The sequence below is a fragment of the Gossypium hirsutum genome, chromosome A03, assembly GCF_007990345.1.
Source record: "Gossypium hirsutum isolate 1008001.06 chromosome A03, Gossypium_hirsutum_v2.1, whole genome shotgun sequence".
Lineage (NCBI taxonomy): Eukaryota > Viridiplantae > Streptophyta > Magnoliopsida > Malvales > Malvaceae > Gossypium > Gossypium hirsutum.
In genome coordinates, this window is record NC_053426.1 from 8,139,833 (window position 1) to 8,211,921 (window position 72,089).

The 72,089-nt window shown below is 32.7% G+C and overlaps 5 protein-coding genes, 2 long non-coding RNA genes and 1 other non-coding gene across 25 annotated transcripts; 4 read left to right on the forward strand and 4 right to left on the reverse strand.

The window, feature by feature from the left end:
* Window positions 1–5,892: 5,892 nt before the first annotated feature.
* Window positions 5,893–6,932, reverse strand: LOC107887539 (osmotin-like protein). Its single transcript, XM_016811796.2, has one exon. The coding sequence runs from the start codon at window positions 6,888–6,890 to the stop codon at window positions 6,138–6,140; it is 753 nt and encodes a 250-aa protein (XP_016667285.2). The 5' UTR covers window positions 6,891–6,932; the 3' UTR covers window positions 5,893–6,137.
* Window positions 6,933–11,249: 4,317 nt separating this feature from the next.
* LOC107885939 (CLAVATA3/ESR (CLE)-related protein 46) lies at window positions 11,250–12,144 on the forward strand. Its single transcript, XM_016809708.2, has 3 exons — window positions 11,250–11,540; window positions 11,671–11,750; window positions 11,844–12,144. Exons 1-3 carry the CDS (start codon window positions 11,411–11,413, stop codon window positions 11,919–11,921), a joined length of 288 nt encoding a protein of 95 aa, XP_016665197.1. The 5' UTR covers window positions 11,250–11,410; the 3' UTR covers window positions 11,922–12,144.
* Window positions 12,145–12,616: 472 nt separating this feature from the next.
* Window positions 12,617–16,477, reverse strand: LOC107885940 (uncharacterized). 7 transcript variants are annotated; one of them, XR_001680584.2, is made up of 7 exons: window positions 16,013–16,477; window positions 15,622–15,729; window positions 15,349–15,544; window positions 15,035–15,107; window positions 14,255–14,924; window positions 14,084–14,161; window positions 12,617–12,876 (listed from the first exon to the last, which is right to left on the reverse strand). It is a non-coding gene; the product is annotated as an uncharacterized lncRNA (long non-coding RNA). The 7 variants fall into 7 exon arrangements; XR_005921960.1 differs by lacking the exon at window positions 16,013–16,477 and having other exon boundaries at window positions 14,255–14,434; window positions 14,820–14,924; window positions 15,622–16,005; XR_005921963.1 differs by lacking the exon at window positions 16,013–16,477 and having other exon boundaries at window positions 14,255–14,530; window positions 14,820–14,924; window positions 15,622–16,005.
* LOC121225459 (small nucleolar RNA Z279/snoR105/snoR108) lies at window positions 16,354–16,456 on the reverse strand. Its single transcript, XR_005923337.1, has one exon. It is a non-coding gene; the product is annotated as a small nucleolar RNA Z279/snoR105/snoR108 (small nucleolar RNA).
* Window positions 16,478–19,441: 2,964 nt separating the features above from the next.
* On the forward strand, window positions 19,442–20,490 carry LOC107887993 (chitinase 2). Its single transcript, XM_016812189.2, has one exon. It carries the CDS (start codon window positions 19,449–19,451, stop codon window positions 20,367–20,369), a length of 921 nt encoding a protein of 306 aa, XP_016667678.1. The 5' UTR covers window positions 19,442–19,448; the 3' UTR covers window positions 20,370–20,490.
* A 457-nt stretch (window positions 20,491–20,947) lies between these two features.
* LOC121224348 (uncharacterized) lies at window positions 20,948–23,517 on the forward strand. 3 transcript variants are annotated; one of them, XM_041107512.1, is made up of 6 exons: window positions 20,952–21,331; window positions 21,618–21,655; window positions 21,749–21,854; window positions 21,960–22,021; window positions 22,102–22,194; window positions 23,233–23,517. In XM_041107512.1, exons 1-6 carry the CDS (start codon window positions 21,167–21,169, stop codon window positions 23,234–23,236), a joined length of 468 nt encoding a protein of 155 aa, XP_040963446.1. In that variant the 5' UTR covers window positions 20,952–21,166; the 3' UTR covers window positions 23,237–23,517. The 3 variants fall into 3 exon arrangements, with proteins under 3 accessions (XP_040963452.1, XP_040963446.1, XP_040963441.1); XM_041107507.1 differs by lacking the exon at window positions 23,233–23,517 and having other exon boundaries at window positions 20,956–21,331; window positions 22,102–22,451; XM_041107518.1 differs by lacking the exons at window positions 21,618–21,655; window positions 21,749–21,854; window positions 23,233–23,517 and having other exon boundaries at window positions 20,948–21,331; window positions 22,102–22,451.
* Window positions 23,518–30,545: 7,028 nt separating this feature from the next.
* LOC107885941 (inner membrane protein PPF-1, chloroplastic) lies at window positions 30,546–37,340 on the reverse strand. 10 transcript variants are annotated; one of them, XR_005921972.1, is made up of 13 exons: window positions 36,842–37,331; window positions 36,628–36,738; window positions 36,453–36,527; window positions 36,288–36,348; window positions 35,750–35,823; window positions 35,534–35,638; window positions 34,894–35,001; window positions 34,697–34,800; window positions 33,899–34,048; window positions 33,686–33,812; window positions 32,732–32,871; window positions 32,155–32,298; window positions 30,546–30,709 (listed from the first exon to the last, which is right to left on the reverse strand). XR_005921972.1 is itself a non-coding variant. In XM_041107551.1 (13 exons), exons 1-11 carry the CDS (start codon window positions 37,181–37,183, stop codon window positions 32,764–32,766), a joined length of 1,365 nt encoding a protein of 454 aa, XP_040963485.1. In that variant the 5' UTR covers window positions 37,184–37,331; the 3' UTR covers window positions 30,546–30,709; window positions 32,288–32,298; window positions 32,732–32,763. The 10 variants fall into 10 exon arrangements, 5 of the variants coding, with proteins under 5 accessions (XP_040963485.1, XP_040963482.1, XP_016665199.2 ...); XR_005921974.1 differs by having other exon boundaries at window positions 32,288–32,336; XR_005921973.1 differs by having other exon boundaries at window positions 30,546–31,163; window positions 32,288–32,336.
* Window positions 37,341–43,477: 6,137 nt separating this feature from the next.
* Window positions 43,478–44,862, forward strand: LOC107887994 (uncharacterized). The gene is made up of 3 exons (XR_001681234.2): window positions 43,478–43,865; window positions 44,080–44,127; window positions 44,492–44,862. It is a non-coding gene; the product is annotated as an uncharacterized lncRNA (long non-coding RNA).
* Window positions 44,863–72,089: the final 27,227 nt, after the last annotated feature.

Genomic DNA, 72,089 nt, shown 5'->3' on the forward strand with positions numbered 1-72,089 from the left:
TTTAAAATTTTTACATATATATTTAGATTTTCTAGAATATTTTTATTTATAAAAAATATTTTAACATAATTATTATTTTTAATAATTTATAATTCTTTTTAAGATTTAAAAAGAATTAGAATTATTGTTAAAATTTTTTAAAAAAAAAATTAAAATGATATTTTAGCTATAGTTCATGGACTATATTAATAATTAACCATTTAAATTAATGTTCGACATACGTAATTATTCAATAAATAAAATTAATAGAAGGGGCTAATTTGACATTTTAAAATGTATGAAGGTTAATTTAACTTTGTTTTCATTGCTTTTTCAAAAGTGGTTTTGCTAGGTAACAATGTTAAATAAACAGTTTTTTGAAGTTAAACGTTAGGAAAAAAAATTGGAATCAAGTGCGATTTTAATTCCTATATAATCTAATGTATTCTATGTAATATTTATACTGAGTATACATATATTTGTTTATTGAAAATTATTTTAAATATATATTATTATTTATTTAAATTTATAATGGCTATAAATATATTAAAATTAAATTTTACAAAAAATTATTTAAAAATATTTAAATTTAAATTTCATATATCAAAATATTACTAAAGAGTTACAATAAAATATTTTTATATTTTTACTAAAATTTAAACATTATTTATTTTTTTCCTTTATAATATCATATATTCATGCTAATCTTTTTATAACAAAAACATGAGAAATTTGAAAGTGAGTAATCTAAATTTGTAGTTTTTTTTTTCTTCAATCAAGTTTTTATTTATTTATTACTTCAATCAAGTATGGTCAATATTTTTTCATTTTTGTAGGTTTTGTAAAATAGGGAAGAAAGTCTTGTAAAAAGACAATGATTTTTGGATTTCGACTCGAAAGTTTGATAAAATTTTTGAAGTTTTTTTGTAAAATTTTTAAATTTTTTACATATATATTTAGATTTTTATAATATTTTTATTTATAAAAATATTTTAACATAATTAGTATTTTTAATAATTTATATTATTTTTAAGATTTTAAAAAATTAGAATTATTGTTAAGAATTTTTAAAAAAATTAAAATGATATTTTAGTTATAGGTCATGGACCAAATTAGTAATTAACCATTTAAATTGATGTTCCACATAATCATTTAACAAATAAAATTAATAGAAGGAACTAATCTAACATTTTAAAATGTATGAAATTAATTTATCTATTTTTTTTAGTGAAGAGTCAAAAGACAAATTATTAGGTTGCTAATACTTTTTTACTCGCGAATTCAGGTCATTTAACTTTGTTTTCATTGCTTTTTCAAAAGTGGTTTTGCTACGTACCAATGTTAAATAAACTTGTAATAGTCGACTTTCAATGATGTTGGGAATAGTGGTTCGAGATCACTAAATTCGAAAAATAAGCTCGTAAATTTATTTATTTAATAATTATGAGCCAAATGTGATTTTTGAGAGATTTTTAAATTAGTAAATTGTGTTTTATAAAGATTTATTAAGTCAAGAAATTGAAGAAAATAGTTATCGAGATCTCAATTTTATAAATCGAGCCGTAAATATTTTTATAAATATTTATGGAGTATCAATAAGGTATTATTAAAATTTCGTCTGAAAATTTTAACGTTTGGGTGGTTAATTAAATAAAAAGGACTAAATTGAAAAAGGTGTAAAAGTTGCTAAAATGATTAAATAGCTCAATTGTCAAATGAGGAAGGACCTAAAGTGAAAATAATCCCAAAGTAGATGTTTTGGGCGGCAATAGCTAAGAAAAATAAGGAAAAGGGTGAAATGAGGGCAAAATTAGAAAATTGCCAAAATAAGCTAAATAAAAATGGGACCAAATTGGAATATCTAGAATTCTTTTCATTTTTCTTTATTTTCATCAGCTGAAAAACAGCCATGGAAGATGGTTCAGGCTGGTTTTCATTCTCTAGCTACATGTAAGTTTAATTCTTGCTTTCTCCTTGAAATTTCTATGTTTTTGGACTTTTACAATTGGGTCCAACTTACTATTTCATTAGTTTTTGATTTCATGGCTAGTTTTTAAAGTTATTATGGATGATTTCTGGAATAATATGATGAATAAACATAGAATTTAAGCTTTAATTTTGATATATGATAATTTTATCAAGTAAAATTGATGGAAATTGATTTTAGGACCTAATTGTGAAAATGTTTGGAATTAAAGTCTAGTGCTGAAATTATGATTCCCAAAAGTTATAAAGTAGTTTAAAGTGATAGAATAAAGTGTTAATTGAGAAAAATCAGCTCAATTGAGAGGCTAATTGAGTAGGGACGAAATTGTTATTTATTAAAAGCTTAGGGAAAAATGGTAATAAACAGCTTGCACTAAAACAATATTGGACAGCAGCAGTAGATTAAATTTGAAAAATCACCATAAATTTTAGAAATCGAATTAGAAGATTAGCAAAATATGAAATTAAAGCTTATTGAGTCTAGTTTTTCATAGAAGGAACAATGTAAGCAATGGATTTGTAAATAATGAGATATAATGAATTTTGTGAGACAAGGTCAGAATGAATACGGGTTCCCCTGTTCTGAATTTGAAAAATCATCAAAAATTGGAGAAAAATAATTAGGGAATTACACTTATATGATTAGAATTTTGAATGAGTCTATTTTCAAGAGAAATAAACAAGAACATTATTTGAATTTTGTACAAGGAGATAATTAATTCTTAGTAAAGAAGGGTTGGAACTATCAGACAACATAATAAGGGTGACTTTAATGAATAAACTATACTAATTGGCTAAACCAAAATTTTTTAAAATTTTATGGTAAAAATATGTGTGAGTCTAGTTTCAGGTAAAATTAACAGATCTTAATTTTGAGTTCTGTATCTCAAGATATAAATAATTTAGTGACTATGACTCAAATGGACAGCTTTGAATATACATATAAGTAAATAGTGAAATTATTGATAATGTTACTTATAAGCATATTATATAAATTCAAGGATATGGAATGGAGAGGAGGAGGAGGAAAATATGTATGAATATTCATCTAGCATGGCTAATTTGCATGTTTTAAACTCAGGGACTAAATTGAATAAAAGTAAAACTTTATGGAAAATTTTGTAAAAATTTCAGAAATGATCAAATTGCATGAAATTAATTATTTTATTATTTAAATTAAAAAATTGAATAAAATTATTAATTTAGTTCAAGATCGGGGAAAAACATGTTTTAGGGATTAAATTGAAAAGTGTTGAAATTATGGAAAATTCTGATATTTTATAGAATTCATGGGCTGTTATCGATATGTATGAGAATAATAGATGGATATAAGGATTAAATTGCAAGAATTTTATTTTCCTGACCCTAAGGATGCAATCATCATTAAATAAAAGTTCAGGGGCAAAATGGTAATTTTTCCTAGAGCATTAATTAAATGCATTAGAATATGAAATGAATGAAAATGATGATCAAATTTATTTATAAAGATCCGGACGACTCAAATAAGAGACTTGATCGTGGAAAAGAAAAGATATCGGATTAATGAAATTATAAACACAAACAAGCAATGAGATAAGTTTGTGTAACTTGAATTGTATTTTTAAATACTTGAAATATGTGGTTATGTGATGAAAATATGATTTGAATGTTGAATTCATGATAATTGATGAAATATTGATAATACTCGATATAAATTGAAAATAAATCCTGGTTGAATGGAATGAAATTCGATGGCTCATTGGAAAAGGAATTGATGGTAAAAAGGATCAAGCCCCGACGGGTGATCCTATTTTGATATAGCCCTCCCGAAGAATATGTGAAAAATAGATTTAGCCAGGACGGGTAATCCGAATTAGGGTCTGAAATTAGCCTGGACTGGTAATTCAGATCCAAGCTCATTAGAGTAATTGTCGTTGCAGGGGATTTAGCCTGGACTGGTAATCCCGCTATAAGAATGAGGTTCGCAGGAGTGTGCTTTCTGAAATAAAATGTGTAAGACCATGGTTGAAAGATACCTTGGCAACATGATATGAAATGTGTAAGACCATGGTTGAAAGACACCATGGCAACATGATATGAAATGTGTAAGACCATGGTTGAAAGATACCATGACAACATGATATAAAATGTGTAAGACCATGGTTGAAAGATTCCATGGTAACATGATATAAAATGTGTAAGACCATGGTTGAAAGATACCATGGCAATGTGACATGAAAAGAATAAGACCATGGTTGAAAGATACCAATATGGCAATGTAACATGAAATGAACAAGACCATGGTTGAAAGATACCATGGCAACCTGACAGAAAATGAGTAAGACCATAGTTGAAAGACACTATGGCATCATGTCGAAGATAAATAAGACCGTGGATGGGAGATGCTATGACATCAGTTGAACAATTGATATTCAGGTAATATGTATCAGATGATGAATGGTTATATGAAATGGTTCTGTGAAATGTTTACAAGAATTGGTCATATGGAAATATATGTACAAAATAGTTGAATGAAATAATTAAGAAGATAGATAAATGAAATAAGTAAAGGTACATGAAATTTAATTTATGTTAATTTTAATATGAACTATTACCAAAATAAATATACATAAGATATATGGAAATTATGGTGCATGAAATATTGATATAACGAAATGAATGATATATGCTTATGAAGAAACAGTAAGAGAATAATATGTCTCGTGACATGTACATATATGATTATCTTTGATATGTTGATACAAGGAAATTATGTAAGTAAAAACAATTATTAAACTCAAGTGTGACATGTCGAGAAAATAAGTATATCAATGTTGAATTTATATGAAATATGTACTAGTATACTAACAGTGTTGTTGTTTGATGCTTATACAAGGCCAAACTGATGATTGAATAGTAATATATTTATTTATATGATGCATTGAATCGGTAAGTATTTAATTGAATTTTTTTTAGGTGATCTGCAAATTCTAATAATGCTCCGAAATCCTGTTTCGACGACGGATACGGGTTAGGGGTGTTACACAGCTTTTTGAAGTTAAACCTTAGGGAAAAAAACTTAGAATCAAATGCGATTTAAATTCTTATATAATCTAATGTATTCTATGTAATATTTATAGTCAGTATTAGAGCTGATCATGGGCTGGGTGGCCCGGCCCGGCCCGAAGGCCCGTCCGAAAAATGAGAGGGTTTGGGTAAAAATATAGGCCCGAAAAATGGGCTTGGGCAAAAAAACGAGGCCCGTTTAGAAAACGGGCCAGGCCTCGGGTAAGAGTTTTTTGGCCCGAGCCCTGCCCGACCCGGCCCGGCCCGAATTATATATTAATATATATTTTTATTTTATTTTTAATTATTTTAAATTTTTAATATAACCATTTTTTATTATATTATTAATTTGTGTATTGTTTTAAGAATTGTTTTAGTATTATTTTTATTTGTTTTAATATTTGTTTTTATGTTTTTAAATATTTGATTTATTATATTTTTAAATTTTTTTATTTAATGAAATAAAAAAAATTAATATGGGCCAGGTCGGGCCGGGCTCGGGCTTAGTAATTTTATTTCGGGCCGGGCTTGGGCAAAATTTTAGGCCCATATTTTGGGCCGGGCCGGGACCAAGCCTAGTAGACGGGCCTAAAAATTTATATGGGCCCAACCCGAACCCGACCCGGCCCGGCCCATGATCACCTCTAGTCAGTATACATATATTTTTTTATTGAAATTTATTTTAAATATATGTCATTATAAATTTAAATTTATAATGGTTATAAATATATCAAATATATTCAAATTAAATTTTATAAAAAAATACTTAAAAATATTTAAATTTTATATATCAAAATATTACTAAAGAGTTACAATAAAATATTTTTATATTTTTACTAAAATTTAAACATTATTTATTTTTTTCCTTTATAATATCATATATTCATGCTAATCTTTTGAGCCTGTATTACTTAAAAAGACACAAATACAATGAACCGAAACTAGAAAAGAAGAAACCCAACAAAGCTACATGTATTTCATTTCAAACCTAAGCATACCTTAACTATTACAGTTCAACACCAGTGATTCTTCAAACCAACGTACAAACATACAACACCAGACATTTATATGTGTGTATAACTAGAAATTAACGTAAGTTGGTTCCTTCATCTTTGTTTGCTTTGTAGTTAATGGCAGAATATAACCTTAAGTTCACGTGGCGAAGAACAGTCGTGCATGAGCGAAGGGCTGTCATGGGCATACGTAAACGTCGCGGGGCAAGCCTGCTTGAAAAACTGGGAATAACCCGAAGGCTTACACGTTTGAGGACTATTGTAATTGTTCCTGCAACAAAGCTCGTCCGTACCAAAGGCTTCGCACCCACTCTTACAACCCACCACCGGACCCTGTCCTGGCGCCGGCCTCAGCTTCAACACCTCCGGACACGTCTCCAGCAGATTGACCCTGCACCCGACCACGGGACAAACGCCTTTGCCCTCGTGCGGTGTCAACGTCATGGGAACGTTGAAACCGTCCACGAGGCTGACCTCGTAGGAAGACAGGTCCTTTTCGCCTCCGTGGTGGAAGCTGAACTGCGCCAGCGTCACTGGGGAGGCGCCGCCAAGCCCGTTGCACTCTAAACGGTGGCCGCAGTCTCCCGTGGCACAAGAGAAACGGCCGTTGTCGTAGGTACAGCCTGTTCGAGCCCAGATGCGGCCGGACCAGTGGGCAGTGGGTGCGGGGAAGGAGCGGTGGGTCAGTGTTGGAAGGGCAAAGCCGCCGCGTTCGAGGACCGGATAGCCGGCGTTGGGTTGGATAGCTGGGTAAATGGTGAAAGGACAGTTGTTAACGATTGTTAAAGTAAGAGCAGGTGGCTGAGCATTAGCAAAGCTGCATAAAAGGAAAAGAGTAGCACAAAAGAACAAAGGAGAAGAAGCCATTGTTTGAGCTCATGAACAAGACATGGAATTTTGAGGTTCTTATATACAAGTAAAAATTCAAAAGGCCTAAAATATTTTATATTAAAAAAATTAATTGAATTATTAATTTATAGAAAAGATAAAAAAAAATACAAATTTTTTATTAAATTAGAAGAAGTATAAACTTCAGAAGTTTTCTTTTAATAAGTTATTTTTTATTATATTTAATTTTGTTTAAGGAAATATGAAATGCTTTAAAGAAATTTAAATAATATTTCCCCACCACAGCTTTAAAGCCCACTTATATGACCCAAGTTTAACGCGAAGAAGAAGTGAGTGTATAAATTTGTTGTTAGTGGCATTGGGCGTTTTAACTTATTTAATAAAGATCGCATTGCATGCAGGTGGCGGCTGAGGATTGAGACCTGCAAAAAAATGGGCAGACTCCAGAGAATAAAGCTGATTTCAGACTTTTATGATGCTTAAGGGCTAAGTTAGGCTAAACATTGCTTTTTCATCCTCTTTTTCCCTTTTTTTTCCGACTACTTAAGAATCTTTAACTTCAATCTAATCAGATCTTATCAGCCGGATTTTAACTTTGGCTTTATCCATATACTATATTAAGGTAAGATGAGTTGTTATCATTAATTAATTAATTGGATATTAGCTAAAATACTATTGTGGTTTAAACTTACAAATAGAAAATTAAATATTAAGGCGGATGTTTTTGTTTTTATTTTTTTAAAATAATTTCTATAACAATAGAAAATAATACCCACCTAATGAAATTTAAACTTAAAACACAATCTTTTTTTAACACCTTTATTTTGTTTTTTTAGCTTCAATTCCTTTTTTTATATTATATTTGTTTCCATTCACAAGCAAGTGGCAATAATCTAATTTTCTTTTAAGATGTTTCTTTTAGGAATATAATTGCAAATATTACATTTGAATACTTTACTTTTTCTTTTTTTTTTAGAAAAATACAACATAAAATGGTTACATCAATTAGCACATATTAAGCTAAATTAGAGTCATTACAATCACTAGACAACAACTGTTATATTGAAATCGGTGGAGCTTCAAATAATTGGAGCAAGGAGAGTTTTTAAATATTGTATATATATTTAACCATGTAATCCGTCATACTATTTTTTTTCTCAAAATATGATGTACTCTTACTTCTCAATTCCTATGTAGCAACTAAATTCTACCAAACTACTTTATAATTATATCTAAAAAAACATACAACATAATTGCATTTGTCAAAAGAAAACATATTAACATGATTCCATGTGTGTTAATAATATAATGGAAGATAAAAACATAATTCTCCAACATCAAACAAATAAATGTGAAAAAGGAAAAAAATAAAATAAAATAAAGGAGAAGATTACTTGTAGCTCATAATTGATTAATTTTATATGTTATGTGCTTGCTATTTTGAGAGGTAAGTCGATTTTTCATAAGACAATTAAACTAATAATTCGAAGAGAAATCGATTTTAAAAGTTTATACTAAAGACTTAATTCCATTAAAACGTCTATAACTTCAATGTAAAATTTCAATGAAAATTATATATTTTTTAATTTAAGCTCTGATACCATATGAAAAAAATTTTAGATTTAAAAATTATGCAAATAAAATCCTTAAAATTACATAATCAATTATTTTAAGATCTTTAGAATAATATGATTTCACAATTGCAAGAAATACTTGATGTAAAATTGGAGTTTACCATTAAACTTGACGAAGAACACGAGCACACGATAAATTGATTTCACATTTTGACTTTTTCCTTTAATTACACAAACCTTAAGTAATGACAACTATAATTTTTATGTGTATTTGTGTGTGTATGTGTGGAACTCTATAGGTAGATGGAAGATCAATTTATAATGATCAATTTTCAATCTGTTATGTCCATCAAATAACCAAATGAACGAATAAGATTCAACTTATATTAAAAGTAAAAATCCTATCCCTTTTAAATTGGGCCACATAATTTTAAACTTAATTGGGTCTATAGTAACGAGCTAAAAAATTTTACAATTATAACTTGCAATAGTAAAGCAAGAAGTCCTTGAACTTTTTTCAGAAAAAGAAAGAAAGAGTAATTAAGCTATTTTTTTTATATTCAATTGGATATTTGAACTATCAAAATATATAAAAAATAAAAAAATATTTGTTAAAGTTAACAAGTACCCTTTTTTGAGGTTAACACAAAGCGGTGAAAATAATAAAAGTTCATTAAAATCAATAAAAATTATGAAAAAATCTAAAGAAAAACTATTAGAAATTATAAAATTATTAAAAATAAATTTTTTTAGAACATATTAGAAAATTATAAAAATATATAGAAAATTATAAAAATATAAACACTTATAAAGGTATTAAAAATTCTAAAAAATATAGAATGAAATCTAATTTTTTTATAAAATTATATAGTTTTTTTAAATAACAAAATAGAACTTATAAAAAAGATATAAAATTATTAAAAATATAAAAACTAATAAAAAATGTATAAAAATTAAAATTTAACCAACGACGGCAGTTGCTCTATCATCAAGCTGGTCAGCTTATTCTACTTAAATCACGACCGCATTTTAGCTCCACCTTCAGTTGCTCTATCATCAAGCTGGTCAAGCTGTTGGGATGCCATGGCACCAATAAGAAGTTAAAAAAAGACATAAAATCGTGAATGTTAGAGAAGAAGTTGGAAACAAGCACTATGAATCTAGGTTAAAGCTTATCAAGTTTGCCTCATCGTTGAATAATCCTATAAAAAATCATCACGGTGGAAGAGAATTATAGGCCGTTTAGACGTCGTCACTGTTTTTGACAATTGAAATGATTAAATCATAATTTTTGTGTTATAAATTTTATTTTTAAGTATTTTTTAATGTTGTTAGTTTTAAAAAAAAATTATATTTTTATATATATTTTTATTTTAAGGGGATTTTTCTGATTTTTTATAAAATTTTATTTTTTATAACTTTTCTACTATTTTTATAATTTCTATTTTTTTATGATTTTTATTGTTGTTATTTTTATAAATTTAATAGTTTTCTATAAAATTTGGGGAACCTTTGTTATCTCTCTCAATTTTGATATCGAGAAATTTGCTTAGCTTTTTAAATCCATATATTTTTTATTTGTATAATAATAAATTTAGTCTTTAAAGTTTACACATTTCCTTAATTTAGTCTTAATTTAATAAATTTAACCCATTACGTTTACACAAAATATATAAATATTATTATTAGAATTGAAAATAAATACTATGCTTATCCATCAATTTAAAACCAAGGAAATAGCTAAAAGTTCCAGAATTCTTGCATTTAATTTGAAGGGTCATTTGTTTGGTTCATATTTAATCAATTATTTATATACTTCCTGTAGGAATACTCCATGTTCGTAATTTATTCATATGTATTCTTCCTAATTTCCCTTATTTTGTTAATAAATAGATATAAGTGGAAGCCTTTGAGGAGGCAAAGCTGAATTGAATTAGACAGAAGCATATAATTCTGCAACAACAAATGATTGAGATTCGATTCTATAATACAAAAATTATTATAGAATAATTTTTGTTCTGATTTTAAACAGATTTATTCCCCTATCTCATGACAAATGGAAAACATGCAATACGATTCACCACCTACGTTAGGAATAAAGAATAGACCCGAAAGCCAGACTATGTTAAGGGAAGGCTACAATAAATGGCAATGGCATCTTACATTTGTTGAACCCAACTGGAATCTCACTCATGATTATTTTTGCCCAAAGGATAAAATTAATTTTTTTGAAATACGTAATTAATACTAAAGCTTCTTAAAATGCTTTAGATTGAACATATTTTATTTTAAAATTTATTTAATAATAAATATAGGTAAAGTGATAATAAATTTGTATTATAATATCATATTAAACCCATGTTTAATCTTTATTTCTGTAATTTTAATCATTTTAAACAAAAATATCATCGTAATAATATTAATTATAGTTTAAAATAAAGATATTTTTATAATTTTATAATCGAATTAATAATAAAGTGGTATAAAGAACGTTAAAATTACCTTTTGATTCTCCAAGAATTTATAATATAATTCTAATTCCCTTCAATTTTTTTCTCCATTTGCCCCTAATCCTATTCCATATATCAAGTTTTTAAGTCTTAAAATATTTTCAGTGCCATTGCGCGACTAACATAACATACACTACATCAACTCGAGATATGAAAATTCACTGGCGCGTCCCCACACCCGCGCCAACAGCAAGATTTAAAGCACTCAACAAAAATTAATACCATCTAACTATTTATATCATGGATGCAATGATAGATGAGAAATGATAACTTAGAGGAAAGTCAAATCCACAATAACCATAAACACAGATTTTGTCAAACTTGTTCATAATGCCATATGATTCTCCAGCACCTTTAACAAACATTCTTAAATCTATTTTCAAGTTTGGTTATGATTACAAAAAAAAAAATGCATCAATAAAATGCTCCTTCATTCTTGTAAGATAATCAAAGCATGCAGCATATTTCACTACCTATACATAAGATGAGAGACCATGTTCTGATCTACCTTCTACTAGCATGGCTCCTGCTTATACATTATCAACTCCAGGGATCCGATATCAGTGTTCAAGCTATTGACTCAGGCAATCTTAATCCCCTATCCCTCCCTCCCCCTTCTTGGTTTTAGCAATCAATGCATCGCATACAACTACATGAAAAAGGCTTTACTTGTAGCTTCTAAATTCTAATGCATTTGTGTTTTTTTTTCTATAGGGCCAACAGTTCACTTCAAGTTCAGCACACGTAGAAGCCTAATGCCAAGGTCACGTGTTAGAAATGCATTACCTACCTGGGTAACCTCTATGTAATCTCTTTTTATCGTAGCTAGTATAACAAAATCCATTCACTAAACAACTACTTGCTACTATAAAATGATGAAAAAACAGGTTGAAATGAAGAAGATTCATAAATCCCCATCCAGCCCCAACCCAGTCAAAAATCTCCGGTCACCATCTAAACACTAAGGTGATACAAAACAGAGTGGAAGTCAGATGTCTCTATGTAGGTTTTTGTGCTTGTACAAAAATGAATTTTACCTCGAAGGTTCATGTGAGAAAGCAAGTATTGATGTACTCGTATATGCTTCTATTATGTATTAAACGTTCTACACGAGTTTGTTCTGGTTCTCTCACCTAGTAAAGGGTAGTTTTGTTTGTGATGGTATGTTCGGTTTTCTTCAGTCAGAAGGTAATCCTATCTCGATACAATATTCTACAATATAGTGCTTCTAGTCATTGCAGCTACACAAAATGCATGTTTGACTATCCAATGTTTGCAGAAATAAACACTCATCTTTCACACATGAAAGGAAATGCGGGCTTTCAAACCTTGACTGACTGTAAGTAAATATGTCAACAAGTGGCTCCTCAGGTGACTGAAACAATTTTAAACAAAGAACTGCTGACAAATCTTCATGAGTGAGGAAATCAATTATTAGAAGAAAAATCATGCTACAGAGGTTCAGATCAGATAAAAGGAAGAGATGAAGGTGTAACTATTAGCACTACAAGACCAGATCCCTATCACAAAACCTTCTTGGAATGAGGCTTGACATGCTTAACAGCTAGCTCAACATGCCACAAGAGAAAAAATGTCAGGTTAGTAGTTACTCAGTTTAATCAAATTTTCTCAACCAAGCAATTACCATTTGAAAAATATGGGCCTTTCGGAGCAAGGATGTGGAGCATTTCATGATTTTGCAATATATCTTGAATGAGCCAGCATAAGAAATGCCACTATATTAAAAATAATAAAATTCCTTTAAATATACAAGACTCACCATAATCTAAAATAATTCAGTGTAAAATCTTCTTCTACAGCATGCTTCCGCTTAGATCTCTTGCTTCGTCTTGGCTGAGAACTATTAGGAACTTGTTTGCTTGCACTTAAAGAATAAGCTTCTTCTCGAGACTCATCACCCTGTTGCAATCTTGAAATTAGTCATTGCTTTTGAAAATTAACAGTGTAAAATTAATAATTTGCATTAATTCACCAGCTGTAGTTGGCACAATTTCAAACGGTAACATACTAGGATCACCAGTCCAGTTTTAAAGTTAACTACAGTCATCTGCAGTAAAACTCAGTTATGCTTATAAGAAGAGTCATGTCTGTTAGCTAATGTCCCCTCATGTTACCAATTAAGCCTTCCCCATGTTAATAGCATACCATGTTTGCACTCACGCACCACATGAACTGTTTGATTTCATTACATAGTTCAAACAATATTGGATCTTGCAGCAGTCGAACCCACCTACAGATTACCATAATATCAAAACTTTGCGCATGTAATCATGCTGCCATAACATGCAGAGGCAGATTAATTTCATCTCTGCCTAAAGATGACTAGCTTTCAATGTTATTATTTGCTTCTTTTTCACTGTCCTAAATGACTATTTTAGAAGATCCTTACATGACAGTTAAAAGTAGTACTATCGTCACAAATGACTTCATGGAATTCAACTTGCAAGGGAAACTAAATCCTTGCAAAGGGTACACCTGAGAATTGGTACACCTCAGAAACAACAAACTATACCACTTAATGTAAGCTGAGTTTTTAACAGCAAGTTTGGGTGTACCACTACTTAGACTAAGGGGGAAAAATACCTAGTGCTCAAGTAACCAATTTCATCTAGAAGGCTAGAACAAGCAACATGTTTATACTACATTCAACAGGGAAGACAAAGAACAGAGATTCATGCATATTTTGCAGCATAGTATGAAAACAAATGAAGATAAAAGTTATATGTGGAGATATTAGGGCGGGCGCTCAAAGTAAAGATCCAGAAGGAATCAAATGCTCTGAAGCTGGGTCAATTATTCTCACGTATGCAAGTTCAGTTACGTATTTTATGCTAGTATATACAAATTCCAATCGCATATCTACATCCAACCTCAAAGAGCATTATTAACAGCAGAAAATAGACAAAAATGCAAGTTTGGAAGTTCTAGTCCCTCTGGCACATATACATCATAAATTAATGATAGCACAAGTCATGCTTCAAAATTATGACCACTTAAAAACCACTGCATGTAGTATATATTAGTAACACAACCAGAAACTAAACTAAAAACAAAGTGCAATTTGCTAAACCTATAGGTTTCAATAAAATTGCTAAAAGAGACCAACCAGTAAATCGGTAATCCTGACAGAACGGATAATGAAAAGTAACCAATCAAGTGTGTTCTTTTGGGCTGGATCATCTGTCTGTCAAAAGAAAATTTGAAAGATTCAAACTACTTAACAAATTAATATGCAAAATAGGAATGAAATGGAAGTAATGAGACGAGTTCTTCTTACCTGGGGTAGCATCATCAACTCCGCTGAAACATATTAACCGTCAACAAGAAGCACGGGTAAAACAAGGTATGACGCAGTGTCATGCCAACCTAATGGCGGTGGCTATTCTGCACGACCATTGCTCCTCATATTTGATAACAAAACTAGATATATGAATCAAAGACAACATGGTCTCCATGCCTGGTTAACAGAAGCTAGAACTGAAATCTCTAATTTGCTGTTCTTAATTTAATTTCAGCTACATTTTTTCAATCCTTCTCATCAAAGGTGAAGATGCTACAAAGTATGAGGGTAATTATAAAGGTTAAACCAATACTATCAATCTTCAAAAAATAGCAGTCGGGGCTCGCACAACTGCTAATAAATATATCAATTCCAAAGAGGCTAAAATAAGTAAAAACAGAAAGTCTCTTTAACAACTCCGTACAATCTTGAAAAAAGAAGGAAAGTTGTCACAGACAAGTAAAAGATACAAGAAAAAAGCCAGTAATCTTAAAACATTGGGATATACAAAAATAACAAAGAGATTTATTAACCTTATAAGTTTAGGGGGTAAGTTTATTACCACAAATGAATTAAGCCAAGAAATTCCAGACCCGCTTTGTCGAGCAGCAATTGTAGTTGGTCCACCCAAAGAAGAGATCCAAAAGAAACCTTCTGTCAACAGAACCTTTGAGTAAAAATTGCATCAATCAGTGATGAAAGTTATTTAACATGTGAAAGAGTTTCCCAACATCATGCAGAAATCAGAATGCAATGCAAAGCCAACCACTTTATTACTTCATTAGTCACAGTTGAAAGAGCTTGATACAGGCCTATCCAGACTGGAACAGTGGCAAAGTAGGGAAGCAACCTGCAGAGAAGAAGACTTGAGATACTGATGAGCATTGTCCCGTTAAGGTAACAACTATAAGACCTAACGTTTCAGTATAAAAGAAGAGAGGCAAAAGGCCTGAAGTGAAAGAATGGCACAAGAAACCTTTGCGTCATAAGTTCATTATTCATTCTATTTTATAAAATAATTCTAGCGTTTAAGTTCAAGTAAATTGATTTGATCCTGAAAATGACCCAAATATTTTAAAACCCTATCTTACCCGACCAAATAGGTCCAACCCTCCGAATTGACAGGTCTACATAAAATCTATGGAACTTCTCGGAGACTTTAACCCAAGATGCTTGGATGTGCTTCCCAGAAGTTCTGCACAATTAGATTACATTTTTCTGTAATTATTTTAGCTTCCCTTTCTTAACAGAAGAAGCATCATTCTCTAAGATTGGGGTGTTCTCTGTCTGCACAAAAGCCAAATAACTCAGTATAACGTATGCAGTAAGCATTTGGAATAAAGTCCAAATGGTGGAGAAGCAACCTTAACCCGGAAAACGGAAGAACCCAGCCGGAACATGGCTGGCAATGTATTGTAGTTGATACCAAACTCTTTAAGCAACAATTCGTTTTTCTCGCGTGCTTGAGTGCCCTGCAATTGCAGAACAGATGTGGCTGAGATACCAAGGACATGACATTATTCACCATACCCTACAATGATTTTATGTATGACAAACAGCATTGTCACTGTAGGAAAACACAAACATAAATATATGAACAGTCTTGCAGCAAACAAAATACAATAGAGACTGTCAATAAACTGAAGAATAATCTTTAGCAAAATATGACGGAATTTAAATAAGTGGAAAGCTACTATGCAAAATTGTCAAACAAGTGAGCTAGAACTGAATGACATATTGTGACCACAAAGAGACCTTGAGGTAATTTTGAGCTTCGCTTTTGCTTTTTCCCAACATTATACAGAATTTCAGACAAAAGAATTTGCAATACTATAAGGTTTTGTTTTAAGAGGTATAATGTCTCGAGCTAACAGCTTCCTGTTGTTGATCGATATCTCAAAATGCTATTGAAAAAAAGTCAAATATCAACAATTATTTTTTAATTTACTTATTTATTTTGGTTTAAATATTTTTTAACCAAGAAATTAATATCTCATTCTAAGGATTCCAATGGTTTCGAAGCTCCTCCAACTCCACACTAGACGCTGACAGCGATCTCATATCTCCCAACAACAATTTAGGATCTATTTTGCATAGGGATCAGATGGTAAAAATGGGAGTGCCCAAGTGTCGTAACCAGGCTTTGGGGCGGACACCCATCTCGCAACGCTTGCGAGTAATGACCACTCATCATATCCCGTTTGCTGCCTGAAGGATCATGTTTTTCTCCCCGAGGAGCGCTTCTATTTTATAGTAGATGTCAGCTATTTGCTTTCCGTCTCTAGGCAATGTGGGTTTACATAAACTATAAAGTAAGAGGACTGTCTCATATTTACTACTACAATATTCATTTTTAAAACAAACAATAGAGGATATAACTCAACAATCTTTATCAGCCGATTAGAAATTAGACTCCGAGTTCATATAATACCAATTTAATTAAAAATGAAAAATTCCACCTATTATACTATTCGATTTCAATTATCATTTTTTTTAACCTTGTAATAGAAAGGAGAGTCGCTTTTTAAAAATTTATAAAATAAATGTAACTAATATATATTCCACTTACATTAGTACAAAATTAAAACAAATGCACGCTCCTTTTACCCTAAATAAGTGATATTTTTAAATTGAAGGCATTTTTTACCCTTCATTTATTTTTTTATCAAGGGTCAAGAAAAAATGTAAAATCCTTTAATTTTACGCCGTAGATTTATTTTCATATATATAACATTTTTTAATTTCTTGATATATATAGTGTCAGCTTAAAAACCAAAAATATAAACCATTTAAGTTATTAATACTTGTTGGATTGTGGTATGGAATTCAATGATCGTGAAGTAAAGTCTCGCGTCTGAAATTTGTGAATGAAAAACCATCATTATAAAACCTTTACTGTCACTTGATTTTAATTTTAATGTAAGTATAAAATACCGATATTTCTTTTATAAAAAAAACCCTTAAAAGTCCAACGATGCCTGTATTAGGAAAAGCTAATGACAGTTGTGGTAGTATTGAGCTCGAGAAGTGTGATAGGTAAATAAAAGAATAATTTGTTTTAGCACACTCAAATACACGTCCTTTTGCATTAATAATAATATCCATACCAATCGAATTAAGACTCAATCAACATTCTTACCTTTTCTTTATACACTTCAATTCGCTTTTTTTTTTATGCTTTTCATTTAGTACAAAAGTTAAAATATAAAATATAATCTCGATAGGAAAACAAATATTTGAGGTTAACTGCTTAACTTAAACAAAAAGTTGAAAATTCCAAAATAACATTCTATTTCATATTATATGATATGATTTAATTGTTTCGTTAATTTATTTATTTAAATTGATTTTTTTTATTTTTTAAACTTTAAATTTACATTCTATTTCATATAGTATGGTATGATATAATAGCTTCATTAATTTATTTATTCAATTTTTTTTTATATTTTTAAAGAGAAAGGTTATATAAAAAGATGGAATTTTGCATATCGTGTACTAACATTTGTTAGATTAAGTAATACGTAACTCGATATTATAAGTAAAATCTCAAATTTAAATATTATGGATGAAAACAAAATATTGAAAAAATTAATTTTTATTTAAAGATACAACCCCTTAGACTATGAATTTAATTGTATCACATATTAATATAACTTGATTCTACACTGGTAATAATCACTATTAAACCATTGTATAGTTCTTTTATTTCTATATTTTTGTAATCACTAAACCATTTTAAACAGAACTATTAGGATCTAAATCAGAATAGTTTGACTTTGACTTGGGCTAGTTGCATGTATACTATTTTGTGTCTTGAAGCATCATCTGGTTAATCTTTTATCAATGTCTATCAACTACGTTTTAAAGTCATAAAGCTGCAAAGTCATACGTTTTTAATCCAAATTAATCCGATCAGCTTGTAATGTACTTATATACCTTTGAGAGTAAGATTAACATATTTTTGTCCCTTGATTAGTGTTTACAGCCTACGGTTAGAACTAGACAACCAGATGTCCCTATGATATCCAGAAGGAGAAGGTTTATATTGCATATATAAGTTCCTTCATTTATTACTTTTTTTTTTGTGTTGAAAAAGTTGGTTTTTGAATAAAAATGGCGGCTTGCAGGATTAGTAGCATACCTGCTGTTGGTTTTGGCAGTTAAAAACAAGGATTTTAAGGCCAACGCCAACATTTTTACGCAGAGAAACTAATCAGGTGAGCATCTTTGATGTGCTATAAAACATTGTTTTACATTTGTTTAGTATATAAATTGCTTCTTATTTTTTTCTTTCTCATAAAACTTAATATCTAAGTATTTTGTTTGTAGCATTTGGTGTTAGTAATATGCTTGATCAAGGCTTAGGCTGACTAATGCTACTGTAAAAAGCCTGCATTTTATATTCGGGTCAAGGTCGAATTTCACTTCACTTTAACTTTTGCAATTGATTATGCTTGTGACAATCATCCATCACCTACAAATGGAAAGTTCAAAATATTTTCGGGAAACCAAGAGTTTGGGTTAAAAAAACATATTATTCAGATTTCTCTCACATGCCTTGTCAGGCAAATCACTGCCGACTACAAGATAAAATAACAGTTTAATTAATATATATGTGACAATAATCTTTGTCGTTTACATGCCTTGCTAATTGGGTTCAAGAAGATATCAGCTTCATTAATATTACTGGTATTTTTTTTTTTGGGAGATCTCCTTGGCCAAAATAATAAAAAAGTCGACAAATGAATTGAATACAATAATATCTTCTTATAGTATCTACAGAAAACTTTCTTATGGTATCTAAGAGCAACAAACTGTTGAAATATTACATAAAACATATATTCAAATGTCAAAATTTGCAGATTTCTCTCACATGCCTTGTAAGGCAAGTCACTGTTCTTGTTTTAATTAACTATCATACCCCTGCAGCAAGACAAAATAATATCATTATCATACCCTGCAAGAAGATACCAGCTTCATTTTTATTACTGGTATTTTGTGATACATCTGCAGGACCAAAATAGTAGCCTATTTGTTGTGATTAAATATCCCAGATTCATAAGCAAACAAAGCATTTCTTTATTTTTAATCTCCCTATGCCTTCAAACCTTTGTATTCTGCATTCAAACGCCTATATATTAACCTTTTTAAGAGAGTAATCCTTCAACTCCAAGCCTACATCACAGCAGCAATGGACTCTTCTAAGCTTCTCATTGCCCTTTTCGTTTTCCAGGTTTTCTTCCCTTGCCATATGTCAATCCAAGCAGCTCCCGAGAACTCGGACCTTTTCCGAGAATACATAGGAGCTGAATTCAACAACGTTAAATTCACTGATGTTCCCATTGATTCAAACGTTGAATTCCACTTCATTCTTTCATTTGCCATAGACTATGACAGCACCTCAGGTTCTCCTTCTCCAACAAATGGGAAGTTCAATGTCTTTTGGGACTCTGATAACCTCAGTCCTTCCCAAGTTTCTTCCATCAAGAGCACCCATTCAAATGTTAAAGTAGCTTTGAGCTTAGGAGGGGACAGTGTGGGAGATAGCTATGCTTACTTCGACCCTTCCTCTGTAGATTCTTGGGTTTCTAATGCAGTTTCTTCACTCACAGATATCATCCAAGAATACCACTTGGATGGGATTGATATTGACTATGAGCACTTCAATGCTGATCCTGACACTTTCGCTGAGTGCATTGGGAAACTTGTAAAAACCCTCAAGAATAATGGAGTGATCTCTTTCGCTTCCATAGCTCCATTTGACGATGATGATGTTCAAAGTCATTACAAGGCCTTGTGGCAAAGCTATGGTGACCTCATAGACTATGTCAACTTCCAGTTTTATGCCTACGATCAAGGAACAACAGTCTCTCAGTTCATCAATTACTTCAACACCCAAAGCTCTAACTATAATGGTGGTAAGGTTTTAGCCAGCTTTATAAGCGACGGCAGTGGTGGCTTGACACCGGAAAACGGCTTCTTTACTGCCTGCAGTAGGCTGAAGAGTGAGAACAAACTCCATGGGATATTTGTTTGGTCTGCAGATGATTCTAAGAGAAATGGTTTCCGCTATGAGAAGCAATCACAAGCTCTACTCGCAATTTCCCACTAGTATTTCTCTGTTATCTAACGCATTGAATATGAGTTAAACATTCACATTAGGGGGTGTATTATATGTGTAATAGCTTTCTGCTGTATAAATATATATGGGACATTTATTGTGTGCCCCTTTTTCGCCTTCTATCCTTCTATCGGTAACTCGGACTTAATCCAATTGATCCATGCAGTCACTCTAAAATTAAGAGGCGACATCCAGCATGTCCTCAGTTCGAATCCCGGTATTTATAACCTCTATCCATACTAGAGCTGCAGCCTTCTTTGTATTAAAAAGGAATGCTGGATGTATATTAATGAAGCTGAATGTGAATGTCAATATTGTGATATACACAATGGTGGAGAAAAAGACTATCAACTACATTTTAAGCCATAAAGCTGTAGAGCTACTTAAGCTTGCATGACCTTATATTATCCCATACCATATATATTGTAGTACATAGTTTATATATTCTAGGCTTGTAATCCCTCGTTTATATTAAAATTCAGCTGTTTGTGGTACATAGTTTGATTTAGTCATTTCTCCACTTCTTCTAGTCATTATAATTATATAATTACATAAGCTACTAATAAGTTTTAATATTATCCCATACCATTTTAGTTTAGAATTTTAGCTGGTTTTCCCGCGATATCCCAATCTTGACAGTTACAACTGGAAAAGAAGCAATCTATCTGCTTTCTTGTTGTTTATATAAAATCCGTGAGCTGAAACCATTCCCATTTCTCCAAACTCACATCCAATAACCCTTTTGCTGCTTTCTTCTCCCTCTGAAATCCGGACGTTATAATAAAACGATGGGTGTTTCTTGGACACGGCTCAAATCATTTCTGAAAGTACTTGTTTCTTGGATTCCAATGGCCACAAACCCCGTCAGATATCGATTGAACACTCGAAATCGTTTCTTCTTATGCCGCACTTGCAGAAACCACCTCCTCACCTTGGACAACGTCATCATTACTGTAATAATTCTCTCTCGTTCTCCCTTATGAATATATAAAGATTTTTCTTTTACTACTGGAACTTCAGTTCTTGGTTTTGTCATTCATAGGATTGCTTGTTCTTGATTCTTGTGTTGTTCAAGCAAAGAATGATTGGGACTTAAAAGCTTTTAATTTATCTTGAAAACCTTATAAAGATTCAAAATGTTCATGTGAGAGTCATTGTATGTGTAGATATATACACCTATACGTACATTATATATATTATCATTATAAGTTGTCATCTTACTTTAAACAAACTTTTCAGATAGAAGGGGTGGTGAATAGATTTCTCCGCCACAATGAGTAAGATACTTGTCTCATTACATTACATTACATTGTGTAATAGAGTAGAATAAATATTATAGAGTAATCGTTGCGGTTGCTTGATATTTGTAGTGTCAATGTGAAGAGCGATCCTATATCGACTCGTAGGTTCCTCTTTAATTTTCCAGCGGTGAATGTCCGTTGCAATGGATGCAACAGGCACATTGGCGAGCAATTTGTAGCTTCTTTTCTATGCCTCTCTTTTTGTTTTTCCGATGATTTTGTTTCTGATTATGCTGTCCTTTAATCAGATTTACTTATTTATTTGTCTTGCTGTTTCCAGTTTACGTTTGATGGTGATAGGCCTCTCCATCGTGTAATGGAAAGAAGTTATGTACTTCATGTGTAAGTATATATATATATTTGCTTTGAAATATTGAATCATATTCCGAAATTAGAATGTAAATGGCAGTGGTTGCATGCAGGGACCGGTTACTGTATTGGGACGGAACCCAGGTGATTAATGCACCACTCCTCGGAGAAAGGCGACTGAATTACCCAACTCTAAGTTCACTAAGGTTGCAAACTTTCCTACGGCGTCTGGTTTTATTTTTCATTTCAGGATGTATTGTTGGTTTTGTACTTCATGTGGTTCGCTGAATACTCATCAGAAAATTAGACCGGTATTATAATTGCTGTCGGCTTAGGTAGTTTTCATGGATTTTGTTGCCAAAGCCAACATTTTGTGTAGGAAAACTGATTCAAGTGAGCACCTTTGATGTGCTTTAAAAACATTGTTTTACATTTGTTTAGTATATAAATTGCTCCTTTTTTTTTCTGGTTTATTTTGTCTTTCTTTCTCATAAAACTTGATATCTATGTATGTATTTTATTGTAGCTTTTGGTGTTATAAATATGTATGATGAGGGCCTAGGCTGATTAATGCCACTGCGAAAAAACCCTGCATGCATTTGATGTTGTTAATAACATTGATCAAGGTCTTTTATTTATAGGTCTAATATTTTGATGTTGTTAACAAAATCATGAAAACTACCTAAGCTGACAACAATTAAAATACGAGTCTGATATTTTGATGAGTATTCAGCTAACCAAATAAAGTACAAAACCAACAATGCATCCTGAAATGAAAAACAAAACTAGATACAGTAGAAAAGTTTGCATCCTTAGAGAACTGAAGGATTGGCTCGACTATTAGTTAAAGAAGTTAGTTAGGAAGAATTTAGTTAAGTTGTTGTCAATGTAAACTGTTTACGTTCTGATAATGCATCAGCTGGAACTTAGTTAGGATCGAGTTGTTAGACTAAATTCTTGGGTGATACATTATCCAAACTCCTGTATAAATAAGTGAGCTCGGTCCTATTGGGATTATTAGAGTTCAAATCAATAAAAGAAGTAGATCCTGTTTTTTTTTTAGTTGAGTTTTCTTTGTGGTATATTTAAACATGGTATCAGTGCCAACTCTTTTTTGGCTGAGTAGAGAGGTTTTCTTTGTTTCTTGGTGGTGATCATCTTTCTTGGTTCAATCTTTCAAAGATAAGTTTTAATGGTTCTAGAAGTAGATTCTGATCATGGTGGACATTTTTCCTCGAATGCAGGTGATCAACTTCACACTCCTAATTCAGATCCAGTTGCAAGTTGTTAAAGGTGGCAACAAACAGTAGTATGTATGTTACCCGGATGAAATACAACAACTACAAATGTATGTATATTATCCGGATGAAGTACGTTTTTTGTAACAGACGACCTGTATATGATTTGACAGAAATTTTTTTTTTGACTGGATAGAGTTGGTTAAATACTATCCAGTTTTAGACAGGTCCTAGGTTATCATTAGGATGTATTTAATGTTTGTTCACTTCTACAAGTTAAAAATATTTTTGTAGTTTTATATATGTACATCATACATTTGATGAATTAATCTAATGAGAATAGCCGATTCTTGTTCTCTTAGTTTTCTCATCCCTTTTGCTTTTGTTTGTTTTGGTTGCTTTCCTTGCAACTCTCATTTCTTTGAATCTCAAACTTATTTCATATTTTATCTGGAATTAGTGCTTTGTTGCTCTAGCTTCAACAAGAGCTTCATATTTTATCCGGATAAATTAGTTTTGTTTTTCTTCCTGTGTGAAAAACCCAATAAATGGTATCAAGAGCCTAAGTCTTTGATGACCTTGTTTGTGTTTGAGAGAAAAGAAGCAGAAGCTGTTTTTTTTTTGTTGGTCTGTTGTTTGCTGCAAAGATGAGTTTCACACCACCACCACCACCTGTGTTTGCTGGAGAAACTACCACATTTGGGTAGTTAAAATGAAGACATACCTTCAAGCACATGACTTGTGGAGTGTGATCGAGAATGATGCTGAACCACCTCCATTGAGGGCCAATCCAACCATTGCTCAGATGAGGTAACACAGTGAAGAGTGTGCCAAGAAGGATAAAGCAATGGACTGCTTGCAAAATGGGGTCTCTGATGTGATCTTCACAAGAATAATGACTTGTGATTCACCAAAGCAAGCATGGGAGAAGCTAAAGGAGGAGTTTATGGGGTCAGACAAAATAAGACAGCAATAGCTGATCAACCTTAGAAGGGATTTTGAGAATCTGAAGATGAGAGAGTCAGAGACCATTAAGCAGTACTCTGACAGAATAATGGCCATAGTCAACAACATTAGGCTCCTTGGTGATAATTTCAGTGAGAGCAGAGTTGTTGAAAAGGTCATTACAACTCTTCCAGAGAAGTTTGAGTTAAAGATTTCTTCATTGGAGGACTCGAGGGATTTATCAACCATCTCATTGTCTGAGTTGGTAAATTCCCTATATGCACTTGAGCAAAGGAGGGCCAACAGGCAGGAAGAGCATCCTGAAGGAGCTTTCCAAGCAAAGGCCAAGGAAGGCTCAGGTTCTAGTCAAAAGAGGAAGAAAACTTGGGTCGATAGAAGGGAGAAATCAAGGAGAGATGCAGGGAAGAATAGATTTCCACCATGCATTCACTGCAAGAAGACTTCACATTTGGAGAAGAACTGCTGGCACAGACCAAATGTTCAGTGCAGGAGCTGCAAACAGTTGGGACATGTTGAGAGGGTGTGCAAAAACAAAAGGAAGGCACAAGCTCAGCAGCAAATGCAAGCTAAGGCTGCTGAGGATCTTTAAGCTCAGGAAGAGCATGTTTTTACAGCCTCCTGTTTTGTAACCTTGAGCAAAGTCAGTTGTGACTAGCTGGTGGATAGTGACTGCACACACCACATGGCAGCTGATGAAAGGCTGTTCAAGGAGCTCGACAGAAGTTTTGCCTCAAAGATTAGGATTGGTAATGGAAACCTGATTGAAGCCAAAGGCAGGGGCAATGTGGTGATCAACACAAAGTCAGGTAACAAAGTGATTTCTGATTACTTTTTGTGCCTGACATAGATCAGAATCTACTTAGTGTTGGTCAGCTAGTAGAAAAAGGTTACTCACTTACTTTTAAGAATGGCTCATGCATTGTTGAAGACTCTTATGGTCAGGAGTTGGTCACAGTAGCAATGACAGACAGGTGTTTTATGCTTGATGTCAATTGACTTGAGAAGAAGGCTTACACCAGTCTTATTGATGATGCTGGTCTATGGCACAGGAGATTAAGACATGTTAATTACAAGTCACTTGATCAGTACCACAAGTTGAACTTAGTTGAAGACATGTCGAAAGTTGAAGCCAAAAACACTGTCTGTGAGGTTTGCCAGCTTGGTAAGCAAATTAGGTTACCTTTTCCTGCTAATGTGGCATGGAGGGCTCGAGAAATACTTGAGTTAGTCCATTCTAATGTCTATGGACCAATGAGGACCTCTTCTTTAAATAACAGTAAGTTCTTTGTGCTATTTATAGATGATATAACCAGGTTTTGCTGGGTTTATTTCTTGAAGCAGAAATCTGAAGTATTTGAAGCCTTCAACAAATTTAAGGCATTGGCTGAAAATCAGTCTAGTTGCAAGATTAAGGCCTTGAGAACAGATAATGGCACTGAGTATCTGTCTGAAAGGTTCCAGAAGTTGTGTGAACAAGCTAGGATTCACCATTAGCTAACAACAGTCTATACTCCTCAGCAAAATGGAGTATGTGAGAGGAAGAATCGAATAGTACTTGATATGGCTAGATGTTTGCTGTTTGAGAGCAAGCTGCAAAGTAAATTTTGAGTTGAGGCTGTCAATACCTCAGTGTACCTGCTCAACAAGTTGCCAACCGTTGCTGTGAAGGAAAAGACTCCTTTTGAAGCCTGGCATGGAATCAAACCTTCTGTTTCACATCTAAAAGTGTTTGGCTGTGTTTGCTATGCCCTTATTCCAGCTGAGAGGAGAACTAAGCTCGAAAGAAGGGCTGCTCCAGGAATATTTGTTGGCTACAGCAGCACTAATAAGGGCTACAGGGTGTATGATCCCTCTACAAAGAAGATTTTGGTGAGTAGGGATGTGAAGTTTGATGAAGGTAGAGTATGGAGCTGGAATGATGCTGATGCAAGGTTGACTGATGAAGATCAGCTAGACAGCAGTTTGGAGCTAGCTGAAGAAGGGCTAGTAGATGATATTTTTGATGAAGCACCTGTGAGAGGGATAAGGACTATTGCAGACATCTATCAAAGATGTAATGTTGCAATAGTTGAACCTTCAAATTTTGAAGAGGCTGCTAAAGAAGAATGCTGGAAGAAGGCCATGGAAGCTGAAATGAAGATGATCCATAAAAATGACACATGAGAGTTGGTTGATAGGCTAGTAAACAGAAAGATCATAGGTGTCAAATGGGTGTTCAGGACCAAGAACAATGCAGATGGATTTCTGAACAAGCATAAGGCCAGATTAGTTGTGAAGGGGTACAGTCAGCAGCAAGGTGTTGATTATTTTGAAACCTTTGCACCTGTTGTAAGGTTAGACACCATAAGGCTATTGTTTGTCCTAGCTGCTTAAAAACAGTGGAAAGTGCATCAATAGGAAGAAATCTTCATAGAACAGCCTGAGGGTTTCAAGGTCCCTGGTAAGGAAGACAAGGTTTACAAGCTAAAAAAGGCATTGCATGGCCTAAAATAGGCTCCAAGGGCCTGGTATGACGGGACTGATGCATACCTGTCGAAGCTTGGATTTGAGAAGAGCATAAGTGAGCCTACACTCTATGTGAAGAAGGCTGAGAAAGAAACCTTGTTGATAGTCTCACTTTATGTGGATGACTTATTGGTTACTGGTTGCAAGGGTGAGCTGATTGAAGACTTCAAGAAATAAATGCTAGATGTATTCGAGATGACTGATTTAGGTTTGATGACCTACTTCCTTGGCATGGAAGTGAATCAGAATGTTAATGGCATTTTCATAAGTCAGCAAGCATTTGCACAGAAAGTTCTAAGCAAATTCAGCATGTCAAAGTGCAAGCCTGTGAGCACTCCTGTTGCACTAGGAGAAAAACTCTCAAGCACTAGTAAACATGATCGAATAGATGAAAAGGAGTATAGGAGTTTGGTTGGTTGCCTACTCTACTTGACAACAACAAGGCCAGACATCTTGTATGCTGTTAGTCTTCTATCGAGATTCATGCACTGCTGCAATGTTGCACATTTTAAAGATGCTAAAAGAGTCCTAAGGTATGTTAAAGGCACCTTAGGCTATGGTGTGAAGTTTGAGAGAGCTGAGGAATTGAAGCTAGTCGATTATTCAGACAGTGATTGGGCTGGCTCGGTTGATGATATGAAGAGTACATTGGGATACTTCTTCACTCTAGGATCGGGAGTTTTTAGCTGGAGCTTAAAAAAGCAACAAACTGTTGCTCAATCAACAGCTGAAGCAAAGTATATTGCAGCTCCTGGGGCTGTTAATCAAGCAATTTGGCTTAGAAAGCTGTTGGAGGACTTGAATGCTGGTCAACCTGAAGCAACAGAGATCAAAATTAACAATCAGTCAACTGTTGCAATTGCCAAGAACCCTGTGTTTCATGGTAAAACTAAGCATTTCAAGATCAAATACCATTTTGTAAAGGAGGCAGAGTTGTCAAAGGAGATCAACTTGGTCCATTGCTGCTCAGAAGTCCAATTGGCAGATATTTTGACCAAGCCGTTAGCTGCTACCAGGTTCGAGTATTTGAAGAAGCAAATTGGAGTCTGCTGTTTTGTAGCCAAGGAGGAGTGTTAAAGGTGGCAACAAACAACAGTATGTATGTTACCCCGATGAAATACAACAACTATAAATGTACGTATATTATCCGGATGAAGTACGTTTTTTGTAACAGACGACCTGTATATTATTTGACAGAACAAATTTTTTTTGACTGGATAGAGTTGGTCAAATACTTTCCAGTTTTAGACAGGTCCTAGGTTATCATTAGGATGTATTTAATATTTGTTCACTTCTACAAGTTAAAAATATTGTTGTAGTTTTATATATGTACATCATACATTTGATGAATTAATCTAATGAGAATAGCCGATTCTTGTTCTCTTAGTTTTCTCATCCCTTTTGCTTCTGTTTGTTTTGGTTGCTTTGCTTGCAACTCTCATTTCTTTTAATCTCAAACTTATTTCATATTTTATCCAGAATTATTACTTTGTTGCTCTAGCTTCAACAAGAGCTTCATATTTTATCCGGATAAATTAGTTCTGTTTTTCTTCTTGTGTGAAAAACCCAACACAAGTTCATGTCGATTGGTCAAAAGAATTCAGCAATTTCCCAAACATGACACGGTTAAGCTCACTGAGAATAATTTTCTCTTGTGGAAACATCAAATTATGCAGCAATTTGTGTTATAATCTTCGTCATATTTCTCAATTTGTGACTGATGCAGATGGGAATCTGGTTGACAATCCAGATATTTTTCCATATAAACAGCAAGATAAGCTTCTGGCCTCCTGGTTACTTTCTACTATATGTGATGAGATTCTACTGTACTTAATAAATGCCAAAACTAGTTATGATGTAGTTATGACCATCGAAAGAAAGTTTACAACTCATTCCAGTATTAAACTTTCAAGTCTGAGACACATGCTGTATTCTCAAAAGAAGGGGCAGCTGTCTATCAAAGAATATTTGTTCAAGATCAAACACGTGTGATGTTCTGGCTGCAGCTGGAACTGGCATTTCTGATCAAGAACAGGTTAGTATTGTTTTTGTTGGACTTCTAATTGAATATGAATCTGTTGGAGTTGTACCCTCTGCAACTAATGTCTCTCTTGAGTTACTTTTTGAGATGTCGAGTGATTGTGAGTCCAGAAAAAATGAATTTGTTAGTAATCTTCCTATGAAAGCTAATGTAGCTCAGTAGCAAAAGAGTCCAAGAGTTCAGACAAAATGAATTTGCAAAGCCATACGTTTTTAATCCAAATTAATCCGACCAGCTTGTAATGTACTTATATACCTTTGAATAATATTAACATATTTTTGCCTATTGTTTGGTATTTTCAGCCAATGGTTAGAGCTGGACGGCCCGATCTCCCTATGAAGTCGAGAAGAAGAAGAAGGTTTATATTGCATATATAAGTTCCTTCATTTTATTACTTTTTTTGGGTTGAAAAAGTTGGTTTTTGAATAAAAATGGCGGCTTGCAGGATATAGTAGCATACCTGCTGATGGCTTTGGCAGTTAAAGAGAAGGATTTTAAGGCCAACGCCAACATTTTTATGCAGGGAAACTAATCAGGTGATCATCTTTGATGTGCTGTAAAACATTGTTTTTATTATCATTTAACATTAAAATAAATTTATTTTATATATTATTAATAAATATAAATATGGTTTTAATATATTTTTTAAAAATTTTATTATATATAATGTGTTTGATGGTCAATTTCTATTTTCATGTGTGCAAGGGACACTAATGAGAAAGAGATGGCGAGAGAGAGGAAAGAAGATGCAGAGTTGATGACACGAGGCCTGCTATCATATATGCAACATTCTTTGTTTACAGTTACAACAATACTAGATAGATGAAGCAATATTCACGTAAGTGCAGTTATAAAGGAACTCCATGGTGTTTGCTGTAACCATCACAACAGACTTGACATTACAGCTCAAAATGATGGTTTATGCCTATGAATGCCATGCTTCTTCTTGCACTATCAAAATCCTTTTGTAAAATTTTCTTCTCTTATGAACAGCAAATATCAACTAATGAAATGATGTATATTGTACAATGATCCTTACATTATTTAATGATCTCATAGAGTCATGTTTGTGTAATGATCCTTCACATCTTTATAACTGAAAAAGGCTTGGAGCATTTCTACAAGGAAAAGCAAGTGTTGCTGTTTTTTTCTTCTTTTTTCTTTTCATTTTAGCTTCTGCTGTTGGTTTAAGGGCCGAATGGTCATCACAATACTGTAAATGTGAGGTTGGCTCTGTTAGTTTTTGCATGATATCGTGCAGTTAAAACAAGGATTTTACAGCCAGGCAACATTTTGTGCAGGGAAACTGTTCAAGTATCTTTGATGTGCTTTAAAACATATATAGTTTTACATTTGTTTAGTATATAATTGCTCTTTTTTTTGTGTGTTTTATTCTGTCTTTCTTTCTCATAAAACTTAGTATTTACGTATATATTTTACTGTAGCATCTGCTGTGAGAAATGTATGATGAGGGCGTTGGCAGATATAAATGTCCCCGTGAAAAGCCCTGCATGCATTTGATGTTGTTAACATTGGAGAAGGTCTCTGATATATATGTCTGTAAACTCAAGTACTGTCGAATTTCACTTGACTCCTGCATGTGTGGAGTTCAAATTCTGGTATTTATAAACTCTTCCCATGCCGGAGCTGCAGTCTCCTTTGTACCAAAAAAGAAAATTTGACGGATATTAATGAAGCTCTATATATGATATAAACAATGGTGGAGAAGAAGTTTACTTATTTGTTTAATTTTTCCTACGTTCTGGGAACTAAATACTTCTATTTAAGAAAACACACCATTTTTAAATAAAATAAAAATCCACAAGTACCAAAACTTGAATCGAAATTTTAATTACATAAATTCCAATTATTACAATACAATTAAATACTTTAAAATCTTAATATAATCATATCACGAACATGGGCCATTCCCCATAATATATTTTGTCCACAAGGCCTAATGCTCAAACTCTGCACAATTAAATTTCGAGAGTGGGAAATTTGCAAGACGTGGTTATCCCTTAAACAAGATTTAAAAACATAAAGTGATAACATATGGGTATATCAAGTGAGTTCTTGAAGAGGCGATGAATTCGATGGAATAGAAACACCTCATCAGGTGCTTGAAGAGGCGTAGACACACGGCTATTTACCAAGAAAATATCAACATTTACACTTGGTAGAATTTGAACCTGTAACCTACGGCATATAGGACGCCCCTCAACAATAATGAAATTTGAAGACAGTGATACCTTTTTATCGCAACAAAATTAGCGACACGAATCAAAAACAAAATCTGTTAGCGTATCTGCTTAAGTCTTAAAAAAATTTCAGTGCCTCTGCAACTGTCATACATACAGCAACTCGAGATCTAAATATTCATTGGTGGGTCCCGATACCCACGCCGAGAGCAAGATTCAAAGCACTGAACAAAAAATTAATATCATCTAATTATTTATATCATGGATGGATGCAATGATAGATGAGAAATGATAACTAAGAGGAAAGTCAAATCCACAATAACAAGAAACACAGATTTTGTCAAACTTGTTTATAATGCCATATGATTCTCCAGCACCTTTAACAAACATTCTTAAATATATTTTCAAGTTTGGTTATGATTAAAGAAAAATGCATCAATAAAATGCTCCTTCATTCTTGTAAGATAATCAAGGCATGCAGCATATGTCACCACCTATGCATAAGATGAGAGACCAAGTTCTGATCTACCTTCTACTAGCATGGCTCCTGCTTATACATTATCAACTCCAGGGATCCGATATCAGATATCAAGCTATTGACTCAGGCAATATTCACCCCCTACCCCCCCCCCTTTTCTCGGTTTTCGCATTCAATGCGTTGCATACAACTACATGAAAAAGGCTTTACATATAGCTTCTAAATTCTAATGCATTTATGTTCTTTTTCTATAGTGCGAACAGTTCACTTCAGGTTCAACAGACCTAGAAGCCTAATACTGAGGTCACGTGTTAGTAATGCATTGCCTACCTGGGTAAGCACTATGTAGTCTCTTTCTATAGTAGCTGGTATAACAAATCCATTCACTAAACAACTACTTGCTACTGTAAAATGGTTAAAAACAGGTTAAAATGAAGAAGATTCATAAATCCCAATCTGGACCCAACCCAGTCGAAAATCGCTGGTCACCATCTAAACACTAAGGTGACACAAAGCAGAATGGAAGTAAGATGTCTCAATGTAGGTTTTTGTGCTTCTACAAAAATGAATTTTACTTTGTAAGCTTCATGTGAGAAAGCAAGTATCGATGTACTACTATATGCTTCTATCATGTATTAAAAGTTCTAGATGAGTTAGTCCTGGCTCTCTCACCTAGTAAAGAGTAGTTCTGTGTGCAATGGTATGCTCAGTTTTATTCAGTCAGAAGGTAATCCTACCTCAATACAATATTCTACAATATAATGCTACTATCCATTGCAGCTACCACAAATGCATGCTAGACTATCCCATTTCTGAAGAAAGAAACGCTCATCTTTCATATGTGAAAGGAAATGTAGGCTTGATGCGAACCTTGAATGTGACTGCAAGTAAATATGTCAACAAATGGCTCCTCAGGTGGCTGAAACAATTTTTAAACAAAGAACTGCTGACAAATCTTTATGAGTGAGGAAATCAATTATTAAAAAAAACCATGCAACAGAGGTACAGATCAGATAAGAGGAAGCAATGACAGTGTAACTATTATCATGACAACATCCCTATCACAAAAGTTTCCAGGGATGACGCTTGAAATGTTTAACAGCTAGCTCAAAATGCCACAAGATAAAAATGTCAGGTTAGTACTTAGTTTAATCAAAATTTCTCAGACCAATCAACGATCATACGAAAAATAGGGGCCCTTTGGAGCATGGATGTGGAGTATTTCATGATTTTGCAACGTATCTTGAATGAGCCAGCATCAAAATTGCCACTATATTAAAAATAATACAATTCCTTTAAATATATGAGACTCACCGTAAACTAAAATAATTCAGTGTACAATCATCTTATACAGCACGCTTCCGCTTAGATCTCTTGCTTCGTCTTGGCTGAGAAATATTAGGAACTTGATTGCTTGCACTTGAAGAATATGCTTCTTCGAGAGCCTCATCACCCTGTTGCAGACTTGAAATTAGTCATTATCTTTTGAAAATAAATGGGGTAAAATTCATATTTGTATTAATCCACTAGCTGGCACAATTTCGAATGGTAAAATATTAGGAAAGCATCCAACCAACACATCAAAATACCAGCCTTCCACCTAAACGCCTAAAAAGAGGTTTTATGATTATTGACATAGAAAGGCCAAACCTACCATACCTGTATAGATTGTTACAACAGAAATATGTAATGCAATTTAACATATATTCTTCAAGTACAGAAAAAGAGAATCACCAGTGCTGTTTTAGAGTTAACTACAGTTATGTGCAATAAAACTCATTATGCATATAAGACAAGTCAAGTCTGGTTATAGCTAATGTCCCCTCATGTTACCAATTACTCCTCCCCACGTTAATAGCATACCATGCTTGCACTCACGCACAAAAGGAACTGTTTGATTTTATTACATAGTTCAGTCAATATTGGATCTTGCAGCAGTGGAACCCACCTACAGATACCACAAAATCGAAACTTTGGGTATGTAATCATGCTGCCATAACATGCAGAGGCAGATTAATTTCATCTCTGCCTAAAACTGACTAGCTTTCAATGTCATTATTTGCTTCTTGTTCACTGTCCTAAATGACTATTTTAGAAGATCCAGACATGACAGTTAAAAGTAGTATTATCATCACAAATGACTTTCATAGAATTCAACTTGCAAGGGAAGCTAAAACCTTCCAAATGGTCCCACAATTATTCTGTCAGACAACTGTCAATCTAAACATGTCATCATTTTTTTCTGGAAAGTGAAAGTTATAATATTACCTTGCCCTTTGTCTCTTCATCTGATTCCCCATCAGAATCAGATGCTGAGTCTAGACTCTGAAACTCTTCTGCTGGCAGAGCCTTGCTTACTTTCTTCTTCTTCTCTTCTTCTTTTAACTGCCTGAACCTGTCAATTTCCATTTATTTTTCAGCATGCTAAATTTGAAGAAAAACACAGAACCGTGTACATAATTTAAAAAGCCAGGCACTAACCTATCCCCAGCCCGTGCTGGCTGAGCAGCTGACCGTTTTGCACGTCCTGCAGTAATAATTCCACTTGCACTCTCATCAACAACAGGTTTTGCACCACCTAATTTGCGAAGCCACACTTGTTGTGCAGTGCTAAGGACGTTGTTCGTGAACCTAAAAATGGGTTCACCTCAAAAATGACAATCTATACAGCTTAATAGGAAGCTGAATTTTTAACATTAAGTTTGGGTGTACCACTACTTAGAATAAGGAACAATGCACAGTGCTCAAGCAACCAATTTCATTTAGAAGGCTAGAATGAGCAACACGTTTATACTACATTCAACAGGAAATGACAAACAAGAACAGAGATTCACACATATTATGCGCATAGTATGAAAACAAATGAAGATAAAAGTTATATGTGGAGATACTGGGGTGGGTGCTCAAATTAAATCCTGAAGGAATGAAATGCTCTGAAGCTGGGACAATTATTCTCATGTATGCAAGTTCAGTTACATATTTTATGCTAATATATAAAAATTCCAATTGGATATTTACATCCAACCTCAAAGAGCATTATTAACAACAGAAAATAAAAGAAAATGAAGTCTGCAAGTACTAGTCCCGCTGGCACATAATACATCATAAGTTAATGATAGCACAAGAATATGAAGTGCTCCGTTCATGCTTTTGAATCATGGCCACATAAAAACCACTGCATGCAGTATATATTGGTAACACAATTAGAAAACAAACTAGAAGCAAAGTGGATATTACTAAGGCTATTGGTTTCAATAAAATTGCAAAAAAGAGACCAACCAGTAAATAGATAATCCTGACGGAACGGATAATGAAAAGTAACCAATCATAAGCGGAAGAAACTTGAAAACAAGAAGTGTGTTCTTTTGGGCTGGATCATCCGTCTGTCAAAAGAAAATTTGAAAGATTCAAACTTCTTAACAAATTAATATGCAAAATAAGAATGAAACGGAAGTAGTGAGACAAGTTCTTCTTACCTGGGGTGGCTTCATCAGCTCCATTGAAACATATTGACTGACAACAAGAAGCACAGGTAAAACAAGGTATGCAGCAGTGTCATGCCAACCCAATGGTGGATGGCCATCCTGCACGACCATTGTCCTTCATATGTTAGATAACAGAATTAGATATATAAACCAAAGACAGAACATGGTCTCCATGCCTGGTTAACAGAAGCTACATCTGAAATCTCTAATTTGCTATTTGTAATTTAACTTCAGCTGTAAATTGCGGTTAAGCCATATCTTTACACAAATTTAGCAGCTATTTTAAATTTATAGTTAAATTTTTTTTGTCCTTGGCAATCAAAGGTGAAGATGCTACAAAGTAATGAAGGTAGTTAAAAAGGTAAAACCAATACAATTAATCTTCAAAAACTAGCGGTCTCCCCTCTCACAACTGCTAATAAATATATCGATGCCAAAGAGGCTCAAATCACTAACAACAGCCAATCTCTTTAACAACTCTGTACAACTAGAAAAAAAGAAAAGAAAAGGAAAGTTGTCACGGACAAGCATAAGATACAACAAAAAAGGCCATGTAATCTAAAATGTTGCAATATGCAAAAATAACAAAGAGAATCATTAACCTTATAAGTTTAGAGGGTAAGTTTATTACCACAAATGGAATAAGCCAAGAAATTCCAGACCCACTTTGCCGAGCAGCAATTGTAGTTGGCCCACCCAAAGATGGGATCCAAAAGAAACCTTCTGTCAACAGCCCCTTTGAGTAAAAATTCGCAGCAATCAGTAATGAAACTTATTTAACATGTGAAAGAGTTTTCCAACATCGCTCAGAAATCAGAATGCAATGCTACGTCAAACTCTTTATTACCTCATTTGCCACATTTGAGAGAGCTTGATACAGGCCAATCCAGACTGGAATAGTAGCTAAAGTAGGGAAGCAACCTGCAGAGAAGAAGATTTAAGATACAGATGAGCATTGCCCCACGAAGTTAACAACTACAAGACCTGGCATCTCTGTGAAAAGAAGAGAGGAAAAAAGGCCTGAAGAAAAGAATGGCACGAGAAAGGTTCGCGTCATAGATTCATTATTCATTCTATATTTTAATATAATTCTAATATTTAAGTTCAAGTCCACTGCCATACAACAATCACAAACTCTGTATCACCAGCTTTTAATATAAGCTAGATACCAACGAAGCAAAAACCCATCACTCAAAAGAACCTAAATTAAATTAAACATGAAAAATAACCATACAATCTAAACTCAAAAGTAATTAATCAAAAGGATACCTGCCATAGGATTAACATCATACCAACGAAGCAAAAACCCATCATTCAAAAGAAGCTAAATTTAATTAAACATGAAAAATAAACATACAATCTGAAGTAATTAATCAAAAGGATACCTGCCAAAGGATTAACCCCAGCCTGCCTATACAAGCGAGATGTTTCAAGTTGTATTCTCTCCTAAAATAGCAGCAAAAGAAAACCAATAAACCAAAACGAACCATTCCAAACAAACCAAAAAAAAAAAAAAAGAGTAAATACTCAAATTCAGACTTCAGTATTACCTGATTGCCTGCATATCTTTGTTGGATAGCTTTTATTTTCGGCTGAAGATTTTGCATAGCTAGCGTTGATTCCACCTAGAAACCATCGTCAAGAACTAATTGTTAATAATCGAGTAAAAAGTAGTCAAACTTTTAAGCACTTTCTTTTCCTAGACAAGTTAAACTAAAGGCAAACCTGCTGCTTTGTCAAAGGAAATGTAGCAACTTTAACTAAAACCGTAAGTAATATAATCGCAAATCCATACGCGTAAGGCACGTGTAACGTGGATAATCCATCTTTCAACACCTAAAAAAATATAAATAAACGAAATTTAGTTAGACAATTAATCAGTAACAGTTCTTAATTGATCTCTCGAATATGTGTTTATAAAGAGAGAGAGAAATGTTACCTTAAGAACGAATTCCATTCCTTCAGAGATGAAGCCGAACCAGCCACCGTTTTTCTGCACGGCAGCATCAGTAGACCCGGCGGTGGTGGCGGCTGGATCGGCCGCAACAGCAGCGCCGGCGAGAGTGTATAGGAGGCTTTCGGCTTTCGTAAAAAGTGCTTGGAATTCAACGGAGGAGCCAAGTGAAGTAATCGGAGGGATTTCGTTAAAGCTTAGACGGACTCTGGTAGAAACAAGTCTACGGTTAGGGAGCGTGTACAGACCACCATGACGAGAGAATTTTGATGATGATGGCAGCGAAGTGCCAATGAACGGCTGTGATGAAATCAGAGTTCTCGCCATGGATTTTGCTTGATGAAGAAATTTTTGAGAACCAAAAGAAAAAGGGAAGAATTTTCTTCAGAGAGTCATGAGTGGGGGAGAAATGGAGATGAGGTTATGGCAGAGTGTATTTTTTGAATTATCTTTATTTTTATGGTTACGTTTAACTGAAATGAACCACCAAAATATCTATTTTGGATTTCATCCTTCTATTTTGTAAAAAACTAAAAAATTAATCCTTTTCTGCTTTAATTTAATTTATCAAAATTTCTTGAGAAGTTAATTTAATTAACTAATATTCTTAAACCTTACCGCTAAAATGAAAATTCAGTTGTTCAACTGTTTATTAGTAAAAATAATAATTTAATAATTCATTACAAAAAATTAACAAAAATCATCCCTTAAAGTTAATATGTTTGCTAATTAACTATATTAACTTTTCAGTTTTGAAGAAAATCAGAATTAGACACAAAAATCCAAGAAACGCATTTCTTACGGTGGATTTTCCAGCCAGTAAGGTTAATCCATGTCATAACGCCCCGTAAGATTGAGATTAAAAAAACGCATGCAAATTATTTATTTATTTTTTAAAAATAAAACATTAAAACACTTCACTGATTCGCTATACAAATTTAGTCAATCACTTAAATAATAGTATAGATATAAATATATAATTGATAGAGGTAATAATATATACTTAATAAATTTAAAACATATAAAAAATTTAATATAAAGTTTTAGTTGGATGGTAAATTTAAAATTTGATCATTTAAAAGATATTTTTATAATTTTTCTAACAGAATTGATATCCAATTGACTTGTAATAGTAACTCACAATTAATGGCCTAAACTATGTTGCATATGTTATGTGTGAGTTTTTAGATTATTATTTTCACCGTATTTGAGTTTAAATATATTCCGAGTTTTTATTATTATTTTTTAATTGTTTCTAATTTTATTTAATCACAGATGTATTATTTGTGATTTTTTTTAAATCTAATTAATCTTATCATAATGATTGTAGTATCACTATTGTAGTGAAATTTGAAGGTTAATTTTTTTATTTTAATTTAACTGAATTTTATTTAGTTATTATATTATTATTATTTTGTTAAATTATAAGAGGAGGATAAAACCTTAATAATAACACAACTAGCGTGATTCAAACCCATATCATACCTAGAGCAGTGAATATATTAACCATCAAGCCAACATATAAGATTAAGTATTAAGTGATATGGAATCCCAAACTTAAATGTTAAATTTAATAAATGAAAATTAAAAGCGAGTAAAAAATCGAATCTCTAAATTGGATTCAAATTTTGGAAATTTAAAAATCAAATAATGAAAATAAAAATTAAGGAAAATAACAATTGAAGAATGAAAAAAATCAAATAACAAGAAATATTGTGGTAGATGTTAGAAAATTTAGTTTAGAAAATAGTAATTTTAAATACAGTGGTAGTTTAAAATTATTTTTCTTAAGCTTTCATGGTATTTATAATAATAAACTCTTAATTGAATTATTATATGTGTGAGTCGATTTAAGTCCTTTCTCGACCTTTTACCAAATGAATTTTTTACTATCTTCGAATATCGAAATGTTTTGAGTATGAACTCAGACAAAATAAATCGAATGCATGAAAACTTTTTTTAACTTTTAATGAGAAAGTTAATTTTCTCTATAAGAATTAATTTTTTTTAACTTTATGATATTTATAATAATAAACTTTTGAATGTGAAATAAAATGATTCAGAATTCGTTTTAAATAAATGAGGTAGATCTTTGATCTAGATAATACTTGAATCCCATTAAAAAATATATCACAAATCAACTGATGTTCTAGGATTGAAAAATAACAACTTTGGTGAACTCAACCCAATCATTTAAGCATCATATTGATTTCTAGCCAAGATTGAGATTGTTCTTTAATTAGGGTTTGATCGAATGCTTTTCTTCTTAAAACTGGAAATTTTCAATTAATGGTAAATTATTAGTGGTTGCCTAAGCTTAGTTTTTATATGCAAACATTCTAAAAATCCAAAAATTATGAACAAATCATGCAAAATTCGTAATAATTAAAGCCTTCTAATATAAGACCTAATAATTAAAGGATAAATAATCAATATGACATTAATGAAGCACATAGCCAGCATATGGTATTGGAATAAGCTTAATTATTAATGGAATTGCATTAATGGCACATGATAATCAATATAGTAGTAGTGTTTATAAATGATGGAATTAAAAATTAAAACTAAATCCAAACTGATTTAAGAAATTATCCAAAGCCTTCAACTCGTTATTCTTATATTTAACTTGTTCATAATTTTCCATTCATACATCCTTTAATAAAACAATCATAATTTGAATTTTCAAATTTAAAATGAAATATTTTAAAATAAGTTAAAAAGTTAATCGATAAATCTTTGATCTATAAAAAGATAACTCATTGCTTGTTGATACATAAATTTGCCATAGAAAAAAAAATTAATTCGACATGCTTTCTCGTATCCATGCTTGTATCGGGATTTAAATTGATAATATCATTAGTTATTTTTGTTAAAGTAACTGACATGATTTTTTAAACAATTTTAAGCCTTTGGCCAACATGTAAATTTATTATTGATTGAATATGATTGATTGAAGTTTTATATAGTCTTGACAATATGATCAAATAACAGTAAAAGTAAAATAAAAAAAAAAAACACATCTCCGCCTTAGTAGTAGCTACTAACAATGTTATTTAAGGGTGAGAGTTTGATTAAATCAAGTAAAAAAAATCTAAATTAGTTGAGTTGACGAGTCTTGTTTTATCATCCTAACTTGATTTGAAAAAAAAAAGTTGAGTAAAATGAAATTTGAGTTGAGTTGAATCGAAAAATTTGTTTGAGTAATTTTTTTTTTAAATATGCATGTCATTTTTTTCTGAGCAAAATATGCATGTCAAATTAAAATCGTGTTGACAATATGATTGAATTCCAAGCTAAAGCATGTAAATTTGAGACCATATATACTAGAAAATTATTTCCAAGCAAAATAAGAGAAATTTAATATAATTTAATATGTTAGATTTAATTTGGTAATTTAGTTGTTTAAGACCTTGAATTTATCATTTGAAAAAAAAATATTTTTTATAAAATTTTGAATTTTTAAAGATTATTTTAAACTTTTTTATAATTTTTTAAAAGGGACCAATTTGCTCATCTTAGAATTTGATAGGGATCCAACGGGTATTTACTCCAACTTGTTTTTTGTGTTGTAAAATTTCAACTCGATTCAGACCAAAAAAACTGAATTACATATTTAAGTTGATTTGAAAACCCAAATAACTTGATTTGATTAACTTAAAGTTCAATTTTTTTTAGTTTATTCAAATTGAATCGAGTTTTACTCCTTCCTAATATTATCAAGTTGGGTCCAACAATAACTTTATAAAACCAGAGGGAACAAATTCTATCAAATTAAAATAAATAATTAAATCTCAAAATTTAACACATTGGATAGATAAAAACGAGTAATATGGGGGGTTTGATGGATTTAACCGCTCCATAAAATTTCAAAATTTAACACAATAGATAGATCAAAACGAATATTGAGGTTTGGTGGATTTAACTGGTACATTAAATCTCAAAATTTAACACAATAGATAAATCAAAATGAGTACTATAGCTTCATTAAATCTCAATATTTAACACAATAGATAGACCAAAACGAGTAATATATGGGTTTGGTGGATTTAATTGCTCCATTAAATCTCAAATTTTAACAAAATAGATAAATCAAACGAGTAATATGAATCCATTAAATATTAGTATTTAACACAATAAATATATCAAAATGAGTAATATGAGAATTTGATAGATTTAATCGCTCCATTAAAATTTGATTTGTTTGAATTATTATTTGAAATGTGTAATTTTCAATTTTGAAGGTATTTTTTTATTAATTTTGTCAAATAATTTGATTCAATTAAAATTTACACAATTTTTATTACTCAAGATTCAATGCAATATAATTTTTACTTTTAAAAAATGTATAATATGAAATAGAAAATAATTTAAAATGGAAAAAAAATAAAAAAATTCACTATCTAGAAGTTAAATATTTTTCTAAAAAATTGGTTGCATAAAAATAAAAAAATATTAACTTCTGAAAAAAATAAAATGATTAAAAATTATAAAAGAAGAAAATATGTTTGTTTATAATTTAAAAAATTAATTATTTTAAGTAATTTCATTAAAATTAAATTAAGTTAGAGAATATAATATATATATGTATATATATATAGATGAGTGTATAATAATATTTTTTTTATATTTAAAATTTAATAATGTAATATTATTTTATTGGTATCTAAAAACTATACTTTTAGGATTCTCCTCATATAATTTATTCTTAACTTTTTATTCCTAAATTTTTTATACTACACGTGTAACTCAATTAGTGGTTAATATTTTTTTAGACGTTTGTGACCATGTTTTACTTAATAAACCATTACCTTTAAAAAATATCTATTATTTTTGACATGCTATAACTATACCAATGTTAATAATTTTTGTTTGTTAAATGTTATTTATATTGTTTAATTCAAATTAATAAAAATTCTATTATATAAAAAATATTATTGATAAAATGTTATTTATAATAATAAATTTTAATTTTATTTGGTATATAATTGCAACACTAATAAAATGATAATTAGTTTAGAATAGTATATTGTTAATAATTAATATATTTAGTTGTGTAGTTCAAATTATTAAAAACTCTATTATACAAAAAAATATTATTGATATGATTTTATCTATTATTTTTTATAGGATATTTTATCTATTATTCTCTATTATTTAAAAAATATTTATTTAATATCAATTGAGTAATTAAATGAACAATAAAAGATATTTTTGTTGATTCAAAAGTTGTTCCAAACTCTTCCTTTTATATTTTAACTAGCGACAAATGTGTTGTATGTGGTTTTACACGTTTAATATTTAATTTTTTTTAAAATATTATGTTTTTATTTACAGTAGTTAACGTAAAATAATATTTTTTATTTGAATTATTAAATATAATTAAATATATTAACTTATTATTTCAAATATTATAATAAAAAAATTTCAAATAATAGCTAAAGCCTTTTTAACATATTCAACATACAATATAGTTTTACTTTATCTAATTAATGCAAAATAATATTATTCAAAATAATAACTAATTAATATAGTTATCTCTAATAGTAATTAAGTAATAATTAAGATACTTGGAATTCATAACTCTATTTTACATTAATAAAGTTAGCACAATTTTTTTACTAATAATTATAGTCTAAATTCTAATTATTTTTAAATATGCAATTATTAAAACTTCTTTTAAATTATAATTATTTTTTGTACAAAATTATAATTATTTTTAAATGTATAATTATCAAATATTCTATTTTATTTCAACTTTGTTGACTAAGAATTCTAAATTAAATATTATAAATTATTTTAAAATGTAAATTTAGTAACATGATAAATTTAGTAACATGATGAAAAATAAAGGGCATTTATATATAAAAATTAAGGTAAAGTACAAAGATAGTTACTTTTGTTTGCTTTGAATTACATTTTAGTTACTTATGTTTGAAATGTTACGTTTTAGTCACTTATGTTATCATTTTGTTACGAATTGGTCACTCTACCATTAAGCTCTGTTACCCTATGTGACAGTCCAAATGGGTTTTAAATGCCAATTTGGATGTCCTACGTGACAGCCTAAATTAAATTTATTTAATTAAAAACCTATTTTCATTCTAGCAATTGGACATCCAAGTTGGTATTTAAAACCCATTTGGACTGCCACGTGGGACTGTCGTTAGGGAGGTAACGAAGCTTAACGGTAGAGTGACTATTTCGTAACAAAACGATAACGTAAGTGACTAAAACATAACATTTCAAACATAAGTAACTAAAATGTAATCTGAGTAAACAAAAGTGACTATTTTTATAGTTTACCCTAAAAATTATATTTATTTAATTAAGAAACTTGGATTTTTCTTATTATTAATTTATTCAATTATTTTCAATGATTTTATAAATTTAAAAATTTATTAATTAATAATATATTATGTTATTTTTTAAGTAAAAATTTTAAAAAATATGACCAAATTAATTTTTTTTTGAAAAAATAACATGGTGGTTGCCATTAATAAGAGAAAAGGAATCAAATGTGCATAAATGCCATGTGTCTTAAGCTATGCCTCACCATTAATCGGTGGGTGGCCTAAGAAAAGAAAAACTGAATTAAAGAGACTACCTAAAGGCCTTCAAACATCTAGAAAACATTTCCTAATGAAAACCCTAAGAATATTCATGTATTTGATAGAAAACCATCATGGAGTAATCTCATGGCCTCTTCCCAAGTGACATTTCAACAGCCAAGCAACTCATCTATCCATCCACTTCTATTATTGTCCATCATGTTTTAAGCCTATACTAGTTAGGCCTTCAATGGAACATTCTGTGAAAAGGAAACCGTCAAAAGTTATGATATTTAATCTTCCACCATATTTCCTCTGTCGATTAAACGTCTTCTATCTTCATTAGCTGCTATTGTGGCTTTTGGAGGGGCTTCCTCGATCCAAACCCTTAGCTCCATCCACTATTTCCCTTCTTCAACTAGAGCATGCGTCGAGTGGTTCGCCTTCCTTCTGACAAAATAGTAAGTAAATCATTCAAATCTTTATGCCCTTCTTTTTTTATTTCTTCTACGATTGTTGCAATGCTGGACTTATCCTCAGATTTTGACTTGATTTTTTCTATGATGGTAAGGGAGTTCCCCTCTATTGCCATATCATGAAATCCTAAGGTAAGAAAGTCCCCCTCTATTGCCATATCACGAAATCCTAACTCTTCGACATTGACACTATTTGCAGGAATGTAATCGCCTCTGCTGATGTTGCACCAGCTATAAAATGATTCTGGTAAGTGCATGTTGCAAGAATAAATCCCTCATAATCATGAAAAATAATCCTTGTTACAGAGTCTTTCAATGTTTTATTATACGCTGCATCAAAGTTTCCTTTTACTTCGTTTGATCATGGTGGTAGCCATGTTGCATTTTGTTGGTTCAAATTCCTAGAAGTGCTTGAATATAATAGAATGTTTTCTGCTTGGTATGCTTTGATAAAAGAGGTTAGTTTTGTAATGTTTTGTCGTTTCTCTTGATGATAAGTTTTGTTCATTTGGTTCCATATTGCCCATAGAGTAATTGCGAGTTTTGTACATTTCTCTTCATTCATGCAATTAAATAAATTAGCTAACCAATTTTTCCATTATTATACTTAGAGACTGATTGAACCATCAATACCAAGCCTTTGCAAAGTATCTCTGATTGTTGTGCATTCCCAAAAGATGTGGCTAATCGATTCTTTCTCAGATTTGCAAAATGTGCAAAGTCCACCATTAGCAGCTTTCTAGATTGGAGATTTCTTAGAGTAGGAATATAGTTGTGTATTATTCGCCAAATTGTAATTTTTATTTTGGTTGCCACCTTCAGGTTCCATAATCTGTTGTAAGATTTCATTTGATTTATCATTTGTGTTGAGTCCTCCCTTTGATCTGTGGGGTCTGAAAGTAACCATTTGTAATCGCTTTTAGCGAAATAAACACTTGTATTGTCTCCTCTCAATATTCTAATGTCCTCAAGACCAGCACTGTAACACCCCTAACCCATATCCGTTGTCAGAATAGGGTTACGAGGCATTACTGAACAATACGCATCATTCACATACATAACACATACATTTATGCATTCATAATCAAAATCCATTCAAAACATTCACATTGTCCCTTATATGGCTCTACGAGACCTTAAAACATGTTTAAAAAAGGTTCGGGACGAAACCGATAATATTTAAAGACTTCAGGAAACTTATAAAATTTTCATGCATACAGGGTACACACGCCCGTGTAAACAGGCCGTGTGCCTCACACGGCCACCAGACACGCCCGTGTCACAGGTCGTGTGGAAACAGGGCATACATACTGACTTGTATCACATGGTTGAAAACACGCTCGTGTGTCATGGCTGTGTGAAATCTGGAGGGTATACTGACTTGCGTCACATGGCCGACCACACACCCATGTGCCAGCTCGTGTGCCACAAGCGGCCAATAGACACACCCGTGTGTCTAAGCTGTGTAACTCACTGACTTGTTTAAATAAGTTACAGCAGGCACATGGTCGAGACACACGCCCGTGTGCTCGACCGTGTGGGGGAAAATTAGGCTTGGTTTAAGCCATATTTCTCATCCACATCAAGCATACCTAAGCCACAATGTGTCTCGACCGTGTAGGGGGTAATTAGGCTTGGTTTAAGCCACATTTCTCATCCACATCAAGCATACCTAAGCCACAACATTTAATACCATCTTAATACATTCAAAGGCAACCAAAGCATGCTATTTCATACATATATGATGCAATTTATAAACCATTCTTTCAACTTCCGATAAACATAACCAAAACTTACCACATCAATATGTCATAACCAACATTTGTCACCTATCTTCTATATGCTTGTTTTCACCATATTATCATCTAATTCATGCCACAAAATATACCAATTCATCATCTCAAAATCAATCCACAACATGCCATCTTCCAAGCAATAATACACCAATTAACATCTAGTTACTTGAGCAACTCATAACCATCACAAGAACCATATCAAATATGCCAAAACACAAGGCAACTATTACCACATATATCACTTATCAAACTCATAAATCAAGCCAACTTAAATGGCTAAATACATACCAACATTACATTATTTCACAAGCCAATACACATGGCTAATATCATAACTCAAAACTTATCATCAACTCACTAGCCTATACATGCCATATACCATATTTACAAAACATCCAAAAATACCAACAAGTAGTCGATAGTGTGATAACGGTTCCTGATGATCCCCGATGTCTGAGCTAGCTTCGATAATCTATAAAATAGGGAAGAAAACACACAAAGTAAGCTTTAAAAGTTTAGTAAGCCATATACAAATAAAATTACCACATGAGTAAACATCATTTCCATCAATAGGCAAAATATGAGTAAACACATATAAGCTTACAAACCTTTCCCAATGTATACATATTCAATATCGTAAATGAATTCATCAAATACTTCTCTTTTCAATACTCGTATGAATCTCGTACGTACCTGAGTTACTTAACTCATTCCAACATTCTTTCTCGACTTGACTTTGCCTATTGAACCTATCAGAATCGTTAAGGATACTCGAAAATCACATATAGCTCGTACAATGCCATATCCCAGATATGGTTTTACATGCTATCACACATTGATGCCAATGTCCCAAACATGGTTTTACACGATATCATATAATGATACCAATGTCCCAGACATGGTCTTACATGTAATCACATCTCTGTAATCCTAATGTCATGACATTTGTATCCTATACTATTCCTAAGGTTCGTACGGGACTTTCGGATATCATAATTTTGTCGATTCTTGCTCGTATTTTCTCATTCAACATTCATAACAATTCAATGACAAATAAACATTTATAAATCAATTTAAATGTATTTATTTGCATATGAACTTACCTTGTATTTGGGATAAACAAACTAGATGACTATTCGATAACTTTTGATTTTCCCCAATCTAAATCGATTTATTTCGTTCTTGATCTATATACATTTAAAATTAACTTATTTATTCATCAAATCATTCAATTCAGTCTACAAACACATATTTGAGTATTTTTACACTTTAGCCCCTAAAGTTCCACATTTTTATAATTTAGTCCCTATTTTACAAATACACAAAATTCACACAATTAAACAAGACCCATGCTTGGCCGAATTACTATAGTGCCCTTAGCAACTCATATTTTTTATTTATTCAACATTTAATCACACATTTTCACATTTTCACAAATAAATCCCTATTTGACATTTTTATCAAAAATCACTTTACAAAACTTGTATAACTATCAACAAATATTCATTTTTCATCATCAAACATTCAAAAGCTCAAGCATTCATCAATGGCACTTCACAAAATCATTAACAACTTCAAAATTTTAGGCATGGACTAGCTAGAATACAAAGAATGATCTCAAAAACGTAAAGATAATCAAAAATCGAGCAAATAACATACCTTAATCAAGCTAGGAATTGGCCGAATATCACAAGCCCTAAATGGCTTTCTTCTTTTTCTATTTTCAGTTCAAATAAACAAAGATGAACATGTTTTCATCTTTTTTATTTATTATTCATTTTTTATTTAATTACCAAATTAACCTTAATTAAAAGCCACCAAATTTTATGTTATTAAGCCCATTTTTGTCAAATTCCACTATCAATGGTCTAATTTCGTCATAAGGACTTCCATATTTAAATTTCATAACCAATAGACACTAATAGAATGCCACTTTTGCATTGGGCTGTTACAAGCACCAACAATCGGGATGGTAAGGATTTGGTTGATCTGTTCATCATCAAAGATTTTTCCCAAAATATCAGCTTTCCAGGTACACTGACCTGTATTAATTAAATCCACTACCATTGTGTATTTAATGTTAATTTCTTGATCCGAAATTCTTCCTTGTCCAGGTTTTGGTAGCCAAGCGTCGTTTCATATATTAATTGTACTTTCAACCCTTACTCTTCTTCCCAGCCCTGCTTCAAGAAGCCCTCTCGCACTTCATATGCTTCTCTTCTCTAGATAAAAGAAGGGTGAGATCCTAATTTTGAGCTCAAAAAATTACAATTGGGTTAATACTTGGCTTTCATAACTCGAGCTAACAAACAATCTGACTGTATAATTAATTTCCAACCCTGTTTTGCAAGTAACGCAGTATTAAATTTTGATAAATCTCTAAAACCTAACCCTTCTTGTGATTTTGGCTTGCACATTTCTTTCCACTTGTACCAATGGATCCCTTTCCCAATTTTAGAGTTTCTCCACGAGAATCTGCTAATAATATTTTCTAACTTTCGACAAAGAATGGTCGGTAATAAAAAAACATTGCATCATATAAACTGGTATAGCTTGTAACATGGATTTAATAAAAACTTATTTCCCCTAATTGATAATTATTTAACACTCCAATTTTCAATATGCTTCAAGAGTCTATTTTTAAAACTTGTAAGCACTTTTTTTTCCATCTTCCTACCATTGTTGGAAGTCCTAAATACTTTCTAGGTTGCTTGAAATTCTAACACCAAGGGATGTTCCTATTTGGTATTTAATGCAATTCCACACATTACTGCTAAAAAAGATTTAAAGATTTGTCAACATTAATGAGCTAACTTGATACCCCTTCATATTCCTTCATAATTGCCTTTAAAGCATTTGTCCCTTCCATACTTACTTCTCCAAATAAAATGCTATCATCTGCGAAGAATAAGTGGGAAATGGATACATTTCTTCTTCCTACTCATACACCTTTGATAAGTCCTTCATTCTTTGCTAATCTCAATAGCGACGTAAAACCTTCTGCACAGAATAAGAATAGATAAAGGCTTAGTAGGTTGCCCTATCTCAATCCCCGTAATGGATTAAATTTTTCTCCTCGCTTCCCATTTAATGAAATCGTGTATTCCACTATTTGAACAGATTGCATAACCAACGTTAACCATTTTTCGCAAAAACCTATCCTCCTCATTACAATTTAATCATTTTTCATTTCTAACTTAAAAATCTATTAATTTAGTCTCTAATACTAAAATTATTCAATATTAACAACATCTAAAAACTCAATAATTTCTAAAATTTTGACATGGGTTGGGTAGTATTTAATACTGGGATTCCTAAAACATAAAAATTACAAGAAAATTGGACTAAATTGACTAACCAATTGAGCTTGAAACTTTGAAACCCTTAGCTTTGGTCTTTCCCCTTTTCTTTCCTTTTTCTTTCTTTTTCCCTTCTGTTTCGTTTATTCTTTCTTTCTTTTCTATTTCTATTTCTATTTCTTTTATTTTATTATTATAATATATATATACTTAAACATTAAGATTTAATATTATATAATATTATAATATATATTTTTAACTTTAAATTTATAATAATATACACTTATGACACCTCATTTATGAGCAATGGCATAATTGCTTCTTTGGCCCTTTTAGTTTTTTTTAATCTATAATTCAACTTTCACCCTTTATACAATTTAATCCTTTTAGCTAATTACTCTTAATTCATGCAAATTCACTTAACCAAAACTTAATTAACCGCACAACTAACTTCATAAATATTTCTAATAAATATTTACTAATCTAATTTATGAAAATAGTCTCGAAAATGTATTTTCTGACACCCGTGACTATCGGGTTGTTACATCGATGGTCTTAGAAGATGGAGAGCATATAGTCACTGAAATGGTAGACTTCCTAGTGTTGAACCAACCGACAGCCTACAATACAATTTTTGAAAGACCCATAATACGAATAGCCAAGATAGTTTTAGACACCTTTTGCATGATAGTTAAATTTCTTGCGGTTATTAGGGAAGGCTACATGAAATCTAATAAAAAAACCCTGAGAATGTCATATTATTTCTTTGAAACTTACGAGAGAATGGGTAATAGTAAAAACATATCCATGTCATATAAGAATAATCATCTACAAACGTAACAAAATATCAAAATCCAAATTTAAATACTGCCAGACATGGTCCCTAAACATTCTAGTGTACTAACTAAAAAGCAAAGCTAGCTCATTAATTAGCTCTTGGTCGTAAGGGGCTCCGTCAGTGCTTAGCAAAGTAACATGTTTCACATTCCAAAGAAGGTAGGTCTTGAAACTATGGACATATCTTCTTCAACAAAGAAAGAGAAGGATATCTCAATCGACAATGTATTTTGATCGGAGAGAAAATAATAGGATAAGCAATAGATTGGGAACCCAAAAATAAAAAAATATAAAGACTATCAAATACATGTCATTTACCAATAGTGCACTTCGTCAAGAGATCTTATAAAGTACAATGATTGGGGAAAAAATGAGAATGGGTAAGTTTATTGACAAAGATTAAATTAAAGGCGAGTTTAGGTAAATTTAATACTAATAATAGGGTGATAAAAAAAGCAAGATTAATATTTCTAGAACTAACAATATTATAGATGGATCCACCAGAAATAGTAACAGGAGAAGGTGAATTGTGAGCTTTTTTCTATAAAAATAACCCAAAAAATTGATTAATTACATAAATGACCCATTTTTTTATTAAACACGTAAATGACCTAAAATCTACAGTGAAAGTTGGTGGAGCCAAAAAGTTTGGCGCCACCAACATGCCACGTCAGCAACTAGATAAAAAATTAATTTTTTGGTGGAGCGATGTAGAATAGCGCCACCGGTATAAATACTAAGGAAATATTATAATATTTGAAAAATGGAGGGCTTTAAAAAAATGTTCCTTTTTCTGGTGGAGCCAAATAATTTGACACCACCAGTTTCCAATGTCTGCCACAGTCATTTCTTTTAATTTGATTTGTGTCCTTTTTTTTTCTTTTTATTTATTATTTGTTTTTTGAAATTTTAAATGTATATTCTTTTTGGTGGATCCATTCTAAATGGCACCACCAGTTCATTTCAAGACTTTTTTTTAAATTTGTTTTTTATATTTAAATTTTTAAAAAATAATATTTTATTTGGTGGAGCCATTTTAAATTGCGCCACTACTTTATTACCAGTGTAATTTCTTTTTTAAATGTGTTTTTTAAATTTAAAATTTTTAAATTTGATATTTTATTTTGGTGGATCCATAAAGTATGACTCCACCATTTGATTCTTCAACATATATAGATATATTGAGGCATTTTTGTAATAGTTGAACTTGAAGAGAAGAAAAGAGAGACTTTGTTGCGTTTAGTAGGAGAGTCAAAAATTTTGTTGAAGATGAATAACATAGTGTTTTTGGTGTATGTTCTTTTTATGATGAAATTGTAAAAGGTGATCTTGGTTGTGTATTTCAAGGTCAGCAGAGAGTAAGGCTGTGATTTAATAAAAGTTGGAAGAAATGAAAATGAAGATTATTGTGAAAATAGATATCTGTTGTGGAAGAGCAACGTCCAGATTATTTTGCAAGTTTCCAATCTCTACAGATCCATTGAAATTTTGTGAGATGCAACTGATAGATGATGATGACTTGGGCACTATGATGGAAATATGATGGTCTACTAGGAGCGAAAACCCCCAACCAGTTGAGTTATTTGTTAAGTTAGTGGACTTAGAGCCCGTTGAGAATGTTAGTAAAAAAAATCAACATTACAAATTTGACTTTGATCTTAATGTTGGATGGACAGATTAATTAGAATGCGGAGGGACATCACAAATGCCCGAAAGTCCAAATTATGGTGAGAGTTCATATAACAACCCTACCCCGGGTCCTTGTCTACAAATACATCCTGAGGTGATAATAAGCACCGAGGCAGTTTCGAAGAGGGACCAATAATGGTGGAGATTTTGATCAGGACATTAAAGTTTTTAGTGACCCCGATATTGATAAGGTTTTAGATGATATCGACGATGAAAGCCGGAGGAGGTTAAAAATGCTCACGGCCCTTCATTCAGTAACCCGAGTCGTGGCATTATTTTACGAAATGAACCTAGGTGTGACATATTGAGCGTAGATCCAAATGTAGTGCATGCATCCGAGTTTCCTAAGTATACCAATATAGTACTTGCTCATAGATTAGAATCAAATTCGCAGTTGGAAGAGTTGTTCGTTGGGCAACAATTTGAAAACGAGGTGGACTGTGTGTTTGCCATCAAACAGTACATCATGAATGTGTCGACGATTACAAGGTTGTCAAGTCTACACTGACATCATATGTTGGAGAATGTAAGAGAGTCGGCGATGGGTGTGGCTGGTGGGTTCGGGTTACATTCGTACAGAGGATTCAACAGTGGCAAATACAAAAATTAGAAAGGCGTCATACATGCATTGTTACACGTATGTCTCAAGACCACCGGAAATTGAATTATAAAAGTATCTGCAACTTCATCATACTACTAGTGAAAGATAGTCCAACCATTCATGTGTCGACATTGATTGTAGACATGCAAGCCTGATTCTAGTACAGTGTGTCGTATAGGAAATCATGGTAGGCAAAACAAATGGCAATGCAACAATTGTATTGTAACACCCCTTACCCGTACCCGAGACTAGGACCAGGTACGAGGCGTTACCAAATATGTACTCGAGCATTTTCGGGAAATATAAGTTATAAAATTTCTTTCCAATTTGAAACCAATCAACAACATCTTAATGTCCCTATTACGGGCCTACGGGACCCAAAACATAGATTAAGAAAGGTCTGGGACTAAACCGAGAACTTGCAAGAGTTTTTGAAAAATTTTCTAGGTTAAGCCTCACACGCCCGTGTGGAGGCAATGCACATGCATATGTGCTTTGGGACACGCCCGTGTTGTAATGCCCCTAACCCGAATCCATCACCGGAATAGAGTTACAGAGCATTACTAGAATTATCGATTTAGTTATCATATATTTTATTTCATCTAACGTTCATATTTGGAACCAATTAAAATCAAACATATTGTCCCTTAAACGTACTTATTTTTCTCGACATGTTTTACTTGAATTTATTACTCATCTCAATATACTTAATTTCCTTGTATCAATGTATCAAAGATAATCACATATTTACATGTCATGATAAATATCATTCTCTTTCCATTTCTTCATAAACATAAATCAGGTAATTCATTATATCGATATTTCATGCATTTAAAAATAGAATTCAAGTTACACTAATTTACCTCGTCGCTTGTTCATGTTTATAATTTCATTAATCCGATATCTTTTCTTTTCTACGTTCAAGTCTCGTATTCGAGTCATCCGGATCTTTATAAATAAATTTGATCGTCGTTTTCATTTATTTCATGTTCTAATACATTCAATTAATGCTCTAAACAAAATTATCATTTTACCCTGAAACTTTTAATTAATGATGATTTCATCCTTAGGCTCAAAAAAATGAAATTCTTTCAATTTAATCCTTATTTCCAGCCGTTATTCTCATACAAATTGATAACAACCCATGAATTCTATAAAATATCAGAATTTTCCATAATTTCAACACTTTTCAATTTAATCCTTAAAACATGTTTTTCCCTGATTTTGAACTAAATTAATAATTTCATTCAATTTTGTAATTTTAAATAATAAAATAATCCATTTCATGAAAATTGGTCATTTCTAACATTTTTACAAAATTTCCCATAAAGTTTTACTTTTATTCAATTTAGTCCCCGAGCCTAAAACATGCAAATTAGCCATGCTAGCTGAATATTCATACATATTTTCCTCCTCCTCCTCTCCATTCCACATCCTTAATATATATAACATGCTACAGGTAACATTATCAATAATTTCACTATTTACTTATATGTATATTTTAAACTGTCCATTTGCGTTATAGTCACTAAATTATTTTTTTATCTTGAGCTAAAGAACTCAAAATTAAGATCCGCTAATTTTTTATAAAACTAGAATTATGTATCTTCTTACCATAAAATTTTCATAAATTTTTCTTTAGCAAATAAGTACATTTTATTCTTTAAATTCACCCTTATTCTGCTGTCTGACAGTTCCAACCCTTCTTTACTAAATTTTTTTTATCACATTGTACAGGATTTGGATGATGTTATCATTTGTTTCCATTGAAAATATTCTCATTCATGATTTTAAACATATAACTTTAAGAACCTAATTATTTTTCTCCATTTTTTTATGATTTTCCAAAGTCGGAACAGGGGAACCCGAAATCATTTTGACCTTGTCTCATAAAATTTATTATATCTCACAATTTACAATTCCATTTCTTACACCGTTTCTACTATGAAAAACTAGACTCAGTAACCTTTAATTTCATATTTTATTAAACTTAAAATTCAATTTCCACAATTTTTGGTGATTTTCTAAAGTTTGATTACTGCTACTGTTTAAGACTGTTTTAGTACAACATATTGATTACCAAGTTTATAACACCCTTATTTCCATTCTCTACCATATTTCCCATCATTTTCTCTTATTTCCATTCACTAATATATCAAGAACATAGAACCTTATATAAGGAGACTCTACCTTAACATCATTTTCATGCTTTGATATTACCTTACATGAGAAACTCTACTTAAAATATATTGAAATCTTAAAGTTCTTACCTTGTCCTATTGATTTCAATCTTTCTCCTCCAGCTTCTGTTTCTTGAATCCAACTTGATATTCTAACTCCCCTTAATCTCCTTAACATTTTTCTCTCTTGATAGCTATGGAAATTCTTTTGATTTCTAGGTGAAAATGGTGAATTTTTGGAGGATTGACTAAATTGTAAAGAATGAAAAGTTTATTTCTTCTCTTCTCTTCTCTTCTTTCTAACGTGGGATGCATGAGCAATGATGGATGGTGTGTGCGTGTGTGTGTTTTTTTCGACACACACACACACACACACATATATATATATAGACTAAATAAAATAATAAAATAATAAAATATCTTATTAAAATATTAAATAAATAATAATTATCTAATTAAATAATAAAATATCACCAACATCATCTTTACTTTCTAGATTTCTCTCTCTTCCAATTGACCATTTTGCCCTTTGTGATCTTTTAAAATTTCATTATTGAGTCATCACTTAATTTGGTAAAATTACAATTTAGTCTCTCATAATTCTTCACCTATTAATTTGGTCCTAATTCATCAATTTTCCTTGATTTCTAGATCATTCCACCCTTAAAATATTTGCACCATTAGTCCTTTAACTTTTCATAATTACACTTTAATCCCTTAAAATTTGAGTATTTACTCTTGGGCCATAAAAATTTTCTCACTTTTACAATTTAGTCCTTTCTTAAATCAATATGTCATAATATACTTCCCAGTGACATAACTCAATTTTCCTCTTCTTGTCACTTTATTTCCTTATTTTACTATATTAAGGATAATATCTTACTGTAGAAATTTTTAGCGTGTTACAGGTGTCCCCTACTCGTGTGGAATTAATTGAATTTATTTTCTATTTTGAACCTATAGGGGTTTGCACACGGCCAAGCACACGCCCGCGTCCTTCACACGGCCTAGACACGCCCTATGGTCGCCCGTGTCCAAAAACTCGAGCATTCTATTTATGACGTCAGCATGCATTTAGGGGCACACGGCCAAGACACACACCTATGTGCTGGGCCGTGCCCTCCACACGGTTGAGACACACGGTCGTGTCTTTACCCGTGTGTTTACACGGTTGAGACACACGCCCACAGAGCTATCCGTATGTCACACAGGCCTAGACACACGTCCGTGTGTCTACCTATATGGACCTTATTAGTCTATTTTCCAAGCCTTAGGTCACCTTCAAACATCCTCACACACTTATAGACTTCAATAGTACTTAATATGGCCTAATTATGCTCTCAAATGACCTTGATAAACCTCATTGCATGTAAACCTCGTCTCATCGATTCTATACATGCTAGGTTATTTTCTTCGTATTATTGATTTATATGTCTTATATCAGATTTAAGATTGGCTCATTATTTAAACTCATTGCCAATTATGGTCTAACCATCCCATGGATTTGGTCACATTACATGTGTCTAAATGTGATATACTATATTTCATCCTAACTAGAACGATTGAACATAAGCATGCATAAATTTGTAGGTCATAACCTACATCAAAATGAGCTGATTCCCATGGCCATATACAAGTGAATATGTATACCTTTACAAGCCTTCATATTGGCAAATCAAATGCCACATATAACAAAATAAACAAAAAACCTATACATGCAATTGAACAAAATAAAAGTATCTATTTACCAAAGCTGGAAAAGATGATAATGTGTTGAATCTCCGACCGTCTCTCAATCTTTACGAGTCCTCGAACTCTGTAAGACAGGGAAAAGAAAGTGGTAAGCATTTACATGCTTAGTAAGCCCGAATAGCTAGAAAGTAAACTTACCAATTAATTAGCATACAACTATGTTAGGCAATAAAACCAACAATCATGAAATGGTTTCCCTATCACAAGCACTCAACCAACAAGTTAGTCTCATAACAATATATCATATCATCCGACATTTTCATTTTTTTATATCTCATGTTAGTTTCGTTGAGTTTCTGGGAAATCTAGATGAATTATCCATTTACCTTCAAGTTCATAAGAGCGATCATCTCAAGTACGCACTCCCGTGAACCCACATCATACAGCGGGATTACCAGTCCAGGCTAAATCCTCCATAATGTAAACTCATAGAGTGTTGTCAGGTACAAGTCTAGGTTAAATTCAGACCCTAATCAGATTACCCGTCCGGGCTAAATCCTTAATGCACACATATTCTTTGGAAGGCTCGATCACTCAAGGAACATCTGTCCGGGCTAGATCCTTTCTATATTTGAGATCAACGGATTACCCGTCCGGGCTAAATCCTTTTCTGTGACACATGTAGGATCTCAAGTCACATGTAAGCCATGGTTTATCCATCGAATTTCCTTTTTAACTCCAACCGGGACATTTATCACATTGTCATTGTTGTTAACACATTTCATGGATTTTCATGCTATCATTACATATATAATTATCATACATTCATAAAACATACATATAGGCATATCATGAGTTTACTTTAAGTTATCTGAACTTACCTGGTACTCGTTTTGGTTTCGCGTTTCAGTTATTTTGAAACCTTTCATTTTCCTCAATCAACCTCCGAAATTTGTTCCTCGGGGTCTATAACAATAAAAATGAATCATTAATACCACACATTATTCTTTTTGAGTTTAAATTTCACCCTGGACAAAATGACGATTTGGCCCCTAACCTTTCACAATTTTACGATTTAGTCCCTAGACTCGTATAATGAAATGCCTCTTATGGCAGTCCACATTTTTCCATTATTTCACATTTCTACCACATATTTTTCACCTTTTGCAAAAAGGTCCTTTTAGGGGTTTTTCATGAAAACCACCTAGGAAAAGATGTTTAACACACATCCAACTTTCATATTCCTCCATAAAACATCAAAGAATAAACATGTCACACATGGGTCATTTTGCAAACATGAACCCTAACTCAAAATATGGGTAGAAATGGAGAGAATAAGTTATAGGAATTTAAAAATACGAAGAATTAAAAAGGGGGCTTGGGAGCACTTACTATTGAGCTTGAAAAGTGAAGAAACCTTAGCTATGGTGACTCTTCAATTTTTGGCAGCCATAGAGAAGAAATGGCTGATTTTTGGCTTATTTTCCCATTTTATTTCATTAATTAGCCAAATAACCAAAATGCCCTTAAGCCTTTTCTTTTAAATTTCATCCATGCATGCCCATTTTTGTCCAAAAACTTAAGAATTAGGCAAATTTTTATTTAAGACCTTTTAATTAATAATATAAATCAATTTCATACAAATTTCTTCTAGAATCCAAGTTTTTCAATTTATTCAATTTGGTCCTTATTTTCTAATTAGACACCTTACTCATAAAATTTCTTTATGAAACTTTAACACATGTATATTCTCATATTCTAGACCTCATAATAATCATAAAACAAATATTTTGATGTCGGATTTGTGGTCTTGAAACCATTTTTCAGACTAAGCCTTATTTCAGAATGTTATATTTCTCCCCTTCAGGGATTTTCGTCCTCGAAAATCTTACCAGTAAACAGGTTCGGATATTAGCTTCTCATGGTTTCTTCCGGCTCCCATGTAGCCTCTTCCATACCATGTCGATGCCATAAGAGTTTTACCAAAGCCACATCTTTATTTCTTAGTTGTTTAACCTCACGAGCTAAAATCTTAACCAGTTCCTCACCATAAGTCATGTCCGGCTAATTTTAATTTTCGTCGGTGAAATCATATGAGAGGGGTCTGATCGATATCGCCTTAACATGGATGCATAAAACACGTCATGAATCTTTTCTAGTTCTGGTGGTAATGCCAGACGATAGGTTAATGGTCTAACTTTTTCAGTGATCTCGTATGGCCCGTTAAATCGTGGACTCAGTTTGCCTTTTTGGCCAAATCTCAATACCTTTTTCCATGGAGATACTTTCAAGAATACTCTATCTCCAACTTAAAACTTAATCTCTTTTTTTTTTAGACCAGCATATGATTTTTGCCTATCCGATGCCGGTTTTAAACAGTCACGTATCACTTTAAGCTTCTCTTCAGTTTTCTTGATCAGATTAAATCCGTAAATTTGATTCTCCTTGAGTTCTGTCCAATACAATGGAGTTCGGCACTTTCTGCCATACGAAGCCTCATAAGGCGCCATCTTCAAACTCGTTTAGAAACTGTTATTATAGGCAAACTCTATCAATGACATGTATTTTTCCCAGCTACCCTGAAATTCGAAGATGCAACATTGCAACATATCCTTAAGAATCTAAATTATCCGCTTAGACTGACCATTGGTCTGCGGGTGAAAATCTGTACCAAAACTCAACTTTGTACCCAAAGCTCCTTGTAACTTTTTCCAGAATCTCAAAGTGAATCTCGGGTCTCTGTCTAAAATAATTGATAGCGGTACCCCGTGTAATCTCAATCTATCAAAAGAGTAATCTGTCCTCACTGAGATAAAATGAGCTGACTTCGTCAACTTATTCACCACAACCCATATAGCATCTTTCTTTTTCGGGGTCAATGGTAATCCTGTCACGAAGTCCATAGTAATTCTATCCTACTTCCATTCGGGGACCATCACAGGTTGTAACAAACCTGAAGGTACATGATGCTCAGCTTTCACTTGCTGACATATCAAGCATTTCGATACAAATTAGGAGATGTCTCTTTTCATGCCGTTCCACCAGTACATTTTTATCAAATCATTATACATCTTGGTACTTCCTGGGTGAACAGACAAATGGCTATCACATGCCTCTTGCAAAATTCGCTGAATAATTTCATCGTTCCTCGGTACACATACTCTGTCTCTGACCATCAAACATCCATCAGGACTAATCTAAAAATTTGATTCAATGCCCGACTCACATTGAGCTCTTTTAACTTCCAGGTCACTATCATTAGTCTGAGCATCATAAATTTGCTGAAGAAACGTTGGCCTAGCCCTTAGCTCTTCCAAGACTGATCCATCATCAAACAACACCAATCGAGCGTCCATGGCCTTCAGTGCAAATAAAGATTTTCTGCTTAACGAGTCGACAACCACATTCTTCTTTCCCGGATGATAATCAATGATCAGCTCGTAATTTTTAATTAATTCTAACCATCTTCGCTGTCTCAGATTCAATTCTTTTTGAGTCATCAAATACTTTAAACTCTTGTGGTCGGTAAATATATGACAAGTCTCACCATCTAAATAATGCCTCCAGATTTTCAAGGCAAAAACAATGGCGGCAAGCTCTAAGTTGTGCGTCGGATAATTCTTCTCGTGTGAATTCAACTACCGTGAAGCATATGCTATCACTTTGACATTTTGCATAAGTACACAACCCAGTCCATTTAAGGACGCATCGCTGTAGACCATAAACTCTTTTTCCAACTCGGGTAATACTAGAACTAGAGCTTCAGTTAGCAATATCTTCAACTTCTCAAAACTCTGCTGACACTTTTCTGTCCATTCAAACTTAATGTCTTTCTGTAGCAACCTTATCATGAGAGTTTCTATCATGGAGAATCCATTCACAAATCTTCGGTAGTAACCGGCTAAGACCAAAAAGCTTCTAATCTCAGTTACAATTTTAGGTGGTTTTCATTCAACGATGGCAGAGATCTTACTTGGATCAACTCGAATGCTTTCACCCGAAAGAATATAACCCAAAAACCCTACTTCATGGAGCCAAAACTCACTCTTGCTAAACTTAGCATACAATTGTTTTTCCCTTAAGGTTTGCATCACAATCCTCAAATGCTTCGCATGCTCTGCCTCATCCTTAGAGTAAATCAAAATGTCGTCAATGAACACCACGACGAACTTGTCCAAGTATGGCCGAAATATCCTATTCATTAGGTCCATAAATAAGGCCGGTGTATTCATCAACCCAAACGGCATGACAAGAAATTCATAATGGCTATACCTCGTTCTGAAAGCTATCTTAGGCACGTCCGATTCCTTAACTCGCAACTAGTAGTAGCTGGACCTCAAATCTATCTTAGAGAATACAGTGGCTCCCTCAACTGTCGAACAAATCATCGATCCTTGGAAAAAGATATTTTTTCTTGATAGTTACCTTGTTCAATTGCCGATAATCTATGCATAGTCTCATCGAACCATCTTTCTTCTTTACAGATAATATAGGAGCACCCCAAGGCAAAAAACTCAGCCTTGCAAAACCTTTATCTGTCAGTTCTTGTAACTGTGCTTTTAACTCTTTCAGTTCGGTTGGTGCCATCATATACGGAGCAATTGAAATAGAAGCTATTCCTGGCACCAATTCAATACCAAATTCTATCTCTCTTTCAGAAGGCAATTCGGGTAATTCCTCCGGGAACACGTCTAGATATTTATATACTATTGGTACGAACTCAATCTTCAACTCTATTTCCTTAGTGTTCAGTACAAAAGCAAGGTAGGCTTCGTACCCTTTTCTCATATATCTTTGAGCAACCATTGCTGTGATTACAACTGGCGGTGTACCCAATTCTCTTGAATCAACCCGTAGAATCTCACCATCTGGGTACTTCAATACAATATACTTGCTACCACAGTTTACAATTACATCATGCAGGGCTAACCAATCCACACCTAGTATTACATCAAACTCATCAAATGGCAATAACATAAGGTTAGCCGGAAAGCAATTGCCCTGAATCGTCAAAGGACAATCCTTACAGACTTTATCAACCAGGACTGACTTGCCTAATGGGTTCAACACTCTGATAATAAATTTTTTAGGTTCAATGGATATATTCATACTAGACACCAATCTCATGCAAATGTATGAATGCATCAATCCCAGGTCAATTAAGGCAACAACACAAGTATTAATGTAACACCCCTTACCCGAGACCGTTTCCGGAGTCGAGCACGAGGCATTACTTAGCTTATCTTACCAATTCGGAGCATAAAAACTAGGTTTGAAAATTTATTTCATTATTCGCAGCAAATCTGTCCAATCGTGCAGCAGTTACTAAATTAATTATAACTTGAGCTACAGAACTCGAAATTTAATTCCGTAAATTTTCCCTGAAACTAGACTTATATAGCTACTCACCATAAAATTTTTAGAATTTTTGGTTCAGCAAATTAGTACAGTTTATTAGTTAAAGTCTCCCTTGTTTCACCACCTGACTGCCCTGACCTCTAGTCACTAAAAATAAGTTTTCTCACTGTAGGATTTTCATATGAAGTTCTTACTTGTTTCTACAGAAAATAGACTCATTAAGAAATCTAAGCATGTAAATTTCAACTCATAACCATTTTTGTACAATTTGTAATTATTTTCTAAACTCAGAACAGGGGACTCCAAAAACAGTTCTGACCCTATCTTACTAAAATTCACATATCTTAAAATATAAATTTCCTTTTTCTACACCGTTATTTTTCCATGAAAATAGACTCAACAAGATTTAATTCCATATATCATTCACCCTCTAATTCATTTTATACTATCTTGGGTGATTTTTCAAATTCACGTCACTGTGCTGCCTGAATTCTGTTTCTTTGCAAAATTTTATCCTTTCATGATTTCCATGCATAATTTATCACCTAATCTTTCATAACAACAAACACCTTCATCCTTAATCATTTTAATAACCATACATCATCAAATACTTACACATCACTTATTAGCAAAATCATCATTACAAACATACAAAATAACTAAATCCCTATACATGCCATAACTCAAACGTGTTTCGATATAAAATACCGAGCAGTTGTAGTTGATAGTGTGGACGATCTCCGACTTCTTTAGGATCCTTGAAGTAGCTTTGCAATACTATAAGAGAAAGAGAAATAAAAGAAGTAAGCATAAAGCTTAGTAAGTTTACTAGCAAATAAATAACAATATTTAACTTAAATAATTAAACTCAATGTCTATATCTCTAGTTTACTCTTTAGTTAATCTCATACTAGTTCTCTTACTTGTTTACTTAGAATACTTGTGTGCATAACTTACTCAATCCTTGCTGCATCGTTGAACATCAATTGATAGTATAATAAGTTCTTAAGTCTTACAACTTACCTGAGCTTGCCATTTATGCTTTAAACTGAACTTTCATGAACATGATTCGTTTACAAGCCCGTTGAGCTACATTGGAATAATAAGGATACTCGGGTCTCTTCTGATAATAACATGCCAAAGCCATGTCCCAGACATGGTCTTACATGGGATGTTCTCGTGATGGTGCCCATGCCATGTCCCAGACATGGTCTTATAGGGGACCTCTCATCTCGGTGCCAACGCCATGTCCCAGACATGGTCTTACATGGGACCTCTCGTCTCGGTGCCCATGCCATGTCCCAGACATGGTCTTACAGGGGACCTCTCAGGATCTTAAGGATGCCAATGCCATGTCCCAGACATGGTCTTACATGGGATCTCTTTACCCAAATGTCATGACATTCGTATCCAGTACCATCCTTAAGTATCAACGGGACTTTTAAATTTTAATTCTCTATCATTTCATGCTTGGATCATCATCAAATAAATTCATAAAATAAATTCATAATTGCTGGAAATTAACAGCATTAATAATAAATATTGAAATATTGCATTTATTTACCGTAAACTTACCTCGGTACCAATTATAGCCAAATTCACCAACTTAGTCTTCAACTTTATTCTTCCCTTTGTCTAACCTCGAGTTTCGTACTTCTTGATTATGGATCTTGGAAGCTTGAAAACCCTAACTATGGCTTCCCCCCTTGCTGATTTCGTTCATATGAAGAAGATGATGATTTTTGCCATCCTTTTCCCTTTTAATTCATTTTAATTACTAGATTACCAAATTGCCCCTAACTTAAAAATTTTCTATTTCACTTATCTCATGTCCATTTTTGTCTACCAAGTTACCAATGGTATAATTACCATATAAGGACCTCCAATTTAAAGTTTCATAACAATTGGACACCTCTAACATGTAGAACTCAACTTTTGCACTTTTTACAATTTAGTCCTTTTGACTAAATTGAGTGCCCAAACGTCGAAATTTTTGAACGAAATTTTCAAAAAATCATTTTGTGAAATTGTAGACCATAAAAATATAAGAAAAATAAAATTTTTCTCATCGGATTTGTGGTTCCGAAACCACTGTTCCGATAACCTCAAATTTGGGCCATTACAATTAAAAAGAGAAAAGGTATCTGTGATGACGTCAAGAGCAGAGACTTCCTCTCGAGCGCATATTGCATACGTTCTTGCCAGGGCTCGGGCCTTTGATTTTACCGTGTCTTTGGCCGTAACTCGACTATTACTAGCACTTCCAAGATATCTCAGAGGTCTACCTCGTGGAATAGAAGCACTCGACTTCGGGGCTACTTCCACCTCTTTATCAGTTCACTCTGGGCAGTCTGTGAGGAAGTGGTCAAGAGAACCACATTTGTAGCACATACCACTCTTCATTCGGCACTTTCCGAAGTGAAATTTTGTAACAGCCTCATTTTCAGTGGTGTCGGAACAGTGATTCGAGATTACTAAATCCGACAAATGAGTAGGAAATATTATTAATTTAGTGAGTATAAGTTAAATGTGAAGTTAGGAAAAATTTTGAAATAGTGAAATGTACAAAAAATATATATATTAAAATAATTAGAATTGAAAACGAGGTATCGAGACCTCGGGAATTTTAAATCGAGCCATAAATATTTTTATAAATATTTATGGAGTGTTAATAAGTTAGTATTAAAGTTTCGTCAAGAAATTTTAAAGTACTGATAGCTAATTGAACAAAAAGGACTAAATTATATCAAATGCAAAATTGTGTGAAATGATTAAATAGCTCAAATGATAAAAGAAAGAGGGTTTAAAAAGGAAAATAGACCCAAGGTCTATTTGGGCTGGACGGCAAGAGCATGAAATCACCAAGAAAATAAGGGCAAAATTGGAAAATTGCAAAATTTACTTAATAAAGCTAGGACTAAAGTGGAATTATCTAGATTTCTCTTTATTTTTCTGCATTCTCATCAGCAAAAACACCATGGACGAGTTCCCTTAAGCTGGTTTTTCATATTTTTACTGCAAGTAAGTTCAATTCTTGATTATTTCTTGAAATTTTTGTGTTTTTGTGGCTTTTACAACTAGGTCCATTTGTTGAATTATTAGTTCTTGATTCTATGAAAGAAATTGAAAGTTTCTATGAATATGTGCTGGAAGTATATGATGATTTGATATAGAATTAGAGCTTCAAATTGTTTATATACTGATTTTATTGAAAGAATTGAATAGAAAGTGAATGTTTGGGACCTAAATTGTAAAAGAGTTTGAAGTTAGAGTTTTATGTGGAAATTCTGAATTTCAATAGTTATGAAATAACTTATAATGTATAGGAAAAGTATTAATTGAGAAAATTAGTTTAATTGAGGGGTTAATTAAGTAAGGACTAAATTGTATGAACTTTGAAATTTGGGGCAAAATGAAAATCAACATTTTGAACTAAAACAGTTTTGGACAGCAGCAATAGTCTAACTTTGAAAAATATCCAAAAATTGTAGAAATCTAATTAGAGGATGAATAAAATATAAAATTAAAGCTTATTAAGTCTAGTTTCTTATAGAAGAAATGGTGTAAGCAATGAAATTGTAAATCGTGAGATATAATAAGTTTTGTGAGACAATGTCAGAATGATTTCGGGTTCCCCTGTTTTGACTTTGGAAAATCATAAAAAATTGGATAAAAATAATTAAGGGATAAAATTTATATTTTTAAAATCCTTAAGGAGTCTATTTTCAATAGAAATAAGCGGGAACATAATCCGAATCTCGTACGATGAGATAATTAATTCTTAGTGAAGAAGGATCGGAACTGTCAGACAGCAGAACAGGGGAAAATTTAAAGAATAAACTGTACTTATTGTCTAAACCAAAAATTCTAAAAATTTTGTGGTAATAAGATAAGTAAGTCTAGTTTTAGGGAAAATTAGCGGATCTTAATTTTGAGTTCTGTAGCTTAAGATATAAATAATTTAGTGACTATGATGCAAATGGACAGCTTTGAATATACATAAGTAAATAGTGAAATTTTTTATAATGTTACTTGTTGCATGTTATATAAATTAAGGATGTGGAATGGAGAGGAGGGGGAGAAAAATATGTATGAATATTCAGCTAGCACGGCTAATTTGTATGTTTTAGGCTCATGGACTAAATTGAATAAAAGTAAAATTTTATGGGCAATTTTGTAAAAAAATGTTAGAAATGACCAATTTGCATGAAATGGATTATTTTATTATTTAAATTATAAAATAGAATGAAATTATTAATTTAGTTCAAGATCAGGGAAAAACATGTTTTAAGGATTAAATTGAAAAGTGTTGAAATTATGGAAAATTCTGACATTTTATAGAATTCATAGGTTGTCAATTTATGTGAGAATAACAGCTGGAAATAAAGATTAAATTGAAATAATTTTATTTTATTTTAACCTAAGGATGAAATCGTCATTAATTAAAAGTTTAGGGGTAAAATGATAATTTTGTTTAGAGCATTAGTTGAATGTATTATAACATGAAATAAATGAAAACGATGATCAAATTTCTTTATAAAGATCCGGATGACTTGAATACGAGACTTGAACGTGGAAAAGAAAAGATATCGAATTAATAAAATATCTGATAAATGAATCGGTAACTCCAGTAATGCTCCGTAACTCTACTCCGGTGACGGATTCGGGTTAGGGGCATTACAAATTTATTGCAGCTTTTACACTTCAGCTTTTGGTTATCTACACTGCCCACACTAGTTACCATCGAGGAAGAAGACTTCTGGTTGCATCGTTTAGAGCTTCTCGCTCTACCCGAATATCCTACCGATGAAGTGGAGCGTTTATGTTGGCTTATTGATTTCTTTGTGGAAAATGAGAGCGCACTACCACTGGATCTCTTGCTCGAAACTCGAGCTTCTCTCTTAGCATACTTCCTTTCATTATTGAGCTCATCGGCCTTCTTGGCCCGATCAGTTAATGCAGCAAACTCTCATATCTCAAGGATCTCAATTAACAGCTTGATTTCCTCATTCAGGCCTTCCTCAAAGCGTTTACACATTTCTGACTCTATTTGAACCCATTCAGTCTCATACTGACTTAGCCTTGCAAACTCCCTTTCGTATTCCACTACAGTCTTATTTCCATGTTTGAGTTCTAGGAACTCCTTTCGCTTCGAATATAAAAACCTTTGACTGATATACTTCTTCTTAAACTCTACTTGGAAAAGTTTCCAAGTGATGTTTTCCTTTGGTACCACTGAAGATACAGTCTTCCATTAGTGGTATGCAGTATCCTTTAGAAAAGATATAGCACACTTTAAACACTCATCAGCTATACACGATAAATCGTCCAATACTCATGTAGTGTTCTCGAGTTAGAACTCAGCTCATTCAACATCATCATCAACCTTACCTCTTAATTCCTCGCTCCATACTTTCTAAGCTTGTTCACTGGAGCTTTACCAATTCTTACATGTGTCATTTCTCGTGGCATTTTCTCGTCAGATCAGTTAGGGGACGGGGGAGGTCGTGGTATGTTGGGGCAATTTCTCAAATAATTCTCAAATCACTTGTCCATAATGTCAAAGAAGACGGCTCTGGCCTCTTCTCGGCCATCTCAGACATAGGCCTACTACTAGAAACAGCTCGTTGTACGAAACCTGGAGCATGGCTCTCGGCTCTTCGAACTCATCTTGTACTTGATTGGAAGATATTACAATATTCAAAAACAATTTAAACAGTTAGGAGATATCACACTATCAACATTCGTATAATGACATGTATAGCTAAACTCGATACACTCTACGGTAGTCCTAGAACTGACTAAATCATAGCTCTGATACCACTAAATATAACACCCCTTACCTGTACTAGAGACCGGGACCAGGTAGAGGCATTACCAGATATGTATTCGAGTATTTTCAGAAAATATGGGTTATAAAATTTCGTTTCAATTTGAAACCAATTAACAACATCTTAGTGTCCCTATTATGGGCCTACGAGACCCAAAACATACATTAAGAAAGGTCCGGGACTAAACCGAGAACTTGCAAGAGTTTTTGGAAAATTTTTTAAGTTAAGCCTCACACGCCCGTGGGAGGCAATGCACACGCCCGTGTGCTTTGGGACAAAATGTGTCCCCTACCCGTGTGGAATTAATTGAATTTATTTTTTATTTCGAACCTACAAGGGTTTTTACACAGCCAAGCACACGCCCGTGTCCCTGGCCCGTGTCCTTCACACGACCTAGATACGCTCGTGGGGTCACCCGTGTCCAAAAACTCTAGCATTCTGTTTATGACATCAGCATGCATTTAGGGGCACACGGCCAAGACACACGCCCGTGTGCTGGGCTGTGCCCTTCACACGGTTGAGACACACGGCCGTGTCTCTACCCATGTGTTTACTACCATGCATTCTGACTTGAAAATTCTAAGTGCAGCGGACACACGACAATACCACACGCACATAGAGCTATCCGTATGTCACACACGGCCTAGACACACGTCCGTTTGTCTACCTATGTGGACCTTATTAGTCTATTTTCCAAGCCTTAGGTCACCCTCAAACATCTTCACACACTTATAGACTTCAATAGTACTTAATATGTCCTAATTATGCTCTCAAATGACCTTGCTAAACCTCATTACATGTAAACCTCGTCTCATCGGTTCTATACATGCTACATTATTTTCTTCGTATTAACAATTTATATGTCTTATATCACCTTTAATATTGGCTCATTATTTAAACTCATTGCCAATTATGGTCTAACCATCCCATGTGATTTGGTTACATTACATGTGTCTAAATATGATATACCATTTTTCAACCTCACTAGAACGATTGAACATAAGCATGCATAAATTTGTAGGTCATAATCTACATCAAAATGAGTCGATTCCCATGGCCATAGACAAGTGAATATGTATACATTTACAAGCCTTCATATTGGCAAATCAAATGACACATATAACAAAATAAACAAAAACCCTATACATGCCATTGAACAAAATAAAAGTATTTATATACCAAAGCTGGACAAGATGATTATGTGTTGAATCTACGACCGTCTTCCAATCTTTACGAGCCCTCGAACTCTGTAAGATAGGCAAAAGAGAGGGGTAAGCATTTACATGCTTAGTAAGCCTGAATAGCTAGAAAGTAAACTTACCAATTAATTAGCATACAACCATTTTAAGCAATAAAACCAACAATCATGAAATGGTTTCCCTATCACATGCACTCAACCAACAAGTTAGTCTCATAACAATATATCATGTAATTTGTCTTAGATGATCTCATCATCCGAAATTTCCGTTTTTTTATATCTCATGTTAATTTCATTGAGTTTCTTGGAAATCTCGATGAATTATTCATTTACCGTCAAGTCATAAGAGCGATCATCTCAAGTACGCACTCCCGCGATCCTCACATCTTACGGCGGGATTACCGGTCCAGGCTAAATCCCCCGTAATGTAAACTCATGGAATGTTGTTGGGATTACCAGCCCAGGCTAAATCCCTTGTTGCAACAAACACTCTTAATGAGCTCGGATCTGAATTACCAGTCCAGGCTAAATTCAGACCCTAATCGGATTACCCGACCGGGCTAAATCCTTAATGCACAAATATTCTTTGGGAGGCTCGATCACTCAAGGAACACCCGTCCGGGCTAAATTCTTTCTATATTTGAGATCAACGGATTACCTGTTCGGGCTAAATCCTTTTCTACGACACATGCAGGATCTCAAGTCACATGTAAGCCATGGTTTATCCATCAAATTTCCTTTTTAACTCCAACCGGGACATTTATCACATTGTCATTGTTGTTAACACATTTTATGGATTTTAATGCTATCATTACATATATAATTATCATACATTCATAAAACATACATATAGGCATATCATGAGTTTACTTTAAGTTATCCAAACTTACCTGGTACTCGTTTCAATTTCGCGTTTCAGTTATTCCGAAACCTTTCTTTTTCCTCGATCGACCTCTAAAATTTATTTCTCGAGGTCTATAACAATAAAAATGAATAATTAATACCTCACATTATTCTTTTCGAGTTTAAATTTCACCCTCGGACAAAATGACCGTTTTGTCTCTAACCTTTCACAATTTTACGATTTAGTCCCTAGAATCGTATAATGAAATTCCACCTTAACCAAGCCTAGCTGAATGTTTTTCCCTCTCACGGCAGCCCACATTTTTCCATTATTTCACATTTCTAACACATATTTTGCGCCTTTTGCAAAAAGGTCCTTTTCGAGGTTTTTCATGAAAATCACATTGGAAAAGATGTTTAACACACATCCAACTTTCATATTCCTCCATAAAATATTAAAGAATAAACATGTCACATATGGGTCACTTTGAAAACATGAACCCTAACTCAAAATATGGGTAGAAATGGAGAGAATAAGCTACCGGAATTTTAAAAATATGAAGAACATTAAAAACGGGGCTTGGGAGCACTTACTATTGAGCTTGAAAAGTGAAGAAACCCTAGCTATGGTGAATCTTCAATTTTCGGTAGCCATGGAGAAGAAATGGCTGATTTTTGGCTTATTTTCCCATTTTATTTCATTAATTAGCCAAATGACCAAAATGCCCTTAAGCTCTTTCTTTCAAATTTCATCCATACATGCCCATTTTTGTCCAAAAACTTAAAAATTGGGAAAATTATTCTTTAAGACCTTATAATTAATAATATAAAGCAATTTCATACAAATTACTTCTAGAATCCAAGTTTTGCAATTTATTCAATTTGGTCCTTATTTTCCAATTGGACACCTTACTCATAAAATTTCTTTATGAAACTTTAACACATGCAAATTCTCATATTTTAGACCTCATAATAATCATAAAACAAATATTTCAATGTCGGATTTGTGGTCCCAAAACCACTGTTTCACTAAGCCCTATTTCGTGATGTTACATGTATGACGACTAGAATGAGTCATACAATGAACTTTAGGGTTAGATTTCAGTGATGGTGGAGTACGTCCCAAGAAATGTCGTGGACTTGCAAATGTTGTGTTACAGAGGTCCGAATAGACAATTAGAACTAGGGAGAAGAGTTTTTCGTCAATTGTTCTGGACTTTTGATCCATGTGTTAAAGCCTTCTCTCACTGCAAACCGCTAGTGCAAGTTGATAGAACATGGCTTTAAGAAAATACACGCAAATATTCTGATTACGGTTGCACAAGACGGTAACCGAAATGTACTACCGGTAGCTTTCGCCATCGTGGAGTTAGAGACCTCTGAATCGTGGGTATTTTTCATTCGAAACCTGCGAATGCATGTTGTCAGGTAAGACAACATTTGCATTGTCTCTGATAAATCAAAGGGACTTGCTGCTGCGATTTGGCAATCCGAGATTCCATGGAGATTCGTCTACTATTTTCACCACATCGCTTTCAACTTCCACAAAGAGTACAAGAACAAAGACTAACGTAACCAATTATCAACATAGGTAAAAATTAGTATTTAAATTCATATTTGTAAATATTTCGAGTCCATTTACTAAATGAGATGGAAATGTGTTTTATCGAAATACATACGTAGGATATGAGCTGGAAGCACACTGATTCAGACATAAACTAGCGAGGTTAGGGATTGATATGGCGGGGTTCGAACCATCTCTTAGACAGTGGTTGGGTAGCATGGAGCCGTGACAATAGACTCAATGTTTTGACGAGGGGTATCAATATGGTCATATTTTTTTATTTAAGTTAAATTAAATGAGTAATAATATATAAATAAAATATCATTAAAATGAAAAAAAGGCTAAAAATGGGCTAATAACAACGCTAAAAAGTAATATAAGCTATTAAATTTTATTTGTATCCAAAAAAATTCAATACATGCAACCAAATAGATAAATACAGATAAATACATGCAAAACAAATAGAGATCAGTTTCATGCAAAAAGGGGCTAAAAGGGCCAATAACAATCAAATAGAGAGCAGTTTCATACAACCAAAACACGTAGAGGAAAATAGCACTGAACAAGAAAAAACGAGAAACTAAAACAAATTTTTTATTTAATTTATAATTAATTTTACTATTTCATTTATCATCGATGAAATGTGATCCGTGTTTACTCGAGATGACATTCTGATATCTGCATAATTTTAAAAAATTTTACATAAATTAAATATAATTAATTATTATATTACAATAATTACTTTTAATATAATTCATGCACATAAACAAAAACTATACATACCTTACTTGTATTTATATTGTATTTATCAACTTTAAAACAAATAAAACCTTTTTTTTTCTTCCCTTCTTCCTCTTATTCTACAAAAAATTTGAAGGGAAACCAAAACCCCACCTTACTTTTTATAAATAGCCCAACGTCTCCTCTTCTCCCCTTCCATTTCCTTTTTTTTCTAAAGTAACAATTATTAAACTCTTGACTGTTCACATCATTGACAGTTGCCGACGCGGCTAACGCAATGTGACCAGTTAGTATTTTTATTTTTAACTATTATTTTTTTAAGAATGCCATAGCTTATTTTTTTATAAATAAACCATTTCTCATTTTTTTTCCAGTCAATTCAACCTTCACTTTCTTTTTTTTTCTCATTTTTTTTCCAAACTTTCTTTAATTTTTGGTCCTCTGATTTTTGGTCCCCTTTTAATTTTCTTGATTCCAGATTACATAAATGATTTACATGAAAATTATATTTCACAAAATAACTATTAATTTATATTACATTTCAAACATTCTAAATAGTTTCACTTAACTTACAATATAT

Bases quoted from the DNA above. Each gene is read 5' to 3' on its own strand.
- LOC107887539 (XM_016811796.2), bottom strand. From the start codon at position 6,890: ATGGCTTCTTCTCCTTTGTTCTTTTGTGCTACTCTTTTCCTTTTATGC.
- LOC107885939 (XM_016809708.2), top strand. From the start codon at position 11,411: ATGCAGCATATTTCACTACCTATACATAAGATGAGAGACCATGTTCTG. The intron at 11,541-11,670 runs GCAATCTTAATC...TTTTTTCTATAG, and splicing joins TGTTCAAGCTATTGACTCAG to GGCCAACAGTTCACTTCAAG. The intron at 11,751-11,843 runs GTAACCTCTATG...ATGAAAAAACAG, and splicing joins GAAATGCATTACCTACCTGG to GTTGAAATGAAGAAGATTCA.
- LOC107887993 (XM_016812189.2), top strand. From the start codon at position 19,449: ATGGACTCTTCTAAGCTTCTCATTGCCCTTTTCGTTTTCCAGGTTTTC.
- LOC121224348 (XM_041107507.1), top strand. From the start codon at position 21,167: ATGGGTGTTTCTTGGACACGGCTCAAATCATTTCTGAAAGTACTTGTT. The intron at 21,332-21,617 runs GTAATAATTCTC...CAAACTTTTCAG, and splicing joins TGGACAACGTCATCATTACT to ATAGAAGGGGTGGTGAATAG. The intron at 21,656-21,748 runs GTAAGATACTTG...TGATATTTGTAG, and splicing joins AGATTTCTCCGCCACAATGA to TGTCAATGTGAAGAGCGATC.
- LOC107885941 (XM_041107551.1), bottom strand. From the start codon at position 37,183: ATGGCGAGAACTCTGATTTCATCACAGCCGTTCATTGGCACTTCGCTG. The intron at 36,739-36,841 runs GTAACATTTCTC...ATATTTTTTTAG, and splicing joins GAATGGAATTCGTTCTTAAG to GTGTTGAAAGATGGATTATC. The intron at 36,349-36,452 runs GTAATACTGAAG...CTGCTATTTTAG, and splicing joins AAAGATATGCAGGCAATCAG to GAGAGAATACAACTTGAAAC.